General features: G+C 43.4%; 2 protein-coding genes across 3 annotated transcripts; one reads left to right on the top strand and one right to left on the bottom strand.

Annotated features, from left to right (window-relative positions):
* The first annotated feature begins 22,363 nt into the window (after positions 1-22,363).
* On the top strand, positions 22,364-51,206 carry MAX (MYC associated factor X). Of its 2 annotated transcripts, XM_075843441.1 has the most exons (5): positions 22,364-22,755; positions 31,870-31,896; positions 46,113-46,220; positions 47,145-47,268; positions 48,837-51,206. In XM_075843441.1, exons 1-5 carry the CDS (start codon positions 22,720-22,722, stop codon positions 49,022-49,024), a joined length of 483 nt encoding a protein of 160 aa, XP_075699556.1. In that variant the 5' UTR covers positions 22,364-22,719; the 3' UTR covers positions 49,025-51,206. The 2 variants fall into 2 exon arrangements, with proteins under 2 accessions (XP_075699556.1, XP_075699557.1); XM_075843442.1 differs by lacking the exon at positions 31,870-31,896 and having other exon boundaries at positions 22,365-22,755.
* A 2,086-nt stretch (positions 51,207-53,292) lies between these two features.
* LOC142664247 (galectin-related protein A-like) lies at positions 53,293-63,147 on the bottom strand. The gene is made up of 4 exons (XM_075843257.1): positions 63,070-63,147; positions 58,267-58,355; positions 56,793-56,967; positions 53,293-55,437 (listed from the first exon to the last, which is right to left on the bottom strand). Exons 1-4 carry the CDS (start codon positions 63,094-63,096, stop codon positions 55,294-55,296), a joined length of 435 nt encoding a protein of 144 aa, XP_075699372.1. The 5' UTR covers positions 63,097-63,147; the 3' UTR covers positions 53,293-55,293.
* Between the last annotated feature and the right edge of the window lie 8,942 nt (positions 63,148-72,089).

Raw genomic sequence — 72,089 nt, 5'->3', positions numbered from 1 at the left:
ATAATGCCCGCTTAGTGGCCCCCCACAGTATAATGTCCCCCCTCCTTTGGGTCCCACACACAGCCCTCCCTTGTAGATAGTGCCCCCTGTAGATTGTGTCATACAGCCCCCCTGTAGATTCTGCCATACAGACCCTCACCCCCCCTTGTAGACCATGACCCCCCACCTCCCCCGGGTAGACAATGCCATAGAGTCCCCACCTCCCCCTTGTAGACCGTGCCATACAGCCCCCCCCCAATTCCCCCTTGTAGACAGTGCCCCCCAAACAAATAAAACAATAAAATCATACTCACCTAGGCCCCCTGCTCCACTCTCTGCTCTGCCATAGTGTTCAATAGTATCTGCGTTCTAAGGACGCAGATACTATTGAATGTAGCGTCACTACCAATGTAGCAGCGCCACCGGGCATGGGGGGGCCGATCCCAGCAGGCTGCACAGGCGCCCTTATACTTGGTGGCGCTGCTAGCAGCCACTATGGCTGCTACAGTGGTAGTTACGTTGAGAACAGAGAAGGGGCGCCCGGGCAGGAAAGGCAGCGGCAGAGTCGCTGGGCCCGGGCGCTTCATAAACACAAGCAAGGGAAGGGAGCCAGTGCAGCGCCCCCTTCCTGCTGCTGGTGTTATGCGCCCTGTGCGATAGCACAGGTTGCACACCCCAAAGGCCAGCCCTGGTTATTTGCTGTATATAACTGTAATGACGGGGTAGGGAGACAGACAGGTGAGCCCTAATCTACCCGCCACTCAGTCCCTGCCTACTTGCAACGGCCCGTCCTAGGCGACGGCGTACAACTGGGCGACGGTGCCTACGCTCAATAAGTGCACGACAGACAAACAGACAAGGGTACACAGAAGCTAGGGAAATGGGGCAGTTGCCCACGGCAGCACCGTGAGCAACGAGAGTAGTGAACGAGCCGAGTCAAACCAGGAGTGTACGAGGTACCAAACGCAGAGCAGGAGAGTAGTGAACGAGCCGAGTCAAACCAGGAGTGTACGAGGTACCAAACGCAGAGCAGGAGAGTAGTCAGTAAACCAGGGTCAAAATGAAGCAGAGGACAAATAGTTCAAGCAGCAGCAGAGCCAGGAAAAAGGCAGAATCACAGGCAAAGGAGGAGCAGGAAATGCAGGTATAAATAGACAGAGGGCGGGAGCTAGCTCCGTCTGGCCAGGCTGTGATAGGCTCTCCCACTCCTAAGCCTCCCAGCCTGAGTGGTGGAAGATGGAGTCACTCTCTCAGACTTAGGAGCAGGTGCAGACTGATTACCTACGGGCGTCGACACAGAAGCTGTGTTTGGCAGATCCTTTACAATAACATGAAGTGAAATACAGTGCCAAAGTAAACCAGGAAATACACATTAGATGTATGTCGACTGAACTCACTGATTTAGGCGGGACCAGCCGACCATCTAATGTGTATGGCGGCGCCTCAATTGTGAATGTGTCCACTGGGCTCCATAAGCCCAACTGAGGCCAAAAGAGTGTTCGCAACTCCATTCCACGGGATACGGCAAAAAAAAGCTCATCGCGCAACATACATTTTTTTTTTAACATGGGAGACTACGGGTGAAATATTCTACTGTATGGAATACGTCACAGGCATACGTTTATCGTACACGTCATGGGCTTTTAATAGCTATTCATGACCTATACGTTAAAGTGAAACCATTATAGTTTATGATGGTGAATGCCACTGTTAGGGCATCGGTCACAGCCTAACGTGTGCATTGGTTGCTTTTCCAGCAAATGTAGTGCAATGATCTGTGTGCTCAAACAGCCAAGTCTCCCATTCAATGACTGCAAGCAGAGATACAGTGAGGAGCTTATATACAAAGTATATAAGATAATTGTATAAGTTTTCATTATACAACAAACAAGCTTTCTTTATTTCATATGACATTCAAGATCTGTGCAACACGAGAATGGCATTGTGTAAAGGCAATGCCATTAATGGGTGGCACCCAGCATCTACCAGTGTAGGCGACTAAAGCTCTGTTCATCCTAGGGTCATGGTTACCGTTTTTATAGAATCCATGACTAATATGAAGGCTCCGTTATGATCTGTTTTTTTCTACACCCATTGACTTATTATGGGTCCGTCAGTTTTCCGTCAGCGATCTGTTTTTTTTTTTTTTACTAGATAGAATAGTGCAGCGTGGTCCGCTATTCTGACCTTTTAAAGAGCAACAGAAACCTGACAGAAAATAACTAAGGCTCTGTTCCCAGCGCCGTCATGGTTTCCGTTATAGTGGAAAACATGACGGAGGTGCCGAATTCGTCACTTGACGGACAACAGCAGTGCCCAATGGAGTCCATTGACTATAATGGGGTCCATTTCGGTTCTGTCGTGGTGTCCGTAACTTTGATGAGAATAATAGCGCTGCATGCTGCGCTATTCTTCCTGTTAAATATGACTTTACTGACGGTACTGTGAACAGAAGTCTGAACAGAGCCTAATATAAGTCGTTGTTTATTTACACTTTTGTTACTACGGTATGAAAAAAAAATCGGAAATCAGTGAGAAAAAAATATTCAGTTGAATTATAACAAGTCTCTAAATGACGACATCCACAATTGTTGCGTTGCAATTAAGAAGACACATTGAAATGATGTAAATGTAGGAGCTGCAGATCTACCAGCAGGGGGCAGAATAACACAAGCTTTAATCGTTTACCTGATTTAACCTTGGCTGGAGTCTGGCCAGATTCCTATGACTGTGTATTGCGGCTGTGGACATAGTTGTGTGCAGCTTGCCGAAGAGGGTGACGGTCAAACGCAGCAGATTTTATTGCAGACAACCACATTCAGATGAATGCAATTGATTTTCAGTCGGAGAAATTTCTGCAATAAAATCTGCGGCGTGTGACTGCACCCCTAGGTCATGTTCAAACATATCGTAAAAAATTTAGAATATTCGACCGTTCTTATATACGGAAATTCAGCTGCATTTTCACAACAACAGACATGATGCAGAATAAAATTCCATCAAAAATTTAAATTTCCGACCGCTTTTTCTGCGGGTTTTCTGAGATACATTAAAATCTCATCCACAGTACTGCTACTGTAATACGCTGTAGAATTTCCACACAGAAAATCCAGTCGGAAATTCCGAAGTGTTTATGCTACGTGTGAACATAGCCTTAGAGTTTTTAGATTATATGGAATGACACATAATAATATATTATTATTATTATTATTATTATTATTATTTAGGGAAAAGGCCAGAAAAATTGGAACTATTTTCAACTTGCTCCAATGTGAAATTCAGCCCCACAGACAATGAACGGAGCAGGACCACGCATGCCTGGCCGCCACTCCTTTCAAACTCCTTCTAGTCGCTGTATTGCGACTGGGAGGAAACAGGAGAACGGGATCCCCCATTCTGGCGATCGTGGTGGTCCCATCGGATGGATTTCCACCAATCCAGGATTTATCACCTAACCAGTGTATAGGTGAAAAATGCTTTAGGTTGGAATATTCTTTTAATGACTGGGCCTGTTAGTCACTTAACCCATAGTTGCAAACATTTTTTTTCTAGGGACGCTTAGGGTGTGGCTTATTTGGTGGGTGTGTCTTATGGAAGTATGGCTTATCTGGTGGGTGTGGCTAATGGGGCGTGTCTTTCTTACCAGAATTTCTGCATACAGATAAACAAAACAGCCCCCTGTAGATAGTGCCACCCCCCCCCCCCCACATTATAGATAGTGCCACAAAGAGCCCCTGTAGATAGTGCCACGTCCACATCCTGTAGATAGCGCTACACCTCCCTCCCTTGGGGCTCACCATTCGGGCTCACTCTAGGAGCGGAATCCACGGCTAAAGCGGTGCAAATGCTCTAGCTGGGCATTCTGGTCCAGGAGGAGCACCTGACGTCACTGTCTATATATGGACAGGGACGTCATAGGCTCCCTCTAGGAGCAGAATCTCCGGCGAGTGCGTCTGCAATGCTCCTGCTGGGTACTCTTCTCATGGAGGAGCCCCTGACGTCACTGTTCATATATGGATATTGACGTCAGGGGCTACCTCTAGCAGTGGAATCCCCGGCAACGCTCTGTAAATTCGAGACAGCCCCAGCAAATTCGCAGATTTTCCCTTTAGTTTCTTCCTCCCCACCTTCCAAAAGCCATAACTTTTTTATTTTTCCTTCAATATAGCTGTATGATGGCTGTTTTTTTTGCGGGACGAGTTGTAGATTTTCACTGCACCATTTATTGTACCATATAATGTAGTCGTGGAAAAGGAAAAAAATAAATTGCGATTCCTCAATCTTTTGGTGGGTTTTGTTTTTGCGGCATTCACCGTGTGGTAAAAACGGCATGTTAACTTTATTCTGTGCGTCAATACAATTACGGCGATGTCAAATTGATATAATTTTTTTTATGTTTTACTACTTCTACAAGGAAAAAACTGATTGTTAAAAATAAAATTTGAGTTTTGTCGCCATATTCTGAGAGCCATGACGTTTTTAGTTTTCCGTCAATTATGCAGTATAAGGGCTTGTTTTATGCAGGACGAGCTGTAGTTGCTATTGGTACCATTTAGCGTAAATTAGACTTTTTATTCCATTTTGTGGGAGAAGAAGGGACCAAAAAACAGCGATTCAGGTGTTAACATTTTTTTTTTTTTTTACGGCGTGTGGACTAAATAATGATATATTGTAACAGTACAGACTTTTACGGGTGTGGAGATACCAGTTATGTTAATTTTTTTTTTTTTTGTTACATCGTGCTTGGGGAAAATTACATTAAAAAAACCAAACTTTATTTTAATGTATTTACATTTTTTTACTTGTCCCCCTAGGGGACTTGAACCAGCGATCATTAGATCGCTTGCATGATATACTGCAAAACCAATGTGGCTGGCCCGTGAGCCCGCTTCATACTCCCCCACCGGAGGTGCACTGTGTGTGTATATATATATATATATATATATATATATATATATATATATATATATATATATATATATATATATATATATATATATATATATATATATATATATATACATATACACAGGTCAGGAAGGGGTTAAAGAGGTTATCTTATAATCATTATTTATCACCTATCGACAGAATGGGTGATAAATATCTGATCAGTGGGGGTCTGACCGCTGGGACCCCACTGATCACAAGTACGGGCTTACCTTGGCGCTCCTGGGAGGCCTATATGAATTGAGCGGCACTGCGCATGCTCGGCCACCGCTCCATTAATTTCTATGGGGCTCTCAGGAACGGCAAGATAACCCCGTTCTTGTAATTGGTGGGGGTCCCACCTATCAGATATTCATCACCTTAAATAGTTACTAATTAACATCCCCCCATATGTCTACTTTAGATTGGCATCGTTTTTTGAACATTCTTTTATTTTTCTAGGACGTTACAAGGCTTAGAACTTTAGCAGTAATTTCTCATCTTTTCAAGAAAATTTCAAAAGGCTATTTTTTCAGGGACCAATTCAGTTCCGAAGTGGGTTTGAGGGCCTTATATATTAGAAAGTCTCCATAAATCACCCCATTTTAAAAACGTCACCCCTCAAAGTATTCAAAACAGCATTCAGAAAGTTTCTTAACTCTTTAGGTGTTTCACAGGAAATAAAGCAAAGTAGAGGTGAAATTTAGAAATTAAAATTTTAGGACAAAATTCATTTCTAATAAAAAAAAATTGTACCACAGAAGTTTTTACCAGAGAAATGCAACTCAATATTTATTGCCCAGATTCTGCAGTTTTTAGAAATATCCCACATGTGGCCCTAGTGCGGTAATGGACTGAAGCAGCGGCCTCCGAAGCAAAGGAGCATCTAGTGGATTTTGGGGCCTTCTTTTTTTTAGAATATATTTTAGGCACCATGTCAGGTTTGAACAGGTCTTGTGGTGTCAAAACAGTGGAAACCCCCCAAAAGTGACCCAATTTTGTAAACTAAAACCCTCAAGGAATTTATCTAGGGGTATAGTGAGCATTTTGATCCCACAGGTTTTTTGATAAATACATTGGAATTAGTCTCTAAAAATGAGAATCTACTTTTTTTCTGAAAAAAACGTAGAAATTTATAATATTTACAAGGAATAATGAAGAAAATGCACCCCAACAATTGTAAAGCAATTTCTACCGATTACGGCAATACCCCACATGTGGTAATAAACTCCTGATTGGACCCATGGCAGCGCTCAGAAGCGAAGGAGCGCCATTTGGACTTTGTAGCACAGATTTTCCTGGAATGGTTTTCGGTGCCATGTCGTGTTTGCAACGCCCTGGAGGGAACCTAAACAATGGAAACCCCCAAAAGTAACCCCCATTTGGGAAACTACACTCCTTAAGAAATCTATCTAGGGGTATAGTTAGCATTTTGATTAATTAATATCAAAATTTTTTCCACTAAAATGTGGAATTTTTTCCTTTTCACAAGGGATAGAGGAAAAAAAGCTGCCCAACATTTGTAAAGCAGTTTCTCCCGAGTACGGTAATACCCCATATATGGTCATAAATGTTTTTCATTAGAAATGAATTAACCCTTTCAGTATTTATTTCCGTTTTCACTCCCCACATTCCAAGAGCCATAACTTTTTTATTTTTCCGTCAATAGCGGTGTGAGGGCTTATATTTTGCGGGAGGAGATGTCATTTCTATTGACACCATTTAAAGTTCCATATAATGTACTGGGAAACTGAAGATAAATTCTTTGCAGGCTGTAATTGGGAAAAACTGTGATTCCTCCATTTTTTGGGGGTATCGTTTTTACGGCTTTCACCGTGAAGTAAAAATGACAACTTAACTGTATTCTGTGGCTCAATCCGATTACGGTGGTATCAAACGTATATAGTTTTTTTTTTTATATTTTACTATTTTTACAAAGAAAAATCTATTTGTTAAAAAAAAACAAAAAAAAACACACTTTTGTTTCACCCACATTCTGAGAGCCGTACCTTTTTTACCCTGGTCGATTGAGCGGTGTGAGGGCTTATTTTTTGCGGGACAAGTGGTAGTTTTTATTGGTGCATACAACTTTTTTATGACTTTTTATAACATTTTTTTGGAGAGCTAAGGTGACAAAAAAAAATAGCGATTTCGGCAGTTTAAATTACTTATTTTATTTTTTACGGTGTTCACCGTGCGAGTTAAAGAGGCTCTGTCACCAGATTTTGCAACCCCTATCTGCTATTGCAGCAGATCGGCGCTGCAATGTAGATTACAGTAACGTTTTTATTTTTTAAACGAGCATTTTTGGCCAAGTTATGACCATTTTTATATTTATGCAAATGAGGCTTGCAAAAGTCCAACTGGGCGTGTTTAAAGTTATGTACAACTGGGCGTGTATTATGTGTGTACATCGGGGCGTTTTTACTTCTTTTACTAGCTGGGCGTTGTGAATAGAAGTGTATGATGCTGACGAATCAGCATCATCCACTTCTCTTCACAACGCCCAGCTTCTGGCAGTTCAGACACACAGCGTGTTCTCGAGAGATCACGCTGTGACGTCACTCACTTCCTCCCCCAGGTCCTGCATCGTGTCAGACGAGCGAGGACACCGGCACCAGAGGTTACATTTGATTCTGCAGCAGCATCAGCGTTTGCAGGTAAGTCGATGTAGCTACTTACCTGCAAACGCCGATGCTGCTGCAGAATCAAATGTAACCTCTGGTGCCGGTGTCCTCGCTCGTCTGACACGATGCAGGACCTGGGGGAGGAAGTGAGTGACGTCACAGCGTGATCTCTCGAGAACACGCTGTGTGTCTGAACTGCCAGAAGCTGGGCGTTGTGAAGAGAAGTGGATGATGCTGATTCGTCAGCATCATACACTTCTATTCACAACGCCCAGCTAGTAAAAGAAGTAAAAACGCCCCGATGTACGCACATAATACACGCCCAGTTGTACATAACTTTAACCACGCCCAGTTGGACTTTTGCAAGCCTCATTTGCATAAATATAAAAATGGTCATAACTTGGCCAAAAATGCTCGTTTAAAAAAACAAAAAATTTTACTGTAATCTACATTGCAGCGCCGATCTGCTGCAATAGGAGATAGGGGTTGCAAAATCTGGTGACAGAGCCTCTTTAAATAATGGTGTATTGTAATAGTTCGGACTTTTACGGACTTAGAGATTTCAATTTGTTTATTTTTTTACATTACTTTAGAAGAAAAATGGGAAAAGTTTTTTTTTTTTTAACTTGAATTTTTTTTTCACCACCAATAATTTTATTTTATTTTTTTACACATTTTATTAGTCCCCCTGAGAGACTTGAACGAGCGATCATTGGATCGCTGGTACAATACACTGCAATACTAATGTATTCCAGTATCATTTTATTCTTACAGGTTTCTGTAACATCGCGATCGCTGTTCCTGTCCGCTAGGTCTGGGTGTCAGCTGTAATACACTGCTGACACCCGCAGCGTATGGAGTGGGCTCAGCACGTGAGTGGTTCCATACATCAACCCCCACACCATGAAATGCTAAAAGGGGTCAATGCGCAGCGGATGATGCAAAGTGAAAATTGCAATTTTCCACTGATGCCATTTTAGTGCATGATGCCATGTTATGCCCAGTTTATGCCACTGAAGACAAATACCTCATAAAATGTTAAGCGGGTTCTCCCGGGTATGGCGATGCCATATATGTGGACGCAAACTGCTGTAGGGCTCAGAAGGGAGGGAGCAGCATTTGGCTTTTGGAGTGCAGATTTTGCTTGGTAGTAGTTTGGGGCTTTGCTGGTATTTCAGTTTATAATGTGGGGGTATATGTAATCTGTCCGGAGAACATCAGAGCATTATAAGAGGGTATAATAATTGGGTAAATAAATAATATTTCACAGATTTGTCGCCGGGGTCGCACTGATAAATGGCGCCCGATCTTATCCGCTTTTAGAAAACACTGCACATTTTGCATCGCCATATTCTGAGGGCTTATTTGTTGCGGGACAATCTGTAGTTTTCATTGGTACCATTTTGGGGTACATGCGATTTTTTTGATCACTTTTTATTAAATTTTTTGGCAAGCAAGGTGACCAAAAACCAATAATTCGGACAATGTTTTTTATGTAATATTTTTTACAGGGTTCACCGTCGCTATAAATGACAATTTTACTTTATTCTGCGGGTCGGTACGATTACGGTGATACCATATGTATATCTTTCTTTTACATTTTTCAGCGTTTGCTCAATAAAATCACCTATTTATAAAATAATTTATTTTTTGTGTCACCATATTCTGAAAGTCATAACTTTTTTATTTTTTTTGTCAAAAAAACTGTGTAAGGGCTTGTTTTTTTGCGGGACGGGTTGTAGTTATTATTGGTACTAAAAATAGCGATTCTGGCATAGTTTTTTATTGATTCTTTTTGCGGTGTTCACCGTGCAGGAAAAATAACATTATAGTTTGGGTCGTTACGAACGCAGTAATACCAAATATGTGTACTTTTTTTTTTTTTTAACGGTTTCATTTTTTCCTATAATAGCTTATTATATGAAAAAAAGCAGTACTTGTTTTTTTTTTACTTTTTATATTTATATTTTTATTAACTTTTTTTTTTCCCACTAGGAGACGCGAAGACCTGCAGCACTGATCGCTGCTATAATACATTACACAACCTAGGTAGTGTAATGTATTCTAACAGTCACTCTGACAGGAAGCCTAGGAGGACCAGCCAGAGGACCAGCCTTTCGTACACGGCAACCCAGAGGCCATTGTCTGGCCTCCGACTGCCATGACAACCATCGACAGCCCCCACAATCACTTGTGGGGGCTGCTGATCTGCTTCAAACCCCTTAAATGCTGCGATCACAATTGATCACCGCACTTAAGGGGTTAATTGCCGAAACCAGTGCGATGGATTGCTGGCCGGCAAGAGTGGAGTGTCAGCTGTTGGGGACAGCTGACCTCCCGGTTCCCAGACACTGTCCCTTAGGACAGTGTGCATCGGGAACCGCACAGTAACTATGTCCTGGTGTGGGAAGCAACCTCTTAGTTGCAGGCAGTTTCTTGCAGGCAGAAAAATCTGCCTCAAAATTCCTTCAGGAATTTTGAGGCAGATTTTGACCTGCCTGCACTGTCTTTGATACGCTTTGTGCAGTGTTTTACGCGGCAATTTCGCGCCGCAGGCAAAATGCTTTTTCTGGCTCCCATTGATGTCAGGTTTGCGCGTCAAAAACTCAGTGTGAACTAAGTCTGAGCAGAAAACTGAGTAAACAAACACAGCAAAGCAAGCCACGTAAAAAAACGTACGCTGGGCGCGCGAGTAGTAGTATGTTACAATTTTTTTTGTAGGGATAACGTCATTCGGTCAGCTACAGTAGGAGAACAAATTTTTTCCAGTTTATTTCTTGCCGGGATGTCAGAAAAACCCTTTAACGCAAAGGCGATGTAAAAAAGAAAAATTCGATTTTTTTTTTTTTATTGCTTCACTTATATCTTTCGTACACAGTACATGAAACTGAGGAAGTAAACTCCAACATTTATTGCACTGTGTTGAGAAATACTCCCACTTAGCCCCCATGCACACGACCGTAAAATCGCCCGTAATTACGGACACATTGATTTCTATGGCCGACGGACACCTTCCCGTATATTTACGGGAAGGTGTCCGCGCCGTAGAAACTTTACAAAAAAATAGGACATGTCCTATTTTTTTATTTTTTACGAACCGTACTCCCATACTTTATAATGGGAGCATGGCGCGCAAAAACAGACGGCTGTCCATGACCGGCCGTGCCTGTAATTACCTAAGGCTACATGCACACGACAGTGAAACAACTGTCAGTTTTTCATGGCCATTTTGCATCAGTGTGTCTCTAAAAATTTTTAATTTTTTTTAAATATGTATTTTTTATTTTTCAACAATTACAGACAAGTAAACAAATATTCAAAAATTCAACAGCATGTCCCATGGCAATAACCTCTCCGAACACTGATATCAATATGTTGCAGAAAATATATCCTACAAGTAATAGAAATTATTACAAATGATCCTCGTTAAAACGGTACGAGAGATTTTACCCCAAAAACAAGGAGAAGAAAAAAAGGAGTTTCAATGTTCATAGGACATGTAACACATAAAGGAAATCATAAAGAAGGGCAAGGGAAGGACAGAAGAGGGAGGGGGGGGGGGGAAGAGGATGGACACGTGTATCCCCCGCAGTACCACTAGGGTTTAATCCTAAATGTCGTCTAACCTTGGTCCACGTCTTCCAGGCGGACATGATTAGGGGATTAGCCCGTTGATCAGGCGTTAGGGCCGAGTACGGAGTGTGTAGAAGGCAAGCTAAGGAAATGGGTCTGGAAAATTATAGATCTAATGTCGAATCAGTAAAGCAGGAGCTGCCGGTTATCCAATCTCCAATCACTCGCAGTTGAGCTGCCATGTTGTATAAATGAATCTGGGGAAAGTTAACCCCTCCATGTTCACGGCGCTGTTGCAGTATGCATAGACTCACTCTTGGTCTCCTCTGGTTCCAAATGAAGCCTCGGAAAAGAGCATTCATCCGCCTAACGTCCACTGGTCTCAAGTATATAGGCAAAGATTGTAGTAAGTATAACAATTTAGGGAAGACAACCATTTTCAATAGATTTGCCCTACCCAAAAACCATAAGGTAAAGTGCCTCCAAGCCACGAGTTGGGATTCCAAACATGCTACATAGGAAGTAAGATTTTGTTGATATAAACATGATGGTCGTCTCGTTATTCGCACCCCCAAATAGGGAGTTCCATTTGAATGCATGTTTCGAAGACCAGAATGGCCTGGAGGGACCCTTGAGAATTAGGGCTTCTGATTTTTGTATATTGATTTTAAAACCTGACAAGGCGCCATAAAACGAGATATCCTGGAGGATCGGTTGTAGCGTAGAGGCAGGGTTGGACATGAACAGCAAAATATCATCTGCAAATGCCGATAATTTAATTTGAGAGCCTCCAATTTGTATACCCTGAAAACACGCTAGGGACTGAAGGTGACGGAAAACGGGATCTAGGGACAGGTTAAAAAGTAACGGTGAGAGAGGACACCCCTGACGCGTGCCCCTGAAAATAGGGATAGGAGTCGAGTTAAGCCCGTTGACGGTAAGGGATGTGACAGAGCAGGCCTGTGAGCGTGAGAGGAATGTTAGAAAACGATCCCCAAAGTCCCGGGACTGCAACACTGCTGTGAGAAATGGCCATGAAACTGAGTCAAACGCCTTTTCCGCGTCAAGTCCCAACAACATGGTCACTGGGGAGGAAGGGTCGAGGGCAGACACCGTGGCTGCTACAGCTTGGTGAATACCTTTAGTGGAGTGTCTATTCCTCAGGAAAATCTTTGTTAGGAGCTTATAGTCTTGGTTTAAGAGGGAGATCGGGCGGTAAGAGGAAAGGAGAGTTAGGTCCCTATCAGGTTTGGGAAGCAATATGGTCCTGGACTCATGAAAGTCAGGCATGTTGATCTCCCCACTAAAGATGGCTTGCAAGGTCCTCGTCAATGTCGGTACAATATCATGCAATAATTTGTAATATTCCGCCGATAGACCATCAGGACCCGGCGCTTTATTGTGTCTCTAAATTTAAATCCATTTCCGGTTCATCTGTCCGTTTTGCATCAGTTTTTCATGACCATTAAAAAAACTGATGAATTTCATTGGTCAGGCTTTTTTTCTCCCAGTCCCCTGAAAACACCCAAAGGAAGGTCACATGTTCACCTAGACACTATTTTCTCTGGACCTATTTCTACAGACCCCCTGTATATGATGCCACACAGCCCCCCTGTATATGGTGCCACGCAGCCCCCCTGTATATGGTGCCACACAGCCCCCCTGTATATGGTGCCACACAGCCCCCCTGTATATGATGCCACACAGAGCCCGTTATATGATGCCACACAGAGCCCCTGTATATGATGCCACACAGACCCCCTGTATATGATGCCACAAAGACCCCCTGTAGATGATGCCACACTGCCTCCTTCTAGATGATGCCATACAGCTCCCCTGTATATGATGCCATACAGCTCCCCTGTAGATGATGCCACACAGCCTCCCTGTATATGCCACACAGACCCGATGTAGATGATGCCCCACAGACCCCCTGTAGATGATGCCACACACCCTCCCCCACACTCCCTGTAGTCATTTTCAGGGACTGTCTCGGTAAATTCTGAACAGTCCTAGAAAATGCACTGCAGTTGACCACTATGTACAATGTACTCTGTACTAGTGCCACACTACCCTTGTAGTGAGCGCAACAATACACTACATTTAACATTCGGCAGCCCTACATACTCACTGATGCAGCGCCGTCTTCTTCAGGTGTGATCTCTCCTCTGCACGGGATCTGCCAAGGCGGCGCGATGACGTCATTGCGTCGCCTTTGCAGAACCCGTGAAGGCGAGAGATCACACCTAAAGAAGATGGCGCTGCATAGGTGAGTATGCCGCCGATAGCCAGCAAGGGAACTAGTAGTTCCCTTGCCAATCCCCATGTCACAGATCCCTTTTTAACGGTTGTTACACGTATTCACAGCCGTTGTAAACGGATCCATTGACTTCTATGAGGGCCGTCCGGCCGTGAAAACGGCCAAAAATAGGACATGTCCTATTTTTTGACGGCTATTATTCACGGGCTGTTAAAAAAACGGCCGTGTCAATACACCCATTCAACATCAATGTTCTGAAAACGTCCGTGTGACAGACGTTTTTCATTGTCGTGTGAATGTAGCCTTAAAGTGTAGCTAAACGTTTGACAAACTTCTGACATGTCATAGTGACCTGTCAGAAGTTTGGATTGGCGGGGGTCCGAGCACTGAGATCCCCACCAATCGCTAGAACGAAGCAGCTGAAGAGCTCGTGTGAGCGCTCAGCCGCTTCGTGTCTGTTCGGCTTATTCAGGAAATAAATGTATCGGTGTACGGACTCAATAGAAAGTCTATGAGCCCGTACTCCGATAGAGCAACTTTCCGGAAAAAGACGAACAGACACGAAGCGGCTGAGCGCTCACACGAGCTCTTCAGCTGCTTCGTTTTAGCGATTGGTGGGGGACTCAGCGCTCGTACCCCCGCCAATCCAAACTTCTGACATGTCACTATGACATGTCAGAAGTTTGTCAAACGTTTAGCTACACTTTAAATACGGTCCGTATTGCATCCGTATTTGATCCATATATACGGATCCGAAAAAAAGAGGGAGGCTACAAATGATGTGTTCAAAGGAGTGTTGTACAGGACATCAGCTGTCCAATAGGACCTTTCTTGACCAAACCCATGTTCAAAAGGAGGCTCCAAAATTGTCAAATGTCTGCCACATCAACTGGACGCCACACACTCAGTCTGGTGTAATAAGATGTGGTGTAACTGGTGAGGAATTCATGAGTATATAAATTGAGCCGCTCAACCATCATCAGGTCTCATAATTCTTCTGAGAAGACTATTAAAAAAAAATCATTCTCCCATAATCCCTCGATGCTTTTACAGATGCCAGTCACATAATTAAATTCCAGAACGGACGGTGTGCGGGACTCCGCGGCACCCAATCAGGGTAACGGCGCTAGTGCTAATGGCTCTGTAAGACGAGTACTAGTGGATGACGACATAATTAAAAATTGCTCATCAGTCTCACTAGGACTCCCTGTATCTGAGCAGGTCACGGCATGGGCCTCCTCGGTCATAGAAAATGGCTCGGCGTATGTATAACTAACTTATCAATTATAACTAGAATACTTTTTTTTATACTTTTTTTAAATAAACGCTAAAACGTCCCTTCAACACTAGCCCAATAAACCGAACACTTAAGGGTATAGTTCACACGCTTAACCAAAAACGTCTGAAAATACGGAGCTGTTTTCGGAGAAAACAGCCTCTGATTTTCAGGCGTTTTTGAAGCTGAAAATTAAGCTTCTTTTCATTTGGAGCTTCTTTTCAGGCGTTTTTCATATTGTCCAATGGAAAATCGGCTCCAAAAACTGCGGCGTAAAAAGACGCCCCGTATGAACTAACTTCTGTTTTTTCCATTGATTTCAATGGCCAGATGTTTGTAGGCGTTCAGCTTCCGTTTTTTCAGGCGTTTTTCGAGGCGTAAACGACCCAAAATATGCCTGAAAACACTGCGTGTGAACATACCCTTACGCTAATGAATGTTCCCTAAAACTAGCCCTATATCTAATTAATTGCCCCCTTAACTAAAGCCCTACACCTACCTAATGCCCTACACCTAACGTTATAGGGGTTGTCCACTACCGGGCAACTGATGACCCATCCACCGGATAGGTAATCAGTATACGATCAGTGGGGGTCCGACACCCGGACTCCGCACTGATCAGATGCTATGGATGTCTCTGGGCACCGGACATCCATGCCGGAAGCAGTTACCGAGGGCCAGACACCCACCAAACAAATATTGATGGCCTATCCTCACTGTGATTTTTACCATAAAAAGGAAAACCTGTGGGAAATGTAGACTGTACAGCATGGACATCTAGTTCAAGGTATTATCCGGCAGTGTTGATCCAGAGGAAGGCAAAACAAGGTACTCAGAATTAGGCTAGGGCTCCAGTAATCACTGCGTAATTGCTGCGTGTCACAGTAACGTCAGTGAATGCGGCCACGTTGCAACCCGCAATTTGCCGCGACCATCACAACATGCAGGTCGTAACACGGCGTACATTACTATGACGCAGGCAGTGCAACGCAGCGATCTTCAAACGCGCAACCTGTGTCACAGCCAAAGTCGTAGTGTAGCCCTAAATCCCTGGATGAATTATCCATCTCAAGCAAGTGAATAGGGTCTGAAGTGCAATACCAGACACAGCCATGGACAAGAGTGGCGCTGTTTCTGGAAAAAGAATCAATCATTTTTAAACTTCAACGTGTCAATTTATGCTATGCAATTGATGCTCTTTTTTTTGCTGGTTTTCCCCATCTGATTCGATGGAGAGGTAAGACTCGCTACAAATAGCGAATGTTGCGATTTTTGTGGCCGAAAATCTGCGATTCTGCCGCAAAAATTGCTAATCAGAAAAAAAAAACTTTAAAAAATAAATAAAAATAAAACAGACAATACTTACCCCCGGGTGTTGTCATAGCGACGCGACTGTTCCCTGTGCAGCCCGGCCTCCTAGCATGATGTTTCATCCCATGTGACCGCTGCAGCCAATTACAGGCTGCATCATCATCCCAGGAGGCTGGGCTGAACGGAGAAGAGCGGGATGCGTTGCTATGACAACGCACGGCAGGGTAAGCATTGACTTTTTCGAGCATTGCTTCCCACAGCGGAGATTCCGCCAAAAAATCTGAACCACAATTTGGTGCGTTTTTTTCGGCCGTACTTTTATGCAGCGTATCTGCCCTATGTGAACATACCCTAATGAAAAAAAGTCCACACATCTCAGATTTTACACCAGAGCCACAACTTTGAAGTGTCATCCAGGAAACAGATCTGGTCATACTGGTGGATTCATCCCGGTTGTACCGGTGATCCCTGATGGTAAACACGTATTGTACATCATCTATTAGGTGTATGCAATCCATGGCACTATATACCACCCTAGAAACGCCCTGTATTCTATCTAGCCACAAGATTTATGCCTAATTTTATGCCTCGAATTACGCCTGAAAAGACTACGTAATTTTACGCGTCGCTGTCAAAAGACAGCGTGTAAAAATACGCCCGCGTCAAAGAAATGCAGGACGCTTCTTGGGACATTTTTGGAGCCGTTTTTCATTGACGCCGCGAAAAACGCGAGTACTTGCAAAAACGTCTGAAATTCAGGAGCTGTTTTCGCCTGAAAACAGCTCCGTATTTTCAGACGTATTTTGCGTTTGCGTGTGAACATACCCTAAGGCTTAGTTCACATCTGCGTTGGAGGCTCCGTTAGGGGCCTCCGTCGCAGATCTGGCTGAGAATACCGGAAAGAATAGCACAGCATGCCGCACTATTGTTTTCGGTAAAAGCACGGACACCTCGACGGAACCCATTACAGTCAATGGGTTCCATCGAATGCCGGTTGTGTCCATTTCCAACGGAACCGGAGATTCAGGTTCTTCCCTTGTTCTGCTTCTCTGATGGAGCAGAACAATGGAATGCTGAACGCTGGTGTGAACTCAGCCTTATTGTCCTCTAAATAGTGATATTTTTTTTCCCGTCAAATTTGATAGAATCTGCAATGGAGGCTCGAGAATAGATGTGAAGACGGCCAAATATTTACTGGTCTGGATATGTGGATCATTAGATTATACCTCAGTGTTATAGGCCTTGTTTATGCCACAGTTAGGCCAGATTCACACGAGCGTTGCGTATCTCAGACATGAAAAACTGTCGTTTTTCACGTCCGAGGTGCGTCCATGCTCTACATTGCAGGGCGCGTTATCACGCATCCCCCATAGACTAGAGTCTATGGAGGGATGCGTGAAAAAATAGGACATGCCCTACATTCTCACGGACCCTTCACATGGTCCATTGAAACAACGGCCGTGTGAACGGCCCAATTGAATTACATAGGATAAGGCCTTACAGTCATGTGAAATAGTAAGGACGTCTATGTAAAGGTTTTATTTTTTAATGTGGACAAATAAATATTTGATCTTCAATCAAACAGTATATAAAGATAAAGGCCCCACGCGCACGTCCATAAAAATCATCCGTAATTGTGGACCGCAAATACGGACCCAATCACTTCTATTGTCCACGGACACCTTCCCGTTTATTTAGAAGTGTACCGCAAGAGATAGGACGTGTCCCATTTTTTTTTTTTGCTTTTTACAGCCCATGTTCCCATACTTTGCCAGCCGTGCCCGCAATCGCGGCCCGTGATTAAGGGCACTGCCGTGTCTATGGTGGATAAAAAAGAAACAATAAAAAAATTACAATAATTTATAAAACAAAACATTCAAACATATGCTATTTCCTTCTGTGGCCCGAATACCAGGCATTGCCCCCTACGGTAGAGACAACCTCCAGCAGGAATTTCTTATATATGTCTCTGATCACAACTGGTAGAACTTTTTACCAACTCCTTCATGGAGAATTTTTTTTGCGGTGTGATATTTGAGTGGTTATTTGCGTGCACAGTCGTTTGACATCTCCCCCATAGTAACCGTGATGGGATTTAGATCTGGGCCTTGACTTGGCCATTCATGAACCCACCATTTATTTTAGTCTTATATTTACAAGTATGCTTAGGATCAGGGCCGGACTGGCCCACCAGGGGGATCTTCCGGTGGGCCCAGGCTCGAACACAATAATGGGCCTTTAAGGTCCATCAGAAGACAACCCCATTGGGAGGTGACAATCACCTACCACTAGGGTCTATTTCTCATGAGTGAACGCCATTTTCCCATTGAAATCAATGGGCAGATGTTTGGAGGCGTTCTGCTTCCGATTTTTCGTCTGTTACGCCGTGTGAACATACCCTAAGGCTGGATTAACACGAGCGTGTGCTTTTTGCGCACGCAAAAAAAAGGCGTTTTGCCTCGTGGTGCTTTTCTGTTTTCATTCATCCTTCTCACAGCTGTTGCGCGAATCACGCTGGTCGCACGGAAGTGCTTCCGTGTGGCATGCATGATTTTCACGTACCCATTGACTTCAATGGGTGCGTGATGCGCGAAAAACGCTCAAAGAACGGACATGTCGTGACTTTTACGCAGCGGACCACGCACATGTCTGCACGGCCCCATAGACTAATATAGGTCCGTGCGACGCACATGAAAATCACGCGCGTTGCACGGACGTATATCCCGTTCGTCTGAATAAGCCCTAAGCGTGAGCCTAGTCCAGTAAAGAACTCGGCTATTTCCGTCCATCCAATAGAAAAAGAATGTAGAAGTAGAGCGCACCCGTGTCCTCCGCTCTATTCCAATGGGGATATGGGACCTTCTTCTTGTGATCACCTATGGACAGGTAATAAATGATTTTCCTGGAGCAATCCCTTTAATAGGTGAACATACCCCTACAGTTGGCATTAGGTTCTTCTGGGAAATGCGATCTTTGGTTTTAGCCATATATGTCTTATGGTCCTGTAGGCAAATAACCCGATCTTTACCTCATCTGTCCAGAGCACATTGCCCCAGGTGTACTGGTGTTTGACCTGGTGATCAACGGAAAACTATAGGCCGTGTTCACACATTGAGGATCTGCAAATTCGCTCTATAGAGTTCCAATCGGGTTAACTTGCGTGGCAAATCCACAGAAGAAATCCCAGTGTGAGCTCAAGTCTATGGGGATCTGCAGTTTTTCACGTCCGATTTTGCACTCGTTGGTGTGAATCGGGCCTTAGTCTTGCCCTGATGCTTTTCCTGGGCAGCAAAGATTTCCCCCGGCACCTCCCACGTAGATGTAATGTGTGCAGCTTTCTATTGGTAGATTCATGTACCTTGACGTCAATAGTGGTGAGAGCGACCAGTATCTTGCGTTCTGTTTGGCTCAGGCAAGTTGGAAGTCTATTGAGATCTTCTCCACGGTCCGTGACATGATGGATGTCCAATTGTTGGCAGATTTTTGAAAGGCTATGGACAATCTTTGGATCAATTATTTTTAAAAAAATTTTTTTGCATTGCATGTACTAGGGTGTGTTCACACGACAAACAAAAAACGGCCGTAAAATACGGAGCTGTTTTAATGGGGGAAAACAGCCTCTGATTTTCAGCCGTTTTTAAAGCATCAAGCGTTTTTTGACTCGTTTTTGGAGACGTTTTTCTACTGACACAATGAAAAAGTTTTTTTACGTGCCGTTTTTAAAAACGGCCACGTAAAAAATGCCTTGTGGGAACGGAACGCCGTTGTTCCCATTGAAATTAAAGGGCAGATGTTTGGTGGCGTTCAGCCCGTGTATTTTCATCCGTTTTTCGGGCCGTTTACGCAGTGTATTATAAAAGCGATCAGAAGATCGCATAGTAAAGTCCCCCAGTGGGACTAAAAATAAAGTTATCATAAAGTTAATAATAAATAAAAATCCCAAATAAAAAAAATGAAATGCCCACTTTTTCCCAATAATACCTTAATATGAAAAAACTACATTTTTAAAAAAACATTACACATATTTGGTATGGCCGTGTCCGGAACGAACCCACCTATAAAGCGATTAGATTATTTAAGCCGCACGGTGAGCGCCGTAAAAAAAATAAACTAAAAAACAATGCCAGAATTGTGGTTTTCTGTTCATCCTGCCTTCAAAAAAATTTGATAAAAAGTGATCAAAAAGTCGCATGTACTCCAAAATGGTACAAATAAAAACTAGAAGTCGTCCCGCAAAAAACAAGCCCTCATACAGCTGCATTGGCGGAAATATTATGGCCCTTAAAACACGGCGACACAAAAACAAATAATTTTGAAAAAAGTGTTTTTACTGTGTAAAGGTAGAACATAAAAAATCGATATAAATTTGGTATCGTGGCAGCTGTAACGACCCGCTGAATAAAGTTATTGTGTTATTTATACCACACGGTAAACGGCGTAAATCTAAGATGCAAAAAAAGAGTTGCGAAATGTATGGTTTTTTTTTTCCATTAACCCCCCCAAAAAGTTAATCAATAAATAATATGTCTCCCACAATGGTGCTATTAAAAAATACAACTTGTCCCGCAAAAAACAAGACCGTATACGGCTATGTCGACGCAAAAAATAAAAAAGTTATAGCTCTTGGAATGAGACGATGGAAAAACGTAAAAAAAATAGCTTGGTCATTAAGGAGTTAAATGCTGAAAATATTATCGTTGTCGGCAGCGCATCTCCCTGTGTAAACAGCGAGCTGTGCAGATATAATAAAAGTGTATGGGGACGAGCGATCGGAGTAAGGAGCGCTCGACCCCTGTACCAGCTCCTTGTGAAAGGAGAAAACGAGCGCCGATCAACGAGCTGTCTGGTTTACACGGTCCCTTCATGCTCCCTATTGTTTGCTACTCCTCGCTATCTAAATCAAATAGTTTCGATTCTATCTAGACTAAACTGTCAACACGGAATTGTGACAGAAACAGTGAGGTCACCTAACGCGTTTCAACACCACAAATACATAAATGGTGAATCATCAGAGGTGTAAGCCATGAAAACGGCTGGTAAGAACACAAGCTCTGCACGGTAGCTGCAGATACAGCTACTCTGTATACAGGATATAGAGCAGCTGTGTCGTTCGCTATGACCGGAATCCGTCAGTCCAGCGTGGCTCTGACCACCTGTAATTTATCACATCTAAGGCTCCATGTACACGACCGTGCCTGTAATTACGGCCAGCCATCCATATTTACAGGCCGTGCTCCCATTGTAAAGTATGGGAGCGCAGTCCGTAAAACATAAAAAAAAAAAAAAGGACATGTGCTATTTTTTCCGGCAAGTTTCTACGGCACCGACACATTCCTGTAAACATACGTAAAGTTGTCCGTCGGCCATAGAAACGAATGGGCCCGTAATTATGGGAGATTTTACAGTCGTAAAAAAAATTATGAGCTTAGACGTGATCGATTGCATGTGGATCCTGCTTATCAGAGATGCGGGACCCGCTGTCCCGCCGGGAACAGGATTTAGCGCTAGATACAGCTACTCTGTATACAGAATACAAAGCAGCTATATCTCAAAAAGTAACAATTATTTTAAAAAAAAGACTAATTAAAAAGTTGCACTAAATACATTGACTGACCTGTTTATTAAAAAAAAAAATCACAACAAAGGTTTACATCGGCTTTAAATGGTTCTCATCTTGGACATTTATGGCGTATTCACCGGATCGGTCACCTGTCGGCTGCATCATCTGTTGCCAGGCAACAGCCTGAACACAACGCATAGCAAGAACTCCATAATAAATAATTAAAATGGGAAACTGGGTTTTTTGACAGCCCGCTTCATTTAAAGGGGGTCTTCATGGACATTTACTGCATCAGACCCCTAAGAACATGATCAATTGGCAATTCCTCTTTCTCCACTTACAATAGATTTCCCAGTCTGTCTCCACGATTGGGGGGGGGGGGGGTGACACAAAAAACACCCCCATCCTTGCAATCGGTGGCACCTCAGTGGTCAAACACCCACCAATCAGACATTTTTGCATATATGCCATAAATATCTAAGGATTTTAATCCCCAGTGGAGCGTCCCTTTAAGGTCAGTAATCATGGACCAGTCCATATTGGGATAAGGACGTTGAGCACAGATCAGATATTCTGCTCAGGCATATACATTATAAGATGAGAACTTCACCTATCCATGTCCACCTGACAGCACGCATTAGCTCAGCAGTGCCCCCATAACAGCACACCGTCCACATCACAGTCCTCCCTCCTTTTCTGTCAGCACTACCCCAGAAACAGCACTGCCCAAAACACTGCACCCAGCAGCCTCCACGTGTCTCCAGCTGTCTTCCGGGAAACCCTCCAAGTACAAACTACAACTCCCGGCAGTCACCTCAGTACGCGCGCAGGCGCCATCTTTGCTCTCTGGTCCTGGCGCCTTCTGGGATGTGTGGTTCTGAGCTGCGTCCTTCCTCCCTATCCGAGTTGTCCACCGCACTACGTTTCCCGGCACCCCCCGCGCGCGCCGTGTCGGAGGCTACAGTTCTGGCTAATGATCCCTAGCAGTGTCTAGTCACGTGTGGCTTCCGCTGATCTGTTTTCCTGGGCACAGTGAGGGGCTCCCCCTTCCTCTAGTTCCCCTCACTCGGGTTGTTTTGTCCCCAGCGCTTTATTTCTTTTTGTTTTTCTTTTTAGTTTTTCTTTGTTTTCGTTCCGGATCTCGCCTTCCACCCTGTCTGATCTGTCTCTCCGGGTCAAAGCTTCCTCCTTGTCGGTATATGAAAGCATGAGCGATAACGATGACATCGAGGTTGAAAGCGACGTGAGTGCACATCCTATTTCCGTCTAAGATGGTGCTCTGTATACAGTGGGCAGCCGGGATTATACACTGCTATATACAGCCGTATAGTCTGCTCATCTCCCTAACATTATAGGGTGTGTTCCCCTTTAAGGCCACAAAGGTGGACGGCTTGTGGCCCGGCTTGGTCACGCAGGGGGAGAGTGATCAGCATAAAGGTTCCCTTTAAATGTGGATATTATGAAGGCCTGGGGGTTTTGAGTAGTAATTTTAATGGAAGTCACAATTAGAGAATAAATTCTGCATTATAATATTATTTTGCAGTCGTCATGAGAATATCCTTTAAATATCTTGTCGGACCAGTTTGATCATTGGATAAACCAGTCCCGGGAGGAATGTGATGATTATAGGCTGAGATCATACCGGCGATTGATCTGCTTTGCCGATTATTATTTTTTTAATAATTGTATTTAATATTAATAATATTGTGCGATTTAATTCCAGATTATTAGGTTTGGTGGGATTGTAAATGGGATCAATACGATTTCTGAAATGAGTGTGCGGACAGCGCCGATTCTCATTACCCGTGTTGAAAGACGTTTTTCTGTCATCGCCTGCGTATGCGTTCTAATAATGGTCATTGAGAAAAACCGCCGTTTACGGAAACCGGTCTCTATGGCGTAAATGTAGTAGCTGCGCACGTACTACTGCCACGATCGGGTGCCCACCATGATAAAGCGCACGTTGCATGCGATCAGAAAACCTGGCGTGTGCGGCCGGATTTCGTATACGATTTTTATTTGTTTTTTTTCGCGTAACGTTTATATATGTAAGAATTACGCCATGCCAGTCAGGACTGTGTAGAGAGTGGCAGTGGAATATATGGATGCCGTTATACCGTGTCTGTTTTTCAGTGGGTCGCAGTCGCGCACGATGTGTATTCCGTGCCGATTTTCTTGCGTGATACGGTACCCTCAAAGTAAACGAGACCCCATGTAATCTCATCTACTCGTTGCAGAGTTTTTTTCGCAAATAAATTAACCCGCGGGGCAAATTTTAAATACCACAGCACGTCGATTTATCTTGCGTTTCCGTCTCGGAATTGTATCTGACAAGTTAGTAAAAAAAAAAAAACGCATAAAAGCCGCACCTATTTCCACATCCAAATGTAAAAACGTAATTTAAAAAAACGCATAAAAAAAGATGTCATTAAGTGCGGATTTTACCTGCGGAATTTGCTGAGTTTACGTGTAGTTTTGACGCGGTTTTCCGCATCAAATTACCCAACGTGTGCATGTCGCCTTATGACAATCCCGACTGCGAACATGGGGTTACCTATTTACGTACACATACCTATTAACACCCCAACAGGGGTCAGCGACCTTCAGCACGCCAGTTGTTGTGAAACTACAACTCCCAGCATACCCTGACTTATTATTCCAGTCAAAGGCTGTCAGGGCAGGCTGGGAATTGTAGTTTTACAAAATCGAGAGTGTCGGGGCTTGCTGACCCTAGTGCCCAAATAACACCGCCTAATCATAAACCAGGGAACGTAGTCCCATACTGTGTGGCTGAGTTTTGAAAGCTTTGGGCACCAAGTATGTGGATTAGGGGCGCCATGAAGGCCAATGGTGCCTGCTTCAGTTGTGACAAGTGAGGGCACCGAATACGCCCGCACTGGTCGTGCAACCCTAAAACCAGCTCTACATCCACACAAGGTAGCTCTATGTGCTGCACTAAAGAGGTACTACGGAAGCTTACTCACGTGCGGCCATTGCTAATAGGGTCACCCGAGGATAAGTCCTATGCAACCTGAATAGGGAATGAAGTAATGCCACTGGTATAGGATTTGTTCTGGCTAGCCCTGATAGGGTTACCTCCGCTGCCCATCCAGAACGCCTATACTGGCTATGAATAGTTTTCATTATTTTGGTGCCCATATGATCCTTTGTTTTTTTTTGGAGATAAGCGGTGCCACAGGATCCTGGCCTACTGCTTTTGAAATATCATGTATGCACAGCTGCGAAGGAGAATGGGGAAAGATGAATGATGAGATTTTATATGTAGCACCAGCTTAAAAGGGTTTCTCGGGCATTTTATTTTGATGGCCTATCCTTACCAGATTGGTGGGGGTCTGACTCCCCTCACCTCCGCCAGTGAGCTGATTGATTGGGGCTTTTGTCGACGCTGTCTTTTTCCCCAGTTTACAGGTATTTCCGTTCTGGTCCCATTCAAGTGAATGGGACTGAGCTGCAATCCCAGGCACAGCCACTACAGATGTGTACGGCGCTGTGCCTTGTAAACACTGAAAAGACAGCGGCGACCAATGGCGTGGTCCCTTCAATCAGCTGATCGTTGGGGTGCCGCGAGTCGGAGCCCCATAGGCCATCAATATAAAATACCTGGACAACCCCTTTTAATGGGGTTTTCCAACACCATAACCTTTTTCTTAAATAAAGTGAATGTGTTAAAATAATAAACTGTTCGGATAAGATTTATGTTGTGCAGCAATGACGCCGTCATCTGGGCATGTACCATAACAAGCATTTGTTGACCACAGTAGTGACGTATAGACCTGTAACCGCAGGGGCCGGTGTTGGCGGCCATATTGCTGTATGACCGGCAGGGGACTAGGGAACCAACAGTACATGGGGAGTTAGGCCCTGTTCACCTCACGGTTTTTGGTCTACGTTTAGCTTATAAGCTGGGAAAAGTTCACAACTTATACACTAAACATAGGCCGTGACTGATGCCCAAAAATGGCACCCGTCACCCATAGACCATTATGGGATCGGTTAAACTGATATGTTATAAGGATGCCATTATAGCCAATGGGTAATGGATGCCATTGCAAACGAATACCATCTAAGGCGCGGGCTCCCGGTCCTGGAGTGACAATATCACCCGAAGACGGTCGTCAATCTCTTTGGAGGTCCCTTCGTCAGATTCAGCAGAGACGTATGTCTTTGTTGAACCCAATTTTCACTCCCGTAGGAACAGAAGAACAAAAAACGGTAGTACCGGCCATCGCGTCACGAACGCTAACGACGCTCGATGGAACACATTTACTTTAATGGGTTCCGTTGGGTTTCCGCGAGGGTGTTAGTCGTTTTACTGCGGTATTGCTTTCAGTATTTTTCGCTGGAACTGTCATGGAGGCCTCTGACGCAGACGTGAACAGGCAAAAGGCAAACATGGCGGTCAATCTTTTTGATGACCGATTTATCCGTGTGTCCTGTTATATGTAAAGTTTGGCGCGTAGACGTGAGAATTGTGGGATGATCTGTATTATATTCGAGTCCTCTATATAAAGATGGGTTGTAAAATTGAAGGTTCACGTTTTATAAACGTCCTCTTGTATATTGGGATTGTATGATGTGTGCGGTATTTGTGTACCGGCGCGGTGTTTGGGTGACTGTATGATTATCCAATCAAATCCAGATATAAAATGTAAAAAATAGTAAAATAAAAATGACGGTTTCGATGTCAAAGCCTCCACCCAAAAAAAACTGAAAATTCAATGATTTGCCCATAGCAACCAAACAATCAATCGGGTTCAAGCTCTTATTTTTCAAAGGCCCTTTTGAAAGTGAAAGAAGCAATCTGATTGGTTGCTATGGGTAACTACTCCACTTCACACTCTTTTTGATAAATCCTCCCCCACGCTATTTGCTTAACGAGTACATAGGGCTCTATTACCCCGACGGAGGCTAAAAGAGTTTCCTTTTGGCCTCCGTCGGGCGCTATACATCGTTATACTTATTTTTTTTTTTCGGAGGATGGAATCGTGTAGTAGACCTTGCGTTTCCATTTTGAGGAATCCCGCAATAAAAAATGTATACCGCGCAATCCTTTTTTTTTTTTTAACATGGAAGTTTTTGGGTGACGTATGTCATACGTCGCAGGTATATATTGAACGTATACGTCATGGGCTTTTTAATAGCCTTTCATTACGTTGAACGGATACCATTATGGGCAACGTATTCGAGAAACGGATGCCTGATAGTTGCCTCCGTCATCCATAGACTATTTAAGGGTGCAGTCACACGTGGCGTATTTGCCTCGTATTTCCACAGCGTAAAAATATGCGGCGGAAAACTTTACAATGTAAGCCTATTGGAAAAATAGTCCACGATGCAATAAATTAATAATTCTGTGGAAATTTTTGGGCGTTGGGCATCGGACAGTTTTCCGCGGAGTATTTTTAAGCTGCGGAAATATAAGGCACATACGTCATGTGTATCTGCACCTTTATGGCATCCCGGCGTATACGTTAAATGTAGTCAAAAAACATGGTGTGAACAGAGCCTTATGTTGTTGGAGAGAGATAGTCGCTGGTGACTCGCGTGTTCCATGGCGCAGGTTGAGGACACCAGGCGGTTTCCCTGTTACAGTAGTATAACGTTACGCCATCTTGGCACTGTGTGAACGAGACCTTGCACTGGTGTCACGTTTTGATGACAGATTTTTGTCACAGTCTGATGTAATTTGATGTGACGGTTTATGGATTTCCTCATAGTAAGAGTTTGCTAATTAAAGGGGAAGTACATCTCTTGAAATGTGAACAAATTGGGCTCCTTAGGATAAGGCCGGACACGCGTTCACCTATACCTGTAGATATTGCGTCCAGGCTTATCCTAAAGAAACTAGGACCCCTTTAATTTTCTAAATTTTGTTTATTTGCTAGCGGTCTTTAGACTTGAAGTAGCGCTCATTACACCGTTTCTGGTGTTACTGAGACTCATCATGGATTGCTTTATGTTGTCACGGAATCCAATATCCATTACATACATAATGGACCTGAAAATGGCGCAGTAGTCCATAGCGACCAATCAGATTTCAGCTTTCTATTTTCACAGCTTAGAAAATGAAACCTGAATTTGGATTGGTTACTATGGGCAACAAGGTTGTCGGAGACGGTTTTGATATACAAGGCCCAAAGTCGTATTCTCTCAAACAGGTACCGTTTACTGCAGCGGAGGATTAAATGTAAGGATCCTTTTACATGTGCCATGAAAATGATCACCGATCAACGAGCTCGTTGATCGGCGTTCGTTTGCTCCTTTCCCAAGAAGCAATAATTGGTTATGTATGGGGACGAGCGATTGTTGCGACGATCATTTGTTCCTATACGTTTCCATCATGTCGGCTGTGTATCTCCATGTTTACACAGGGAGATGTTTTGATGACAAAGATAATATTTTGTGCTGCATAAAAGATTCTATCAGCCGATGAATGAGCATTTTCTGATCGTTACCCTGTTCACGCAGGGCAATGATCGGGAAGGAGCGCTCATGTGAACACTCGTTTTCCCGATCATTGGCCCATGTAAAAGGTCCTTTGGGCTACATGCACACGTTGCATATTTCACTTTGGGAAACCGCAAGAAATTTGCAGGAAAAAATCGCACCTGAGGATACGTTTTTTTGATGCGTCTTTCTGTGTGCTTTTTACGTTGCTGCGTAAATCCCAGCATTTTCATACTGTAGGTTTTCTGCTCATTTCTGTAGAACTAGGGAGATAGTATTCGCAATCGGGATAAATTGACATGCTGTGGTTTCGGAAATACGCACCGCGGGTCAATTTACGTGCGGGAAAATACTGCAGCGTGGACATGAGGCTCCCTGGAATCTCATTGCCTATGCATGTACAGTATTACGCTGCGGTTTTGCCGCACGTAATATGCATCGTGTGCAATAACCCTAAGGCCTCATGCACACGACCGTAGACATGTGCACGGCCGTGATTTTCGTGTCGGCGGCGGACTGTCAGCCACGAGCCGCCCGCAAATCGCGGGCCATGCACATGGCCGCGGCCATTATTTTCCATGAGCCCGGACCATGCACGGACCGTAAAAACTACGGTCGTGTGCATGGCCCCATAAAAATGAATGGGGCCGCAATTCTCCCGTGGATTTTCAGGGGAATTGCGGCCGCAAAAGCACGTTCGCGTGCATGAGGCATTACACTAGAGCTTATACCCTTATCAGTGCCTAAGGACTTATCCACAAGAAAAATTAACTTGTTGCCCATAGCAACCAATCAGTGATCGACTTTCATTTTGTAAACTGAGAAAAAAATTCACCGTGGACTCTTGTTGCTATGAGTTTTATCTATGGTAAGTCCTGCACAAGTGAAGGTATTGCTCGTGGCAACCAATGAGATCCCTACTTTCATTTTATACGTTGCATTCGAGAAATGACAGCTGGGATTTGATTGGTTGCTATGGGCATCACCTCCACGTTTCCATTCAGTCGTTTTTATGCATGAGGCCTTGTCCGTGTTCTGCTGCTACACGGTCCACACCTCGACTGACTGGAGAGGAATCTTCAATCGTTCGCTTGAATGAGGTGGCCAGGCGCGGCTGTACCAGTAAGGCTTCGTTCACGTCTGCGCTAGGGTCCCGTTCCGTCTGAGCTTTCCGTCGAAACGGGATCCTTACTGACACAAACGGAAACCAAAGGTTTCTGTTTCCATCACCATTGATTTCAAGGGTGACGGATCCGGTGCCAATGGTTTGTCTCCGTTGTGCAGGGGTTCCGTAACAATCCATAGCGTAGTCGACTATCGCGTGACTTGGATGTGATGGGATTACAGGTGGATCCTGTGTGTCAGATCTACGCAGGACCTGCTGTCGCTGAAAACGGCAGGTCCACGGGCCTGACTGATTCAGATCATAGAAAACGATACAGCTGCTCTGGGTGCCGCAGGGAATTCCGGGTGAAAAACAGCACCAACCTGTGGTGTCGTTTTTCGCCCGGAAAGTCACCTGCAGCACTTAGCCGGCCTGCTACGCTACGTGGGAACCCATCCTTCCTCTCCTTCAGTCCAGCGGTAGCAAACTCTTCGAGACAGCCCTCCACAAATAGACGATTGACATCACCGATCTGCCCGCGGAGAACTGGGAAGTTGTGATGGATTATTTTCTACCTCCGGTAGTCCGTGCTAGTGATACTTTAATACAGCGCAAATTTCTACATACAGTGAACGTTGAAAACTTTAGATATTATGGACTAGGGATGTCACGATACCAGAATTTGGACTTCGATACCGATACTTCGTTTAGAATTGCGATTTCGATACCAATTCGATACTTTGCCAACAGTAATAATAAAACATTTCTTCCGTTTTCTGATGTGAGGCGCGAGGGGTGATGAATTTTGAATGTGCCTCACATTAATAGGAATTAACCCCATCATGTTTCTCAGTCATAATGGGTTAATGTGTGAGGTACATGATGGGGTTAATTACTATTAATGTGAGGCACATGGAGGTTAAATTCATCGCACCTCGCGCCTCACATTAAGTGATAGAAAGCAGTTTTTATGTTATTTTTTTACAGCATACACATCATAAATGCAAAAAAATAGTTGTGCGGGTTATTACGGCCGCGCCAATACCGAATGTGTATATTTTATGTATTGAGACTTATTTTAATGTTTATTGTAAAAAAAGGTGCATGTGTATTTTTTTATTTAACATTACTTTGTTTTTACTTTATTTTTTAAACTTTAATGTACTGGCATATATCTATATACTGATAGTACACTGGCATATATCTATATACTGATAGTACACTGGAATATATCTATATTACAGCACATTAGCCTGTGTACTGATAGTACACAGGCAGTTGTTAGGACATACCTCAGTATGCCCTAACAACAGGAAATATGGTAGGACAGCCCCGGGGTCCTTCAATGGACCCTGTGCTGTCTGCCCATATATGGTATGTCCCTCAATCGAGTCACAGGAATTCCCTGTGACGCGATCCCAGGGGCATCCCCCCTTCTTATTTTCCCCTGAATGCTGCAGTCCTCTGTGATCGCACCATTCACGGGAATAACGGCGGAGATGAGAGGTTTCTCTCACCTCCCCCGTTATAGAGTGGGGCTGCGGCTGTGTAATACAGTCATTGCCCCGCTCCTGACAACAAGTGCACGCGTGGTCAGCATGAGGTGATGCGGCCGGCGCTGCACTCATGAGCGGCGGTTCAGGCACTGAAGACAGAACATGGGGGTGTTTTGTAGCGCGCCCGCCGTGTTCTGTCTTCAGTGCCGCCGCTCATTAGTGCAGCGCTGGCTGCATCGCATCATCCTGACCCCGCGCACATGTTATCAGGACTCCGGAGCGCGGCAATGACTGTATTACACAGCCGCAGCTCCACTCTCGTACATTCATGTATTACTATACTTTGCTGTGATGCCGCACAGCTCAGTATCGAAATACATGAAATAACGGTATTGAACCGTTTGGGGATGCAGAGTATCGAAACAGTATCGAAGTTTCGATGCATCGTGCATTCCTAAAACAAAATATGCGATAAAATAAAAAACCACATTACTAACCTGTCAAATCTCCCGCTGCTCCAGCGCTAATTCTCCTGTTGTCCCCTGTCCGCCCTGTGATTGGCTACAGCGGTCACGTTCAACACCTTATTGCTGTTGGCATATCAACAAAGACTGGCATCGGACCACAGGAGCAGCAGCGGGATAATTAAATTGTGAGTTGTGTACTTTTTATTTTATGTTTTCTGCCGGCGTTTTTTTTTTTTTTCTCTTTTGTAGACCCCTTTAAGGCTAGGGCTACACGGCGACTTTGGCCGCGACACAGGTTGCGCGGCCGAAGAATGCTGTGTGCCCCTGCGTGCATCTCACTTAAAAAAGTCAATGTGGCCCACGGGTTGCCGCTAACCGACGATTGCAAGGGATCCAGCAGGTTTGGATTTCTTGCGGTACTTGGGTTGCGGTCGCTGCGGGTCGCTATGCGGCCACATTGACTATTATTACGTGAGATACACGCAGGAGCACACCGCACTCTACGGCCTGTGTCGTGGCCAAAGTCGCCATGTAGCTGTAGCCTAAAAATGGTTGAGTTGGACTTCAACGGTCTATCAGTAAAACTGGCCTTTTCGCCCGTACCACCCTATCACAATTTGATTTTCCACAATAGATTCAGAAATGAAAGCTGCATTGTGATTGGTTCCTATGGGCCACGAGGCCAGTTTTACCATATTCTACCTTCTTCACCCACTCCACAATGCTGATCACGACCCTAAATTGCTAGATTTGATTGATTGATTTTTACTCGTTAAGTGTGTAAAAAAAAATATACTTTTATATATGTATTTTCGTTTTAGGAAGACGCTTCAGGATTGTACTTCTCGGTATGTGAATTTCCCTGATGATCCTTTTTGTTTAATTTTTTTTTTTAATTGATATATTCTCGTCTTTTAGATTCATTGAACTATTTAGCCTTTGTTGATATAGAGTGCTTATACCTGCGTATGGCCGGGTTCACACACCATGGCAGCGTGGTACATTTGCCCCCTTTTTTTTTTTTGTTTTTTTTTTTGCTACATTTTGGATTGGATTCTTTTTTGGATCCGATTTCCAGTTTTGGTAGCGAACAAATGTAGCACATGGTAATGACTGCCGTAGTGTGTGAGTGCCGTTTATACGTGGCGCTGGACCCATGTCAGTCCGCCATAATCAAAGTTTAATTTTTATTATGTACACAAAACATATTTTATTTTCTATTTCTGTCACACAAAAACTTTTTCATGTTATTTATATAATGTTCACCATTATCTGCCATCTAATCTGTTTCTTTCTGAAATGTCGTGCCACGCTTGTGAGGATTCACTTTATTTTTTTCTATTATATGTTTGCCTTTTTGATAGGGCTGAAAATGTTGTCCCAGTGGCATTTTAGGCTGAACTCTCCCCCTCCCTCTCCCCGCAGTGACTGACAGGTTGCTGTGTTTATGTGCATACACAGCAGGCTGTCGGTCACTGCGGAGAGGGTGGGGGGAGATCAAATGGGGCCTCCTTTTTGACATCATGAAAGAACCCCAGTGATGTCATTAACCAGCGTTTCCTTTGTGATTGGACAACTCTGAGTCTTAGCAATAAAATTGGGGCTAACACTAGTATATCTGGGCTAAGGCTATGGAGATGAGCGCTGGAATGACAATTGGTAAAAATGAAAGCCCAAAATTAGCCTGAAAATAATTATAGAAAAAAAAAAACAGCAAATTTTTCATATTTTTACCATTACAACCCGTAAAGTGAAAAACATCGTAGAATTATGGTTTTCACTGTTTGTTGCCATTTTTAATCATAAATGGCACATAACAACCATACGTTTCCAGAAGTGTCATACGGCTATGCAGATCGAGAAATAAAACCTATGAGTGATGGAATAATGAGTAGTAAAAATGAAAAAATAGAATCATTTTTTAAAAAATTCGATTTTAAGATCCAACATTGGCCCTTTATCGCTCCTTCCCACTTTACACATTTATGGCATATCCACAGGGATATCCGTGCTGCCACATCCAAGCGGGAAATGAATGGAGAGGTTGCTGCGCCTGTACGCGGTTCCCTTCATTGAGAGTTACTTGTCTGTTTCCGTAACTCCCATAGGAATCAATGGAGAGAGCCGCAACCACCTCTTTATTCACCGGGCAAGACCCCCTGGGAGCTGGGATAGAGCTGGGACCCACATCGTTACAAATTTATGGCATGTCCTGTGGATTTCCCAAACAATGTCTAAGATGGGAGTAGCCCTTTAAGGGGCCCTTTAATTTTTTTTTTAAATTGATCAATGGATTTTTAATAGAAAAGATTGAGATTTACTGACGTACACCTTGTTTTGAGCTGCTGATCAGGGGTATTGTATGTTTGTCTATAGACGTAGGACGTACCCATAGAGATCTGTGTTTTAATTGAATCTGCTTGAACAAACATTTGTAAAGCGTTAATACCCCTCCCCCAAAATCATTCCCGTTTATTTAAAGGGATAGAAATTTAGTGAAGGAAACGTATATACGCAGGAAGCGAATGCCTATTTTTTTTTTCGTCTGTAAGGCCAGTTTTGGACAGCAACGTCTTGTGGGTTGATCGCAGTTCTAATGACCCGAACCAAGGATCCGCCTACATGGGTTGTGTAAATGAGCGCCGATCAATGAGACAGTTTGTTGATCGTCGCTCGTTTGCTCCGTTCACAAGGAGCTATGTATGGGGGCTAGCGAATGTTACTACAATCGCTCGTCCCCATATATTTCTATCATGTCGGCAGCGCATCTTTATGTTTATATCGGGAGATTTGCCGCCAACAACAAGCGATACAATCAGCCGATGAACAACCATTTGCTCGTTCTCCGGCTGATCGTTGCCTTATTCACATCGGACAATGATTGGGAATGAGCGTTCACATAAACGCTTATTTTCCCGATAATTGGCCCCTGTAACGGGACCTTTAGAGCATGAGAGGGATTTATTATGCTTTTTTCATTCAGGTCATTAGACCGGGACACAAAGCTGTGTGTGAAACCAGCCTAAAGCCCCTTTTACGTGGGCCGATTTATCGGGCAAACGAGCGTTCTCAGTACTCGTTCACAATCGTTGACCTGCGTAAACATGGCAACAATCAGCCGATGAATGAGAAAACGCTCGTTCAACGTCTGATCGTATCATTTACGGGAGATGCGCTGCCGACTTGATAGAAATGTATGGGGAGGAGCGATCGTAGTAACGAATAACGAATACTCGTCCCCATATATAGCTCCTTGTGAAAGGAGCAAATGACCGCCGATCAACAAGCTGTCTCGTTGATCGGCACTTGTTTATACCAGCCATGTCGGGCCGTGTTAGAGGACCCTAAGAGTAGACTAGTTACTGTAGACTTTATATGTTAGACCACTACAGGTCAGCAGTAGGTAGTCGGGGTAATAAGCACTCCTATAAACTTTAATAGGAAACAACCTAGAACGTTAGGTAGCAGTGGTATGTTTTTAGGCGCATTGGCTACTGGGCTCCTGGGATTAGTTATTCCCTCTGCCATAAACTCCTAAAACATATAGAAAACGGCTGAAGTGGAAGTGATAAAAAGGGAGATGGGCCACTGTTTTCTGAAGCTGAGGAATGACCATAAAACAAGTTTTAGCTTACGAGATCTTCCATTGCAGAGGGGGAAGGTTTCTGCTGCAGCAGGCTGCCTCCCAGCAAGACATTGCTGTGTTTTCAGGGTATTAATGTGTTCCTGCTGGATTCTGGTATAATGTGAGCCCATGATTTAAAAAGGGTCGTTTTAATAGGTTAGTTTCCACAAAATAAAAAAAATTGACCATAAAAATGACCACCAAATTAACGTCACTAACTTGAAATTTTGAAACTGCTTGTATACGAGGTCTACGAACAAAGAAGCATGACCTGAATTAAGAGGCACAAAGTCTGCACCCTTAAGCTATGAAGAAAAAAGTGAATACAAAAAAAAAAGATGAAAAACAAGTCGTACTATAGTACTTTTTTCATAGCTCAGGGGTCGGATGTCTGTAGAATATCTACTAATGCCTTCAGACTACAGAGTCTTTTATACTACGGTATATGTTAAACACGGTGGATCCACAATGATCCATACTGCAGAAGTCATCTTATGTCGAGAAAACATCCTGTGCCGCCCCCCCCCCCCAACTCGCACCAAGGGCCATCTTCGTGTCCATTTTACATAATACATCTAGTCTATTTCTTTTAACATTATTTTTATTAATTTGTACAAAATGTAAAAAAAAAAATCAAAATACAATATAGTTGGCTTTGAAGGGGTACATAAAAGCTAGCATTTTAAGGGGACCTCTCATCTATCCTGAAATGTTTATTTTAGTAAACACTTGTTTTCTCCATGAAATAACAATTCTGGAGCATCTTTGCTTAGAAATCTATATTGTGCTGTTCCTCTGTTATTCCTCCACGAAATGTATAAATAAATTGTCAACTGGGTGTTCCCATTCCCTTTGTCAAAGGGGCGTGTCCCTACAGTCTGAGACAGTGAGCACTGATTGGACAGAATGTGTAGGAACACACCCCCAACTGGTAACACCAAGTTGTCAATTTAGTTATAAATTTAGGAGGAATAACGGGACGCGGCACAACGTAGAGTTGTAAGAAAAGATGCTCCAGATTTGTCATTTCAAGGGGGATACAATTATTTACTAAGACAGACGTGTCAGGGGAGGTGACCGGTCCTCTATAAGATACTTGGTAGATACCTAGAACGATAATAAACAATGTAAAACTTTTAGAAGGGAAGAGTCAGCCGGAAATTACGTTTCCAGCGTACGCAATGGCTGGGCAGAAGCGATCCAGGGCGACTAGATTTTTTAAAATGTTATCATAGCTATCCATAATCAACAAAAATATATATGATGGGAGCCTGGCAAACTTTGAACTCGTCCACCAAGTGTGGAGCGTATCACTTTGTTATCCAAAACCTGGAAGCACAGGGGAGAATACCCAGGGATAGCTCTAGCTATGCGGGCAGGTATCAAATACCAGCGCATCAACACCTTATAGGCCGATTCTATGGTCCGTTTTTGGAGTCGATCATAATTGGTGAGAAGGCTTCCAATCCAGTGCTTCAACTATAGATATCGAAACCACTCTCCACTTGGGGTATCGGATTTAGCAGCCATATCGATGAAAGGTAGTCATGGTTTGGATTACCTTAGTGTTCGGGTCACCCCTCTTTACCCTCAACTTTTCCAAGCCAACTTCCCCCTTATACTTCGGGAACTCACTTCCCACCTGACCAAGTGGAGAGATGCTCCTCTATCGTGGATGGGTAGGAGAGCAGCCGTCAAGATGACGCTTCTTCCAACAATCTTATGTCTTTTGAGGATCTTGCCGGGTGCAATCCCTTCCCACATCGTAAAGATTTTACAGAGAAGGGTTTTTGCTTTTATTTGGCACACCACTAGACCCCGTATTGCTCAAAATTCGATGTTTATCCACAGGAGGCAAGGAGGTTTGGGAGATCCTCACTTAACAAAATATTATAATAGGCCGTAATAGCCCAATCGTCTCTCTTCCTTTCTCATTCTGATGTGCCAAAATGCTCCCCTCTTCCAATAGATTCCCTATTGGGGGTTCCATCGGGCCATCGGTCTCATTTTGTAAGCCCCCTAATGCAACATTTCCTAGCAATTTGGGAACGGGATAAGTATTCCCTCTTCTTCCACAGTCCATTCTCTAGTTTAACCCAGATTTTCCCCTAGGTGGTTCCGTTAACGCTCAAGCATTTTATTGGTGAATTTCCAAGGCATTCTACAAAGATCATCACCTACTTTCTTCGACAGATGTAATACACTTTGCAGCTGATGTATTTACGTACTTTTTCAGTGGTGTGCTTTGTTTTTTTTTAATCAAATTTGATGCCTGTGCCCATCAAATACATTTTTTAGTGTCCCAAAAAAGATCACCATGCTACTTTTTTGACCCCGTTTCAGGGCGACTGTTTTTTAATGAACCTCATTAAATTCTATTATATAATTAGGAAGTGGAATTGTGGGTAATTTGGAAAAATAAACCACGTGAATTAGTATGGCAAATTGCAACTAATCCTGATAAAATAAAGGATGGGAAACAGAAAAAAAAATGTGGACAATTTTTTTTCCCTATGCAGTAAAACCAGCCCTTACATAGGCGTAAACAGGAGTTTTGACCATATATCTCCCCAATTGTCTCAACATTGGGTTACCAGTTGACTGCTCTTTGGGAGCCACAATATTGGAAAGACTTCAGGAGCTTCTACCAAAGTATAGATGTGTTTGCCGCAGAGAGAATTTTTGTTCCACCCTAGCTACACCCTTTTTTCATGCCACACCTCCAAACCACCTGAATTGTTTCAAATAGGAATGTTCCTGCCCATACAAATATGCCACCCCCAGTGCCCCTATAGTACATCACACATATCTTATGGTCCTGAACTGCTCTCTAATCCCCGAAAAGTGACTCTCAGAACCCCTTAATGCAATATCACGTAACTGTACGTGATAAGTGTTAAGGGTCGGGGGGGGGGGGGAGTATGGAGCGAGCTCACGGGCTGAGCGAGCTCCATACACAGCCGGCACCTCACTGCAACGGCGGAATCAAAGTTCACTTTGATTCCGCTCGTTTAACACCTTAAATGCAGCGGTCAACCTCGGCATTTAAAGTGTTAGAATCAGGGGGGCGTCCCCTCAAAAAAGCCATCACGCCCCCCCCTCGGCACGATCGGCCTTTAACGGTTGTTATGGCAGCGTGGGGGCCTAACAAAGGCCCCCAGGTCTGCCATCTTTGTACTCCTTTGAAGCTCTGCCTCCAGCATGGCTTTGAAGGAGACATTAGTATTGCAGTATATCATGTAAGCGATCCAACGATCGCTGCTTCAAGTCACCTAGGGGGACTAATAAAAAAAGTAAAAAACAGTTAAAGTTGAGTTTTTTATATGTTCCATAAAAAAAGAAAGTATTAAAAGTAAAAAAAAAAAAAACCTTTTCAAATATTTTCTCCTAAATGAATGCTAAAAAAATGAAAAGTTAACAACTGGTATCGCCGCGTCCGTAAAAGTCCAAACTATCACAATATAGCGTTGTTTAACCCGTTCAGTGAATGGCATAAAAAGTAATATCTATAAAACACGCAAATTGCTGGTTTTTGGTCACCAGAGCGCTAAAAAAAATGACATAAAAAGTCGTATATACCCCAAAATGGTGTCCGCTTAAAACTAATTTAAGCCCTCCCATCGCTAAATTGATGAAAAAATGAAAAACTTAACCCCTTAAGGACGCAGCCTAGTTTGGGCCTTAAGGCTCAGAGCCCATTTTTCAAATCTGACATATTTCAATTTATGTGGTAATAACGTCGGAATGCTTAAACCTATCCAAGCGATTCTGAGATTGTTTTCTCGTGACACTTTGGGCTTCATGTTCGTGGTAAAATTTGGTCGATATATTCAGTCTTTATTTGTGAAAAATTGCAAAATTTAGAGAAAATTTACAAAAAATAGCATTTTTCAGAATTTAAATGCATCTGCTTGAAAAACAGACGGTTATACCACCCAAAATAGTTACTAGTTCACATTTCCCATATGTCTACTTTTGATTGGCATCGTTTTTTGAACATTCTTTTATTTTTCTTGGACGTTACAAGGCTTAGAACATAAACAGCAATTTCTCATATTCTTAAGAAAATTTCAAAAGCCTTTTTTTGAAGGTGCCAGTTCAGTTCTGAAGTGGATTTGAGGGGACTATGTGTTAGAAACCCCCATAAAACACCCCATTTTAAAAACTAGACCCCTCAAAGTATTCAAAACAGCATATAGAAAGTTTTTTAACCCTTCAGGCATTTCACAGGAATTAAAGCAAAGTGGAAATTAAATTTGCAAATTTCATTTTTTCTGCTGAATTTCAATTTTATTCAATTTTTTTTTAGTAACAGAGAAGGTTTTACCAGAGAAACACTACTAAATATGTATTGTCCAGATTCTGCAGTTTTTAGAAATGTCCCACATGTGGCCCTACTGCGCTCGTGGACTAAAACACAAGCCCTAGAAGCAAAGAAGCACCTAGTGCATTTTGAGGCCTCTTTTTTATTAGAATATATTTTAGGCAGCATGCCAGGTTTGAAGAGGCGTTGAGGTATCAAAACAATGGAAACCCACCAGAAGTGACCCCATTTTGGAAATTACACCCCTCAAGGAATTCATTTATGGTTTTTGTTATCATTTTGACCGCACAGTTTTTTCACAGCACCTATTTGAATTGGGCTGTGAAATGAAAAAAATGATATTTTTTCCAATAAGATGTCATTTTTGATCAAATTTTCTTATTTTCACAGGGAACAACATACCCCATTTTGTTGCCCAATTTGTCCTTAGTGCGGCAATACCCCATTTGTGGTGATAAACTGCCGTTTGGGCCCATGGGAGGGCTCAGAAGGAAAGGAGCGCTATGTGTTTGTTGGAGTCCAGATTTTGCTGGATTGGTTTTCGGGTGCCATGTCGCATTTGCAGAGCCCCAGAGGTATCAAAGCAATGGAAACCCACCAGAAGTGACCCCATTTTGGAAACTACACCCCTCAAGGAATTCATTTATGGTTTTTGTTATCATTTTGACCGCACAGGTTTTTCACAGCACCTATTTGAATTGGGCTGTGAAATGAAAAAAATTATATTTTTTCCAATAAGATGTCATTTTTGATCAAAATTTCTTATTTTCACAGGGAACAACATACCCCATTTTGTTGCCCAATTTGTCCTTAGTGCGGCAATACCCCATTTGTGGTGATAAACTGCCGTTTGGGCCCATGGGAGGGCTCAGACGGAAAGGAGCGCTATGTGTTTGTTGGAGTCCAGATTTTGCTGGATTGGTTTTCGGGTGCCATGTTGCATTTGCAGAGCCCCAGAGGTATCAAAGCAATGGAAACCCACCAGAAGTGACCCCATTTTGGAAACTACACCCCTCAAGGAATTCATTTATGGTTTTTGTTATCATTTTGACCGCACAGTTTTTTCACAGCACCTATTTGAATTGGGCTGTGAAATGAAAAAAATGATATTTTTTCCAATAAGATGTCATTTTTGATCAAAATTTCTTATTTTCACAAGGAACAACATACCCCATTTTGTTGCCCAATTTGTCCTTAGTGCGGCAATACCCCATTTGTGGTGATAAACTGCCCTTTGGGCCCATGGGAGGGCTCAGAAGGAAAGGACCACCATTTGGCCTACTGGAGCTTTTCTGGTGCTAAGTCATGTGTGCAGAAGCCCCTGAGGTACCAGTACAGTTGAAACCCCCGAGAAGTGACCCCATTTTAAAAACTACACCCCTTAAGACATTCATCTAGAGGTGTAGTGAGCATTTTGACCCCACAGGTACTGTGTAAAAGATAATGCGCAGCAGATGGTGCAGTGTGAGATTTGCAATTTTATATATGTATATGCCATTTCAGTGTCCAATATAGTGTGCCCAGCATGCGCCACCGGAGATATACACCCCTTAAATTGTAATGTGGGTTCTCCTGGGTATGACAATACCCTACATGTGGCTGTTATCAGCTGCCTGGGCATACGGCAGGGCTCAGAAGGGAAAGATGAGGGGGGTAAGCTGTGCGGAGTGCATCAGGGTAAATTAAAAATCAAGGGATGTATGATACATTTTAAAACAATCTTTTATACAGAGCCCTGGTTTTTCGGGACACGTGTCACATTGGTATATTGTGTTCTTCCTTATCCCCCTCTTATAGCAGACTCTGCACCTCTTTTGACTCTTTCCCTTTCCACCGGTTTGGGGACCTTCTCCTGGAAAGTGTTGCCCTGGTACGATGCGTGTGGCCTCGCTTCCAGAAGTACTGGGTGCCCCCCCTTCCTGGTCCCTAAAGATTAGATCTTGAAATTCCAGGAAAGTTCCCCTCTGGCCTGCACATCGACGTAGCACATACGCATTGTACAAAGCCATCTGTATGATGTGCCCGGCCAGCTTCTTATACCTCACCGCATGGCGCTGTAGGGCTTCAGGACTTGATTTGACAAGTCCATCCCTCCCATGTACCTATTGTAGTCCAGGATGCAGTCTGGTTTGGGGGTGGCCTTTCCTTCATATATCCTAAACCTGTAGGTATACCCTGATGCACTCTCGCAGCTTATACATCTTCACGCCATACCTTGCCCTCTTACCTGGCAGGTACTGGCGGAATTGAACCCTCGCTTTAAAATGTACCAGGGACTCATCAATAGAAATACACTTCTCGGGGGTGTATGCTTGGGAAAACCGGGCACTGGAACGGTCTAATAGGGGTCTCCGTTTATACAAACGGTCAAAACTGGGGTCATCTCGGAGTGGGCACGGCTCATTATCAGTATAATGTAAGAAGCGAAGTATTGCCTCATTTATTTATTTTTTTAGGTTCCAGTTCATTTCTGAAGTTGCTTTGAGGGGCCCATATATTAGAAACCCCTATCAAACACCCCATTTTAGAAACTAGACCCCTCAAAGTATTCACAACAGCATTTAGAAAGTTTATGAACCCTTTAGGTGTTTCACAGAAATTTAGAGCAAAGTAGAGGTGAAATTTACTCTTTTTATACCATTTTTTTTATAACACAAAAGGATTTATCAGAGAAACGCAACTCAATACTTATTGCCCAGATTCTGCAGTTTAGAGAAATATCCCACATGTGGCCCTCGGGCGGTAATGGACTGAAGCACCGGCCTCCGAAGCAAAGGAGCACCTAGCGGATTTTGAGCCCTCTTTTTTATTAGGCACCATGTCCGGTTTGAAGAGGTCTTGTGGTGCCAAAACATTGGAAACCCCCCAAAAGTGACCCCAATTTGGAAACTAGACCCCTTGAGGAATCCATTGTAGTTTTCATGGGGTGCATGCGGCTTTTTGATCAGTTTTTATTCCATTTTTAGGTGGCGTGGTGACTAATAAACAGCAATTCTACTATTGTTTTTGTATACTTTTTTTTTTACAGCGTTCACCGTGCGCTATAAATGACACATTCACTTTATTCTGCGGGGCGATACGATTACGGCGATACCAGATGTTTATAGTTTTTTTTTATGTCTTATGGCGTTTGCACAATAAAATACGTTTTGTAAACAATCATTCACTTTTTGTGTTACCTTATTCTAAGAGCCAGAACGTTTTTATTTTTCAATCAATAAAGCCGTGCGAGGACTTATTTTTTGCGTAACGAACTGCAGTTTCGATCAGCACCATTTTTAGGTACATGCGACTTTTTGATCTCTTTTTATTCCATTTTTTGGGAGGTGAAGTGACCAAACAATTGTGATTGTGGTACGGTTTATTAATTTTTTTTTTTACGGCGTTCACCGTGCGGGATAAATAACAAAATAATTTTGTAGTTCAGGCCGTTACGGACGCGGCGATACCAATTATGTATAGTTTATTTGTTTGTTTATATATTTTTATTAATAATAAAGGCCTGATAAGGGAAAAAGTGGGACTTTTACTTTTATTACTTTTAAAACTTTTATTTTCTTATTTTTACACATCTTTTTTTAACTTTTTTTTTACTTTATTACTTTGTCCCACTAGGGGACATGAGGGCAGGAGGCCCTGATCGCTATTCTAATACACTGCACTACATGCGTAGTGCAGTGTATTAGAACTGTCAGCTACTCACTGACAGCAAGCATAGTGGGTCCTGACGTTGTCAGGACCCACTAGGCTTCCGTCTATGGCATAGCCGGACGCCATTGTTTGGTGTCCGGTTGCCATAGTCACCATCGCCGGCCGCTATCGCGTAGCAGGCCGGCGATGGCAGCTTAACCCCTAAAAAGCCGCGATCTCTATAGAACGCGGCTTTTAAGGGGTTAATCAGCGGGGACACAGCGATCGGTCCCCGCTGTAGGAGCTGTGACAGCTGCTGAACAAGACAGCAGCGTCACAGCTCCTGTATGTGTCGGGAGGACGGCCGAAACGGCCGTTACTCCCGAGACGTACTATTACGGCATGGAGCGCGAACGATACAGCTGCCATGACGTAATAGTACGTCAAGGAGCGGGAAGGGGTTAAGGCTCTCAGAACACGGCGACACACATTTTTTTTAATTTAGCAAATAGTTTTATTTTTTTTAAAAGTGGTAAAACATAAAACAAAACATATAAATTTGGTATCGCCGTAATTGTATGAACCTGTAGAATCAGGTGTATATGTAGTCTTTACCGCCTGTTGGATGTCATAAAAACAAGACCCCCCCGAAAAATGGCGTAATCGCTGTTTTTTGCCCATTTCACTCCACAAATACTTTTTTCAGCTTCCCAGTACATTATGCGGTACAATAAATGGTGCCATGAAAAACTACAACTTGTCCCGCAAAAAACAAGCCCTCCTACGGCTATATAGACGGAAAAACAAAAAAATTATAGCTTTTGGAAGGTGGGGAGGAAAAAAACAAAAGTGAAAATCCGAAAAAAGGCTGAGGAGCGAAGGGGTTAAAGGGCTTGCCTAGGATTAGGAAAAGAAAAGTCTGCCTGTCCATAGGAGGTGTCTGGTATTACAGCTCAGCCCCTTTCACTTGAATGGGCTTAAACTGCAGTAGCATACACGGCCAATAGACAGGAATGGCGCTGTTTCTGCTGAAAAAAGTAGACTTTTTTTTTTTTTCTAATCTTGAACAATCCCTTTAAGTAGGTATTTATTTTTGTGTCAACTTAAACAATCCGAAATCACATATGTCTTGGATATCGAGACCGTGCCAGGAATCCAAGAAGGTATCATGATGGGCAGTCGGGAGGCACGTGTAAGGTCTACAAGTTTCGGCCACCCTGGCTCTGTACAATTTCACATGGTCTGTGTTGACGTACGGTCTATGGGAAATTCCCCATCAGCCGTAAAATGACAATGGGTGTGGATGATTGGTCGTCTACTTCCTTCTCTAAGCAGTGAATTGGTTTGAGAAGCGACGGTGGCGAGTAATGACATCAGCAATTTTTGACATACAAACTTTAGTCACTTACTTTACGACAACACTCGCATGCCGCTTTACTGCACATGTGATATGAACATATTCACAGAGACGTAATGTTGACAGGTACAGCAGTGAAGGTGCCGTCACTCTCTATAGAGTGTCACGACTTTTTGCTGATTATGGGAGTACCGGGTCAGACTCAGATGGCCTATCCTTCGAAACCCTGTTGGACCCATTTTTTTTTCCACCGGGACAGACCCCTTTACGTAAGAGCATCTCTCAGGCCATAGTTTAGATACAGTTCTCTACGTAAAAATATTAACCTTTGAGAATATAATACACTTTAGTGTCATGGCTTCCGTCTATAACGTAAGCCATGATAATGTGACTTATCCATCCGAAAGCGAATACAGACGGTCGCCAATTGACCTCATTGACCGATAAAGGTATCTGTCAGAATTTTGACGGCAAGAATAGTGCTGCATGTTGCTATGGAAGTATTTTTCTTTTTTTTTCCCCCAAATTTTTTTTAATGTATCCTCGTTCATAGATGCTGGATGGACCCTTACCACGTGGATCGGGATATGTAAATCTGATCTTGTCCCCCACTGTTCTGGGCATCTGCGCTTGGAGACCAAATTTCACCATCGAGTCCACGAATAAGATCCTGTGCCGTGGTCAGACGATTTAGATTTCATCTCTCACACGGAGGGAACCCCTTCAAATTAGGGATACAAAAAAGGGAGCACCTACTAAAGCCCAATGCCTTGTCTGTGAGTCTTTTTCTTGCTTTTAACTGGTCGCGATTAGTACTTCCCTCAATCGGCACTTCAGGCGGAGCAGAGTCCCCTTTTATCACGGTCTTTGTCACCATTGGTCGCCATTATTTGCTACGGTCTTCTCTGTCCTACTATCCGGCGAATCCATTTGACTTCTGTGTATCCTGAACATTTTCTGCATCTAAGATTACTCCGTCCTAGTTCCCGCCTGTCCTCCAAAGCCCGAAGCATTTTCTGCATCAACATCTGTTGCAGAGTTTTAGTGCCGTTACCACGTGAAAGGTCCTTAATTATTAACCCTGTGTGGGCAGGAACCAGTAGCGTCTCCATCGAGCCGGTAAAAGCCAAGTAGCCTATAGAATTGATTTGTATTAATTATTCGGAGAATTGTGAGTTATTCATAATGAAATGCGGGGAGTGAAATAGCTTGTGAATTTGTTATGCACAGCTGCCTATCTCCACGCGGCTCTCTGACCGGCTGTTGTTCCTATAATTGCTGAAAACGCATCGAATCTAGGGCACAAAGTCTTTAGGGTTTCAGTTGTTAATTTTAGGAACACGTATGAAATAATGGGACCTATACCGTGACGTATAAGGATGACACAGTAAAGATTATATAATGTTACAATGGATTTTTCATATTTTTTTTCAACCATAAACGGCGCCACTCTTTTTAATGGGCTGTGTCTAGTATTTTATCTGAAAGTGAACAGTGCCGATCTGCAATACCAGGCACAGCCTATGGAGAAGTGAGGCGCTGTTTCGTAATCTTCTACAACCCCTTTAATACATTGCTAGTAATGGAGTTCTTATGTATTTGAACAAAAAAAAAAAAACGGAGAAAAACGGCACACAAAAAAAGTGGCCGTTTTCACAGAAATGGGATATATAAAACCCCTCTATAATAAAGCAGAGCAGCAATGGAAATACAATTTTCCGACTGTTGCCACGTGAATCTGTCAAGAAGTACAGTTGGGTGGGTAGTCCCGTTTCGCTTCATCTCTCGCAGCATTCCCTGCTGGTTCAGCATCTTCCAAGAGCTTGTTCTCTTGTGGCTCATTGTCAAATACGTAGCACTGTAGTCTTATGTTGACAATGCTACGTCTCCCATAGTGCACTGCAGTAGAGTCCGTTGCTTGATGATAGCTGAAATGATTCTGTATCTCCGCCACAAGGTGTTTTTCTGCACGTGAAATAGTGTAATTGTTGTGTTAGCGTTGCATTAAAAAAGTTTATAAAAAGTTTTTTACTATTTTTCTTTTGCATTGCTGTAGCATTTCATATAGAATTTTCTTTTTCGGCTGAATTATCTGAATGTCGGTCTATATTTTGTGTTTGATTTACAGGCAGACAAAAGAGCACATCACAATGCACTGGAGCGTAAGCGCAGGGACCATATCAAGGACAGCTTTCACAGCCTAAGGGACTCCGTACCTTCACTCCAAGGCGAAAAGGTGAATTAAACATTACAATTTGCCTTGTTTTAAGCAGCATATTTAACACGCCTTTGGGTGGTCCCTACTGGACAAACCCTCTTCGCAGTGCAGTAGCCTGCGTAGTATTATACGATGCCTATTCAAATGTATGGTGGGTGCGGAGAGTCCTCGAGAGTAGGAGCTTTCTAGCAGCGCTACTCTGTAGCCAATATGGCACCCATAAGACCTAGTAGTGCATTTTCCAGTTGGGACATCCCCTTTTAAGGCTATTCACGCCATTTTTAAATGTTTATTATATATATATATATATATATATATATATATATTGTTTTTGTGTGATTTTAAGCACTTTTTGAATTTTATTATTTTACTTTTTTTTTTTTTTTTTTAGCTTTTTACGATACAGCTTCTATGTATCCTGTATACATAGAAGCTGTATCGTTCTCTCGCAGCCGATTCCGTTAGTTCAGCTGAGCTGACGGCTGAGCTGAGTGCGGGTCGTGGACTATTTGAAACGTTCCGCCAAATGCCCCAGATGTATGCAACTGTGTGGCTATATAGTGACCTACGTCTGCCATGGAGTTCAAATATATAAAAAAAAAATAAATTTATACCACGTCGTATACATATATTAATTTTTTTGCATACGGTTTTATTTATAGCGTAGTCCACGATTCTTTTCAATACTGTTTAAGCATCGGAACCGATGTGTACCAGCTAAACGTATGCCAAAAAGACACCTTTTTGGCCTACATCTGGGTTACAATTGCCTATATGGACATGGTGGACACATACGTGGGGAGTCGTATACACAGAGCGTACAGGCCGAACCGGCTGTGAACCTAGCATGAGCAATTGATCCATTCTTTATATTAAATGTAGGCGACTGTTGATGAAAAAAATTGTGACCAGGTGTAAACCCGCTTACTTTCTCCCCATAAGGCTTCACGGGCTCAAATACTGGACAAAGCAACAGAATATATACAGTATATGAGACGGAAAAATCACACACACCAGCAAGACATCGACGACCTAAAGAGACAAAACGCTCTGTTAGAACAACAAGGTATGGACGTATATTCCGGCAGCTGTGATACCCGCTTTACATGGTTCAGATTGTCCACTTTGGTCATTGAAAATGGTCTCCAGACCTTCTCTTTGTCTACACCCAGTGCACAAGCTCATTGGTCAGCTGTAATCTTTTGGTCCCATACAGGATATGTATGCCCTCTAAGGATAGGTTTGCATGCTGAATTGGTAGATAAGGATTCCCCGTACATAATCCAATAGCTTTACGTGGCTTGAAAAAGTCTGCAATGGCCAAAACGTTGCTCTATTCACTATCCAATGTTTGGTATATTTAAAAAAAAAAAAATACAAAAAATGTGACTATACAAATAAAAAAAATACACTGAAATATTAAGGTTTTTACACTGGCCACTCGAGCAGACACAATAGATTTCCTGTTTTCTGAAGTTTAATTCTCGGCTTTGCTGTTTAGGCTGGGTCTGCCTCAGCAGGGGACAAGGGAATTACTGATCGCTCTATTGTGCCTTAAGCAGGGCATCGATGAGGCAGGATAGTAAAGGCCCTTTTACACGGCCCAGTGATCGGGCAAACGAGCTTTCATATGAACGCTTGTTCCCTATCATTGCCCTGATGAACGAGCAAATGCTGGTTCGTCGGCTGATCGTATCGTTTATGCAGCATTAAATATTACGGTTGTCGGCAGCACCAGAGAGATGCGCCGTCGACATGATATATGACGGAAATGTTTGGGGACGAACGATCGTAGTAACGATTGCTCTTACCCATACGTTACTAATCATTGCTCCTTGTGAAAGGAGCAAACGGGCGCCGATCAACTAACTATCTCGTTGATCGGCATTCATTTTCATGGCCCATATCGGACTGTAACACTATAGACACAGATAAGGCTCTGTTTGCATTTCCCATCACTCTCTCATCTTTGGGGGAGGGGCTGTACTCCAACTCTTCCTGGTGACTGTAATAGTCTGACATTTCTCTATCAATTAACTTCCATCTTTTGCAGCTGCCATAAAGCAAATAGACAATGCAGGAAGGAAGTGTTTCTCTATCATGGCCGCCAGCCAGAAACGTTTTCTCTTTCACAGACTTGCATCTAATTAATCATTTGTAAATAAATACATTCCCTATAGGGTAATGTGACCCTTTTCCTGGGACCCCCACAGTGTTCCCACACTTAGTGGGTTCCAGAATTCAATTTAGTGCTGACCACGTTATGTACGCCACAGTCACATTTTGGCTGGGGAGTTCGCTCAATTATTTGACTTTATACCTGTAGAAAATGATCCCAACCTTCACACTGATTCATTCATTGGAAAAATAACAAGTTTACAGGGAAATGGTCAGTGGTAACATCTACAAGGGAGGAAGTAGCTAACTTCTCCACCTAAATGGATTTCAATGGAAATCCATATTACTAACCATCCTGGGTCTTGGCTACATGAAAAAAAAAGGTAAAACAACTATAGCATGTTTATCGGACATCCTGATATACAGACCCCGGATGGTTTTTTAGTTTTTTTTTATATTTTTTTCCAATATCTGCTAGAAACAGTACGTCATTTAATATCTGGTCTGTTTCCACAGTCCGTGCTCTGGAGAAAACAAAATCGAATTCTCGGCTCCAGTCGAACTACTCTTCATCCGACAGCAGCCTTTACACCAATCCCAATGGCAGCACCATATCCGCCTTTGATGGAGGATCTGACTCAAGCTCCGAGTCTGAACCCGAGGAACCCCAAAGCAGAAAGAAGCTACGGATGGAAGCAAGTTAAGCAAACCCAAGCAATAAAACCAGCAGCCTGTACCAAGCTTCCCAACTTCAGACCATCCATAGCCCATAAATAGGCCCTCTTCAGCTCTTTTAAGGACTTCTGCCTAAACTTTTTGTTTGTCCCCCTTTTCTTTTCCCCGTTATCATTGAGCTATAGGACTGCATTTACTTTCTTTTCTCCTATATATCTCCCTCCCTTATATGTTATTTAAACCTCATCGACACGTCCATGCTTACAATGATACAAACCTGCACTCGGCCCGTTTTCGGTGACGGGCTATTACCCACAATCCTCGTCTGCAGTTTGACATTTTTAGGACAGGTATCACAAGGTGAACAAAGCAGGTTAGGGAAACCTGAAAAAACACCCAACTACATTCATTTTCTTAAATTTTTTTTTTTAATGCTGACTAATTTACGCTTCCATTAGGATAAGAGATGAGGAGTTTCCGCGCAATGTAAAAAAAAATCCAAGTACTTGCTGCTGCAGTTTAACCACCTGGAGGAAAATTTGCATTATTTTTTTTTTTAAATTTCGAAAATAATTTTGAAATGCTTAGCAAATGTATAATTTTTTTTTTTCTTTGTACATGTTATAGTAATTGTCATTTTAATTTTGCGTTCGTTTCCACGTACATTAAATGCCTTCAAATATGGCTTCGTAATCAAATTGAGTTGGGATTCTTCGTTCCAATTGCTCCCAACGTCCCATCCCCCACTCTGATCTGTAAAGGGAATCCAGTTCAGCCAAGAAGACCGAGATTGCTGCATCTTCGGGATCCCATTGGGCAGTCATAGGTGCACTTCCCATTGTTGGGCGCCATTTTTTGTGATGCTCCGGAAGCTGTTCTCGTTGGCTGCCGATTCGTTCCGCTACAGCTAAATCCTCCAAGATCGTCCTCAGACTTTAAATGTATTCTACTACTACTTGTATCAAGAAACCTGGGATTTGACCAACTTTCAAATTGAAAATCATTCGTCTGTGTGTTTCTGTATGTATTTGCCAAATGAAATTTGTTCTACGTGACAGGTAGTAGTCTCATGTAATTGTTTAATGCGGACGCTAGAAGTATAGCGCCACTTTGAAGTATGGCTTTACTTAAAGTGAAATTGCCTGACATAATCTAATCACCGTCAATGGAGGATTGGAGCAGGTCGATCACACCGATCTACAACGATCGAGTATGATCTTCTTGTCCCTGTTCTTAAACAAATCTCTTTCTGTCGATTATATTATGGGATTGCTATGTGAGCAATTGCCCACACTCCATGTAATAGCTGGTTCCAAAGTGGAGCTTTATTTTAATGTTATTTTGTACCTTTTTTTTCTATTCTTTATTTTATTTTTTTATATTTTTTTGTAGTGTTTTTCCATCGTGATGTATTTTGTCTTTGAAAACCGCCATTAGGACGATGGAAGATTGTGTCTTGTCTTGAAAATTCTCACTCATGTCATCTACCTGTGTGGATGTACATAGTTCTGGAACACCTGCACATATCCTGGTTCCTCTATCATGAAGATAAAATGGCATTTATAGATGGAAACACACTCCAAGTTGCATTGGAAACTTACATCCTTGCCTCGTCTTCTGCCGTTTCAGCCGCTCTATACTCCTGAATGTCCAGTCGGCCTGGTTATGCAGTGCTGCACCCTTCTGGCCATAACACAACATAACAAGCCAGATTTTCTCCTAAAGCAGGGTTCCACTCCTATGGGACTTGTAGTGGTGGCCATTTTGGCCATCACCCTGAGACATAACTAAGAAACAGCTGGCAGAAGAGGACTTTCTATTACTAGTGGGGGAACACTGCACAGTATTGCTGTACATTTTGCGGTACGGCATAACAATATGAATTCTGGAAGAACATTGAATATGATTGTTTATGTATTGGTAAATCTTCTAATATCTTGTAGTGTGGGGTGCACAATGAATGTCGCACACAATCAATGAACTTCTACTGGCTTACAAAGCATCTTCACTATTTAAGTCCGCTATTATATAGCATAGTATGAATTTGGTGGCAGCTATTTTCCATTGTGAGTCTGAGAGGACGTCTCGGTATGTGTGTCCTACAGGTGTGCATGCGGGAGAAATATTAGTAAACCTACGACATAGAGCAGCATTACGCTATGTATGTGTCTAGTTGTCAAACACTCGGTCGCTGCAGTTGTTTTTTTGTTTTTTTATTTTTCACATTTTTTTATTTTTCACATTTTTTTTATTTTTCACATTTTTTTTAAACGAAAATTGCGACTGACACCACAACTACCGGGGAGGTTCAGGATGGCCAGGCCTGTCGTATAGCTTACCCTGTTATAATTCAATGTTGGTGAATAGTTAAAATGATTATTTTTTTCTTTACACAAATTCTGTGTGCCCTGTAAAATGATGACCCTTGTTTTGTTTTTACTCCCCTCTTTGAAATACTAGATATATTGTACATAAGCCCAATTGGCCATCTCAAATTAATGTTCACCTTTACAATAAAACTATAAATAAAATCTTATTTTATCCTTATCAGTCTGCGTGCTTGTTTTTCTTAATTATTTGGAATTCATTTTTTAGGCCACTGGACCCAAACCCGTGGTCGCGGGCGGTCTGCTAGACCTCAACGTCTGCTGCGGTCTAGCAGACAGCCAACACGCATTATTGTAGTGCAGGGTAAGGCGGTGACTGACGTGAGAAGAAGAGCAGCAGCTATGAAGCACTGTTCGGGTCAGTTCACACAGTTTTTTTGGCGCTGATTTTGATGCAAAAAACACGTCGGAATCAACAATAAATAAACGTCCGGAAAATCTCTCCCCATTGATTTCGATGGGAGGCAGAGGCGTTTTTTTTTTCCCCCAGGCAGCTTTTGGCCACTCGCGTAAAAAAAAGCAGCATGTTATTTCTTGCCACGGTTTCTGCCTCTGACCTCCCATTAAAATCAATGGAAGGCAGAAAAAGCCGGCGGCGCTCGTTTGAGCGGTTTTAATGGCGGTTTTTGTGTTGGCTTTAATGGCCGCGGGCGAATAATTCCCACAGGCAGTTCAAAATCGGCCTCAAAATTCCTGAAGGAGTTCGGAGACAGATTTTTTTTCTACCTGCAAAAAAACTGTGTGAACGGGGCCTTACAATGCTGCGGCTGCCTCATCCTTCAGCGTGAAACTGGTCACTCGATCTGACGTCTAGGAGGCCACGTTGCCTGCTCCACGCTACCCACCAAAGGCTCCCTGGTAAGTGCATAAGCAATAAACATGGCTTCCTATCTCTCCCCAAAACAATTACCTGCTGGGGTCTGACCACTGGTACTGCCAGCGATGAGAATTGGGGACCGAATGTTCCCTCAAAGTCCTCCACGAGAATGGTGCACATCCTCGGGCAGCGCTCTGTTTATTCCCATGGGACTCCCTGGACCGTTTTCTCCAGCAGATCCATAGAAGTGAATGGGAGCGCTGGTCAAGCATGCTCATGGAGCATTTTGTGGGAACTCTTGGTACCCCATTCTAATCGCTGGGGGTCCCAGCGGTCGGACCCCCAGTGATCACACATGTATCCCCTATCCTGTGCGGTCCATTTGTCCACGAAAAACCTTTTGTTGTGCATCTGTGTGTTGTCGGGATTCACGGATCCGCAACAACAACAAAATGTCACCAGATTAGTGAAGCCACAAATGCGGACTGTAAAGTGATTTGTCCTGAGTTTTTGCAGTCCGGATTCGCGGCGCCAGCACGGATCTGTGAAAACCACAGTCGTGTGCATGGGGCCATAGAAATGGGTCCTCAATTTATCGGCAAAAATGCTGACAAATTGCGTTCACTAAAGCACAGTCATCTGCAAGAGGCTTCAAGGTTAATTCTTCGCTCCCTCCCCACCACCAAAAGCTGCTTCTTTGTAGGGAAAAAAAATAACCGCTTCATCCGCGATAAAACGTAAAAATCACTAACTAGGAAATTGGGAAGACTGCCTTATAAATCAATGATCTCTATAAAGTTCAGCGCTGCATTCCTCTTACAATGAGATTTGCTTGACACGATTTTACTTTCCTCCGTATGCTGCAGTGATGAGCTAAGCACATCCTATTGTAGAACGGTAACAGTCAGCAGGTAGGTGGTCATTGCAGCAGCCATACTCCAAACTACTCCACCTGCTGCACTGTTATGTCTCTCACAGCAGCAACTATCAATATTTTATATTTAGTTACTGTGAGCATAGAAGAGTTTTTCTTTCTTTTATTTACTACACAAGCAAAAAATATTTGTACATTGATAAACGATTCACTAGGTGGCGCTATGCCATTCAATTTATTTATTGACAATATTGTATCAATTTATTTACAATAATAAGACAAATGTTTAATCTGTTACTTGTAACATTAAACTGTCAATCTGGCATTAGACTGATCGCAAGCAAATAGTGGACTGGTGCCACGAAGAGTGGTACCAAGGAAGTAGTAGAATGGTACCAAGCAAATAGAGGAATTTATACCAAGTAAAGAGTAAACTGGTACCAAGGAAGTAATAGAATGGTTCCTATGAGATTGTGGACTGGTAGCAGGAAAATAGTGGAATAGTACCAAGCAAATAGCAGACTGGTGGCACGCAGAGTGGTACCAAGGAAGTAGTAGAATGGTACCAAGGAAATGGTGGACTACTATAAAATAAGTTGTAGAATGGTACCTAGGAAATGGTGAACTGGTAGAAGGAAAATAGTGGAATAGTACCAAGCAAATAGTAGACTGGTATCAAGTAAGTAGTAGGATGGTACCAGACAGATAGTTTAACTTATACCAAGTAAATAGTAAACTGGTACCAAGGAAGTAGTAGGCTACTATCAAGGGAGTAATGGAATGGTTCCAAGGAGATTGTGGACTGGTAGCAGGAAAATAGTGGAACAGTACCAAGCAAATAGTAGTCTGGTACAAAGGTAATAGTGGACTGCGATCAAGGAAGTAGTGGAACAGTACCAAGGAAATAGTGGACTGCTATCAAGGAAGTAGTAGAATGGTACCAGGGAAATAGTGGACTGCTATCAAGGAAGTAGTAGACTGGTAGCAGGAAAATAGTGGAACAATACCAAGCAAATAGTAGTCTGGTACAAAGGTAGTAGAAGAATGGTACCGAGGAAATAGTGGACTGTGATCAAGGAAGTAGTGGACTGCTATCAAGGAAGTAGTCGAACAGTACCAAGGAAATAGTGGACTGCTATCAAGGAAGTAGTAGAATGGTACCAGGGAAATAGTGGAACAGTACCAAGCAAATAGTAGTCTGGTACAAAGGTAGTAGAAGAATGGTACCGAGGAAATAGTGGACTGCTATCAAGGAAGTAGTCGAACAGTACCAAGGAAATAGTGGACTGCTATCAAGGAAGTAGTAGAATGGTACCAGGGAAATAGTGGAACAATACCAAGCAAATAGTAGTCTGGTACAAAGGTAGTAGAAGAATGGTACCGAGGAAATAGTGGACTGTGATCAAGGAAGTAGTGGACTGCTATCAAGGAAGTAGTCGAACAGTACCAAGGAAATAGTGGACTGCTATCAAGGAAGTAGTAGAATGGTACCAGGGAAATAGTGGAACAGTACCAAGCAAATAGTAGTCTGGTACAAAGGTAGTAGAAGAATGGTACCGAGGAAATAGTGGACTGTGATCAAGGAAGTAGTGGACTGCTATCAAGGAAGTAGTCGAACAGTACCAAGGAAATAGTGGACTGCTATCAAGGAAGTAGTAGAATGGTACCAGGGAAATAGTGGACTGCTATCAAGGAAGTAGTAGACTGGTAGCAGGAAAATAGTGGAACAATACCAAGCAAATCGTAGACTGGTATTGAGCATGTAGTAGTATGGTACCAGGCAAATAGTGGAACTTATACCACGCTATAGGCAGACTGGTATCAATTAAGTAGTAGAATGGGGCAAAGGAAATAGTGTTCTGGTTCTAAGGCCTTATTTACACAAGTGTTGAATATGTCCGTGTGACGGCTGTTGAAACAACGGCCGTCACACGGACTTATGCAATTCAATGGGTCCGTTCACATGGCCTTTGTTTCAACGGAGCGTGTGAAGGGTCTGTGAGAAAATAGGACATGTCCTATTTTTTTGCGTTTCACGCATCCCTCCATAGACTCAAGTCTATGGGGGATACGTGATAACGCGTCCTGCAGAAGTACAGCACGTGTGAATCCAGCCTAAGGAAATAGTAGACTAATACCAAACAAGTAGTAGAATGGTGCCATGCAAATCGTGGACTGGAGTCAAGGATATATATCTGTCCTTTGCCCACAGCCTCGCTCTTATGCCACCTTGGTAAGTTGAACGTCTCCTGTGACCCTTAGACCCGTCACTGCTTTGAGCTGGGGAACACGATGTGTAAAGTCGCAGAGTCGTTGTCCATCTAAGAGAACCTGCATCTGTTGGTGTTCACAAAGGATCTCCATCTGGAATGAGAACACAAAGCTTGTTATGTTTCCGGCAGCAGAGCTTGGTGGCGTCCATGTAACTGGGGAAAGTAAGAACTTTTTTAGGATTTGTATAAAATCTCTGAACATAGACCAGGAAGCTGAGATATGAGGTGTTGTTTGCTGGGTTTCTCACTGTAGCTGCTGAAGGCTATGTTCACAAAAAAAACCAGAAGCACCGGATACCTTAAATGACGGACAACGTGGAACCCATTGACTTTAATAGGTTCTGTTGGGTTTTCTGTCATGGTTTCCATCTTTTTCGCTGCGTGCTGCGCTATTTTGTCCAGCAAATATGATGGAATCTCCTAGCCAAGCCTTTGATGCAAATGTGAACAGAGCCTTAGCGGTCCCTGGATTACAAAATATTTACTCTGCAGGGTCACGGAGCCAAAAATGTTTTGACCCTGCTGAGCTACATTTTTGGTAACTTTACGGACTGTAGCTATGAAACTCTTCGGGCTTCTCCGCACGTAATGGAAGTGTACTGGTCACAAAATGTCTCATGCTGCACTTTAAAGCCTCCTGCACAGGGGTCGGAAATGCTGCAGAATTTCCTTACGAAATTTCTGTTCAGAAATTCGATAGCGTATTACAGCAGCAGCATGGTGACGAAATCTGAACAAATCTCATCCACATGCTGCAGAAAAAATCAGCGGAAAACCTTCAGAAATTGGTGTGCGGTGCGGATTCTCACTCTCTCACATGTCAATTTTGGAAGGAAATTCTGCAGCATTTCCGTCCCGTGTTCAGGAGGCCTAAGCGTGGATTTGCAAGCGCCAGATTTTTTAAAAAATAATAATAATTCGGCAACTGGAAATCACTTTTATTCATCTGAATGGAGTTGTCTCTGCAGCGGATGTGAATAGATTTGATTTTTAGTCGCCAAAATTTCTGCAGCAAAATCTGCCGCATGTGAATTCACCCTTATGGCCGGGTTCCCACGTAGCATAAACGCTGCGGAATTCCCGCAAAGGAATGCCGCCCTCCTTCCTGCAGTCCGGCCTCCTGGGATGACATTGCATCCCATGTGACTGCTGCAGCCAATCACAGGCTGCAGCAGTCACGTGGGTTGCAGCATCATCCAAGGAGGCCGGACCGGACTGCAATGGAGGGACGCGTCGCCATAACAACGACCAACGTAAGTATGAGCGTTTTTTACCGCAGCGGAAATTCCGTCCTAAAAAACGGGTTTTGGACAGAATGTACTGCGGGTTCCAGGTCGGATACGCTGCATAATTTTTACGCAGCGTATCCGTCAAATGGGAGCCCGGCCTATAAGTAATGTCTTGTTAATACGATTCATTGTCAACGAGTGCTATCCAGACCCTTACCTTAAAGTTGTCCCCGGCATTGAAAGGGAAATATGGAATTTTTTTTTCCTCTGCCCCCCAAATTCCTGCAAACTTGGCATTTCGGGTTATAGATCTGTCTTGGAAGTTGACTGTCAGTAGAAGAGCGACATCCTCCTCTGCATCTTTAGGACTGCACAGCAAACTGACTGTAAAGCTACATAAAGAACAGCATTAAACAGGGGCCCCCAAATAATGACCGAACACTAAGGCCTTATTCACACCAGCGTATATTACGTCCGTGGGCTGTCCGTTTAAATAACTGACAGCGCGCTGACTAATGCAATTCAATGGGGCTATTTTTCACGCATCAGTTACTAAAAAAAAGCTGAGAAAAATAATTTAAACCAGGAAGTGCTTGTAGAGGAGAAACACGGACGAGAAAAACGGATGACGAACGTAAGCCACACTGACAATCACGCAGACGCAAATCTAACACGCTCGTGTGAATAAGGCCTTACTAATATTGTCTCCGGTTCTTTGCATGTCGGTGAATCTCTAAAATCACGGGTGCGAAGGTCAGAACATGTAAAGAAGTATCTGATTGGTTGCTCTACACGTCACTATTTGCACTCATTAGTAGTTATATGTCATCCCTTTTTTTGTTATAGGGGTTTTTAAAGGATTTGTATGGTTTAGAAAACCCAGTTAATCGAGGGGTTCCCCCATTCAGGACCCTCATCTATTAGCCAGTAGCTACAAAAAGCGTCTCTGTTAGGCTGGATTCACACGAGCATGTTCGGTCCGTAACAGACGGAACGTATTTCGGCCGCAAGTCCCGGACCGAACACACTGCAGGGAGCCGGGCTCCTAGCATCATAGTTATGTACGACGCTAGGAGTCCCTGCCTCGCTGCGGGACAACTGTCCCGTACTGTAATCATGTTTTCAGTACGGGACAGTAGTTCCACGGAGAGGCAGGGACTCCTAGCGTCGTACATAACTATGATGCTAGGAGCCCGGCTCCCTGCACTGTGTTCGGTCCGGGACTTGTGGCCGAAATACGCTCTTTCCTTTACGGACCGAACATGCTCGTGTGAATCCAGCCTTAAGGAGCCAGCACTTTACATGAACTGCTTATTGATTTCAATGGCCACTATGTAATGCTCTTTTTCTCCTGCGGTGGCACTGTAGAGGAATTGAACACTTGCTGCTGATCATAACTGATCATCGGGGTGTGCAGCAGTAGAACATCCTGTGATCAACTTATCAGGGACCCTTCTAACAAATAGATATGGCCTAACATAGAAACCCCATTGAAATGATGAGTAGTATAGTTAAAACATACATTTCTAGCTGTCCCCGTAGTGTTCAACTATTACCAAAAATCTTCTCTTTTTTTTTTAATGGCGTTATTGAAATATATTTAGTATTTAGATTGTATCTGTTTTAACATATTCAAATAAGTTACTGTATAGATAGATTTTGCCCTATTAATTGACCTGCTTTTATTTTACCTCTTGGGGCTGACATCTACAATTCCCATTATGGTGATCTTCATGGCTGGCTTCAGTCCTCCTTTGATATCACCAACATATTTTTCTCCCTTAAAATGAAATACAGTCGTAAGTAGCTCTGCCAGAGAATGGTTGTAATTGTAACATTAGGGCTGAGTTCACACGGGGCGGATACCCTGCGTAAAGATACACAGCGTATCCGCCTTGATGGCCGCAGGGAATTCCGGGCGCCAAATTGTGGTGCAGTTCTTCGGCCGGAATGTGGGCTGCGGAATACTGCAGCATTGGTCAGCCTGCTGGGATGACAACTACAACCTGTGATTGGCTGCAGCGGCGGTCACATGGGATGAAATGTCATCCCAGGAGTCCGGCTTTCTGACGTCATCCAGGCCGGCCTCCTGTGGTGAAGTTTTATTCCATGTGATCGCTACTATAGCCTGTGATTGGCTGCAGCGGTCACATGGGATGACATTAGAGGTAAGTATAAGGTTTTTTGTAACTTGCAATTTTTGCGCTGCGACTCCGCCACAAAAAATGCAACACTTGACTGCTGGTTTGCGGTTTTAGATCCCCACTGAATTCAATGAGGAAAACCTTCAACAAAATAGCGGCGATTCCACAACCACAATTGACATGCTGCGGCTGAAAAAAAACAGGTCAATTTGTGTGCGGAATCTCCGCAATATCATGTACGCATTTATTGAAATCTCAACCACTCCTATTCCACTGTATTTTGCTGCGGATTTTACGCAACTAAATACGTTGCGGAAAATCTGCAGTATTTACGGCACGTGCGGACTAGCCCTAAGGGGATGGTACGATTTCAGCAAATAAATGTTATTTTTTTTGTATAATTGCAATATACTTTCTGTATTAATTCTTAATGGTTTTCAAGATCTCTGCTTGCTGTCATTCAGTAGGAATATTCATTGTTTACTTCCAGTGGATAAAATTCTGTCCATGGTCATGTGATGGGCACACAGGTCCTGGCATCATTAGAAGACGCAGCTCTGATACACATACTGTAACAAGACGTGCACCTGTGTGTCCATCACATGAAAATGGACAGAATTTTATCCACTGGAAGTAAACAATGAATGTTCCTACTGAATGACAGCAAGCAGAGGTCTTAAAAACCGTGATGAATTGATACAGAAATTATATTTAAAAATTCCACAGCATTTACAGTAGCAGCTAAGTGGATGAGATTCAGAAAATCTCATGTCCACACTGCGGAAAGAAACCGTTAACGTAACGTAAACGTTAATAAATTCACCTGCGGTGCGGAATTTAAATCCGCAGCATGTCAATTTATGCTGCGTTTTCGTTGCTTCTTTGTTGGGGGTTTTCCCCATTGAATTCAACGGGGTTGCAAGACCCACAACAGAAAGTCAAGTGTTGCAACTTTTGCGGTGTATTTGCAGCGATTACGCCGCAAAAATCGCAACTACGGAAAAAGAAGAAAAAATTATACTTACCCAGAAGTCTGCGTTTCTTCATCCACTCCGGCCTCCTGGGATGACGTTGCATCCCATTTGACCACTGCAGGATGGCGCCTGGATAATGTCAGAGGGCCGGCCTCCTAGGATGATGCTTAATCCCATGTGACCACCACTGCAGCCAATCACAGGCTGCAGCAGTCACATGGGCTGCATAACAACGGCCTTGATAAGTTTGAGTATTTTTTTTACCGCTGCTTTCCGCAATGGAAAATTAGTCCGAAAAAACGGACAGAATGTACTGCAGGTTTCAGTTCGGATACGCTGCATGATTTTTACGCAACGTATCCAACCCGTGGGAACCCGGCCAAAAAGTTAGATTTCAACATGTATTCAAATGATGCTCCCAGGACTTATCTCTTGGCACCTTTTATATAAAAGAGGACCGGTCACTTCTCCTGACTCGTCTGTTTTAGTAAATACTTGTATTCCCCATGAAATAACTATTCTGGAACATCTTTTCTTAGAACTCTACGTTGTGCCATTCCTCTGAAATTCCTCCTAGAAATATATGAATAAATTGATAAATGGGTGTAACCAGTTGAGGGCGTGTCCCCACACAGACTGGCAATGTCCAATCAGCGCTGACAGAGTGAGACTGTGTAGGGACACTCCCCTTTAACAAGGGAAATAGTAACACCCAGTTGTCAATTTAGGAGGAATAACAGCGGAACGACACAACGCAGAATTCTAAAAAAAATATGATTCAGAATTGTTATTGCATGGGGAATACAAGTATTTACTAAAACAGCCACGTCAGCAGAGGTGAGAGGTCCCCTTTAAAGTGTGCCTCACTTTACAGAACTGCCGAAATTGTCCTTTTGCCTGTAGAACTGACATGGTGAGAAGCAGGTAGTCACTAGTGAATTTTTGTCTGATTAATACTTTGTTGGTCCTTCAGTTCAGGGATCCTGCATACCGCAGCCCACATCTCTGTTACCCCCTATGAAGTGTGAAGGGAGTGAGATATTGAACTTAGCTCATGCCATGATTGGTTAATTTTAAGCCCCATTCACACCGATTTTTTTTTTGCAGGCGGAAAAATCTGCCTCAAAATTCCCTCAGGACTCTCTTTTCCGCGTTTTTTTGCAGCGTTTTTCAACCACTGTCATTGAGCGCCGCAGGCAAAAAACGCAGCGAAAACTGCTTTCTCTGCCTCCCATTGATGTCAATGGGAGGTCAAAGACGGGGACGCCTGAAGAAAGGGCATGATGCTTCTTTTTCCCGCGAGCGCCTCCCATTGAAATTAATTGGCGGCGTTTTCCGCGTCAGAAACAGGGCCAAAAAATTCTGTGTGAACAGGGCCTTAGAGCTTTGATATTCTCACAAAATTAATTAAAAAAATTCAAAAATTGTGTAGGGCTCTGTGGAATATGGGGTCACCTAGAAGAATCGTGGGATGATTGCGATTGCACCGTGAATGTTTCCTTATAGAACAACGTCGCGAGCAACTCTGCAACCAGCTAAAAAAATCCAACCATCGGAAAACACAAAAATTGTATTGCAGTCATGGTTTTCCTGGGATCTCACCACGACGCGTTGACGATGTCATGATGCCATTGACCTTAGCTTCACACAAGAGCGTAGTTCATACTCAATACAACTTTACAGACGAACGAGAGAGAAAAAAAACCCCACAGAACTTAAAAATGTACAACCCGCGTGCTGGCCACAGATAAGGATGACTACTGTTCATATCTCCCGCATGCCCTTCCTTTCATCCCAAGAACACAAGTACAATAATCAGCAAATACTAAGGGCTCCTGCGCGGTGGTCACGATGTGTTGTCTGGAGTTAGACTCCCCTTTTTGTGCATTGTAGGGGTCAGTTCACACGTTGCGTAAATACTGTGGATTTTCCGCAACGGAATTAGTTGCGGAAAATCCACAGCAAATCCAGTAGCAGCAAAGCGGATGAGATAAAACAAATCTCATCCACCCGCTGCGTAAATACTGAACGGAAAAAACGCTCTGAAATTGACCTGCGGTGCGGAATTTTATTGCGCAGCTTGTCAATTGTATTTGCGTAAACGCTGCTTATTTGTTGCGGGTTTTCTCCATTGAATTCAATGGGGAGGTAAATCCTGCATCAAATATCAGTTATGGCATTTTTTGCGGCGGGTTCGCAGCGATTCCGCCGCAAAAACCGCAACTCAGAAAAAATAAATAATTCTAATACTTACCTAGAAGTCTGTGTTCCCTCCTCCAGGCCGGCCTCCTGGGATGACGATTCATCCCATGTGTCCGCTGCAGCCAATCACAGGCTGTAGTGGCGGTCACATGGGATGAAACATCATCCCAGGAGGCCGGCCTGGATGACGTCAGAGTGGCGGCCTCCTGGGATGACGCTTCACCCCATGTGACCGCCTCTGCAGCCAATCACAGGCTGCAGCGGTCTTCTGGGATGAAACATCCCGTGTGAACATGTTAGAAGTTTTGATTGGTGGGGGTCTGAGCACTGGGACCACTAAGTGGCAGAAGAGCTCGGGGTGGGGGGGGGGGGGGGGTGATGTGCCGCTTCGTTTTCCTCGGAAAGCCGAGCGAGCGGTGTACAGGCTCAGTAGACTTTCTATTAAGTCCCTACACCGCTTCGAGGAAAGCCGAGCAGAAAAGAAGAGGCACATCACTCACCCGAGCGCTTTTGCTGCTTTGTTTTAGCGATCGGAAGGGGTCTCAGTTCTCAGACCCCCACCGATCAAACCTTCTGACATGTCAAACGTTTTTTAAAAGTTTAGTTACGCTTTAATATATTAGATGGAGTTCTGCAACTTTCTAATAAACTCCTTTCTCTGTGAACGGGAACATTGATTGTTTACATACAGAGGCTGGAAAGCTCTGAAAACCTATGGGTATGGCGCCATGGCGACTTATGGTGGCGTGACGGGTTACTACAATGATCGTTTAACTTCAATGTTTCTTCATAAGCGTCCATTCAGGGGCTACAGTTGAGGAACCAGTTAAAACCGCGTCCAAAACTGCATTTAAAAAATGCAACCACATCGAAAAACTTTGTTGAGCTACACATACACAGAGCAAATCTCTCTCCTGTTCTGATACTTTGTTACAATGTATCAGTTTAGGTAAAATGCGTCAGCCTGGAGAGCAGCTGTTTAGTTTGATTCTCTAGACTGGATACAATTGTAGCACATTCACAGCTGTGATCATCAGATCTGTACATCTTTTCAGCCTCTGGATGTAAACAAGAATCTCCCTAGTCACTGACAGTAAGCAGAGATCTTGAAAATGTTGAGGAATCATTATACAATGATTAACATTAAACCACTCATTTCTATTCCTCTACTCACGTTTGTGCAGGTTTCTATCTCGGTCATGATGTGTGGCTCGTGTAGCACGGATGTCAGATGTAAAGTTTTTGATCGTCTTTCAAAAATAAACACTACAACTGAAAACTGGAGCGTGGGGAGACTTATCTGTGTCATACAGGTCATTCTTCTAGTGGATGATCAGCTGAGTCACAACCACAAACTACAACCCTGCTACATGAGCCATGTAGTAATCCCGGATACACAAACCATTAGGCCGGGTTCCCACTTACCGTAAACGCTGCGGAATTTCCGCAACGGAATTCTGTGCGGAAATTCTGCAGCATTTACAGTAGCAGCACAGTCGACGAGATTCAGAAAATCTCATGCCTACGCTGCGGAAAAGAAACGCAGCATAATGGTTAATAAATTTAAATTTAATTCCGTAGAATGTCAATTTATGACGTGTTTTTGTTGATTTTCTGTTGCGCCCCCACCTCCCCCTTGTAGAGTGTCATACAGCACCCTGTAGATAGCCCCCCTCGCTTGTATATAGTGCCACACAGCCCCTCCTTAGAAGATAGTGCCACACAGCTTCCTGTAGACAGCGCCACACAGAGCCACCTGTAGATTGCGCCACACAGCCCTCCCCTTGTTAATAGTGCCATACAGCCCCCCTAGTAGATAGTGACACACAGCCCCCCCCCGTTAGTAGTGCCACAAAGCCCCCCTTGTATATAGAGGTGCCACACAGCTCCCCCTTGTATATAGTGCCACACAGCTCCCCCTTGTATTTAGTGCCACACAGCCCCCATGGTGTATAGTGCCACACAGCCCCTCCTTGTGTATATTGCCACACAGTCCCCCCATGTGTATAGTGCAACACAACCGCCGTTGTACATAGTGGCACACAACCCCCTTGAATATAGTGCCACTCAGCCCCCCCTTGTATATAGTGTCACACAGCCCCCCTTGTATATAGTGCCACACAACCCCCTTGTATATAGTGCCACACAGCCCTCCTTGTATAGTGCCGCACAGCCCCCCTTGTATATAGTGCCAGACAGACCCTCCTTGTATGTAGTGCCATACAGCCCCCTCACTTTTATATAGTGCCACACAGCCCCCTCCCTTGTATATGGTGCCACACAGGCCCCTGTACAAAGCGCAAACACAGACCACTGTAGATAGCGCCACACACAGACCCTTGTAGATAGCGCCACACACAGACCCCTGTAGATAGCGCTACAGAACCCTCCCCCCTTGTAAATAGTGCCAAACAGCCCCCATAGTAGATATAGATAGTGCCACACAGCCCTCCCCTTGTTAATAGTGCCATACAGCCCCCCTAGTAGATAGTGACACACAGCCCCCCCCTTAGTAGTGCCACAAAGCCCCCCTTGTATATAGAGGTGCCACACAGCTCCAACCTTGTATATAGTGCCACACTGCTCCCCCTTGTATATAGTGCCACACAGCTCCCCCTTGTATAGTGCCACACAGCCCCCTTGTATATAGTGCCAGACAGACCCTCCTTGTATATAGTGCCATTCAGCCCCCTCCCTTTTATATAGTGCCACACAGCCCCCTCCCTTGTATATGGTGCCACACAGCCCCCTGTACAAAGCGCAAACACAGACCACTGTAGATAGCGCCACACACAGACCCTTGTAGATAGCGCCACACACAGACCCCTGTAGATAGCGCTACAGAACCCTCCCCCCTTGTAAATAGTGCCATACAGCCCCCCTAGTAGATATAGATAGTGCCACACAGCCCCCTTGTATATAGTGCTACACATCTCCCCCTTGTATATAGTGTCACACAGCCCCCCTTGTTTATAGTGCCACACAGCCCCCCTTGTATATAGTGCCTCACATCTCCTTCCTTGTATAAAGTGCCACACAGCCCCCTTTCCCTTGTCTATAGTGCCACACAGCCCCCCCTTGTATAAAGTGCCACACAGCACCCCTTCCTTTGTATATAGTGCCACACAGCCCTCGTCCCTTGTATATAGTGCCACACAGCCCACTCCCTTGTATATAGTGTCACACAGCGCCCCTCCCTTGTATATAGTGTCACACAGTGCCCCTCCTTTGTATATAGCGCAAACCTGCTCTCCCCCTTGTATATAGTGCTACACAGCAATCCCCTCTCCTGTATATGGCCACACAGCTACCACCCAAGCAAAAAAAATTTACTTGCCTTGCTCCGTTTCCGCCATGGACGGAGCACTGCACATCCTCCGGACAGGACACTTGCGCAGGCCAGCGTGATGCAGTGATGTCATCACGCCGGCCTGTGCAGGGAGTCTTCCCAGCACCTTATAGACTGCAGGCCTAACGTGGCCTGCAGCCTATAGTAATCAATTGTATCTGCGTCCTGAGGACGCAGATACAAGTGAATGTGGCTTTCGCTATCACCGGGGCCCCTCCGGCGCTAGCAACGCCACTGGGCATGAGGGGGCCCATGCCACCAGGCCCATAAATGCTAGGGGTCGGGCGGCATGGGCCCCGTAGGGGGGGCCCGTGTCAGCGAGTGGCACGGGCCCTCTCATGCTGCAGGCCCCTTAGCAGCCACTATAGCGGTAGTTACGCCACTGATGTCCCACAGAACTGGATTCTCAGCTACACTGCTCATTACTGCTGTATAATCTCCTACACGCTGCTGCAACTTCTGGTAAGTGTTTTTTTCTCACTCCAGTGCTGGATTCTCAGCTACACTGCTCATTACTGCTGTATAATCTCCTCAATGTTGCTGCAGCTTCTATATATATGTGATAGATAGATAGATAGATAGATAGATAGATAGATAGATAGATAGATAGATAGATAGATAGATAGGTAGATAGGTAGATAGATAGATAGGAGAGCAGGATTAGTCTCTTCTATGTGTGCAGTGTATAAGGCTTTATTCAGACGAATGGGAAAAACGTCCGTGCAACGCGCGTGATTTGCACGCGCGTTGCACGGACCTATATTTGTCTATGGGGCCGTGCTGACATGTCCGTGATTTTTCCTCAGCGTGAGTCCGCTGAAAAAAAGTCACGACATGTCCGTTCTTTCGGCGTTTTTCGCGCATCACGCACCCATTGAAGTCAATGGGTGCGTGAAAACCATGCATGCCGCACGGAAGCACTTCCGTGCGAACTGCGTGATTCGCGCAAGAGCTGTCAAACTCTGAATGTAAACAGAAAAGCACCACGTGCTTTTCTGTACACAAACATCCATACGGAGTGTCTTTGAGATGAGCGAACCCGGACAACCGAACCGAACTCGTTTTGACCGAACCCGGGAAAAAAATTTCGGGTACGCGACGTCAGGAGATGGTCACTGTCCAGGGTGCTGAAAGAGTTAAACTGTTTCAGCACCCTGGACAGTGACTTCCGATCACAATATACATGAACGTGTTAAAAAAATAGAAGTTCTGACTTACCGATAACTCCCGGCTTCTTCCTCCAGTCTGACCTCCCGGGATGACAATTCAGTCCAAGTGACAGCTCCAGCCAATCACAGGCCAAGCACAGGCTGCAGCGGTCACATGGACTGCCGCGTCATCCAGAGAGGTAAGTCAGAACTTCTTTTTTTTTAACACGTTCATGTATATTGTGATCGGAAGTCACTGTCCAGGGTGCTGAAACAGTTTAACTCTTTCAGTACCCTGGACAGTGACTATCTCCTGACGTTGCGTACCGGAAAAATGTTTGCCGGGTTCAGTCAAAACAAGTTCGGCCGAACCCGGTGAAGTTCGGTTCGGTTGTCCGGGTTCGCTCATCTCAAAGACACTCCGTTTGGATGTTTGTAAACAGAAAAGCACGTGTGGCTTTTCTGTTTACATTCAGAGTTTGACAGCTCTTGCGCGAATCACGCAGTTCGCACGGAAGTGCTTCCGTGCGGCATGCGTGTTTTTCACGCACCCATTGACTTCAATGGGTGGGTGATGCGCGAAAAACGCAGAAAGAACGGACATGTCGTGAGTTTTTTTCAGCGGACTCACGCTGAGTACAAATCACGCACATGTCCGCACGGCCCCATAGACTAATATAGGTCCGTGCAACGCGCGTGCAAATCACGCGCATTGCACGGACGTGATTCCCGTTCGCCTGAATAAAGCCTAAGGCTGGCCCTGATTCTTTCCTAAAAAAAATATACTATGACTAGTGCACCTACTATATGGTCCTCTAAAGTGTCTGTGCTGAAGGTGCAAATGCTGCTTGCAGGCTGGGAGGGTCACTGATGAAGGAGAGGTCCAGAGTCAGATTATAGCACGGGCAAACAAGGAACAAGCCTATTTATGGACCTTTCCCGCCAGCCTCTTGTGATCTTCCCAAAACTTCCCCCAGGTGGCCTGTAAACTTACTCCATAGGGACAGCTGTGTCTACTTCTTTTCTCAGCAGTCATGGCCCTGTATACCATTGTTACTTGGCCAATCAATGGTTTAACATAGGCTCTCTGCGTTACTATTATTTGGACTCTGTATGATGTTGTTATGTATGGCACTATTATTTAGATACAGGACTGTATGGCACTATTATTTAGATACAGGACTGTATGGCACTATTATTTAGATACAGGACTGTATGGCACTATTATTTAGATACAGGACTGTATGGCACTATTATTTAGATACAGTATAGCTGTTTATATATTTTTATAGGCTCTGTGTGTCACTATTATTTGGACACTGTATGATGTTGTTATATATGGCACTATTATATAGATAATGTCTGTACAACACTATTATTTGGATGCAGTATTTTTTTATGGACTGTATTATTATTATTTGGACACTGTATGATGTTGTGTATGGCACTATTATTTATATAAGGGCTGTATGGCAGTATTATTTATATAAGGGCTGTATGGCAGTATTATTTATATAAGGGCTGTATGGCAGTATTATTTATATAAGGGCTGTATGGCACTATTATTTATATAAGGGCTGTATGGCAGTATTATTTATATAAGGGCTGTATGGCAGTATTATTTATATAAGGGCTGTATGGCAGTATTATTTATATAAGGGCTGTATGGCAGTATTATTTATATAAGGGCTGTATGGCAGTATTATTTATATAAGGGCTGTATGGCACTATTATTTATATAAGGGCTGTATGGCAGTATTATTTATATAAGGGCTGTATGGCAGTATTATTTATATAAGGGCTGTATGGCAGTATTATTTATATAAGGGCTGTATGGCAGTATTATTTATATAAGGGCTGTATGGCAGTATTATTTATATAAGGGCTGTATGGCAGTATTATTTATATAAGGGCTGTATGGCACTATTATCTATATAAGGGCTGTATGGCACTATTATTTATATAAGGGCTGTATGGCAGTATTATTTATATAAGGGCTGTATGGCAGTATTATTTATATAAGGGCTGTATGGCAGTATTATTTATATAAGGGCTGTATGGCAGTATTATTTATATAAGGGCTGTATGGCAGTATTATTTATATAAGGGCTGTATGGCAGTATTATTTATATAAGGGCTGTATGGCAGTATTATTTATATAAGGGCTGTATGGCACTATTATCTATATAAGGGCTGTATGGCAGTATTATTTATATAAGGGCTGTATGGCAGTATTATTTAGATAAAGTATTTTTTTCATAAACTGTGTATCATTATTATTTTCGACACTGTATGCTGTTATGTATGGCACTATCATATAGATACAGGACTGTATGTCACTATTATTTATATAAGGACTGTTATTTAGATACAGTATATATTTTTTTATACTATTCTTACCCACCAGCGGCCGCAACCATTGAACTCCAGCCAGCGTCTCCTCCCTCTGAGACGCCGGCGCGCATTACTGTCCTCTCCCGCTAATGCCTGTAGCTCCTGCTCTTAAAGGGCCAGCGCGCGCACCAGGAAAATCTCCCCCAACCTATCCCACCATACCAGAAACTATTTATGGAACTCTGCCCATCCATTCCTTGCCTGAGCAATGTTGTGTCTACCCATGTTTGTCCTGCATATGGTTTCTTAGCTGTATCCTGTATCCCATATTCAGTATCCCGTTTCCCATATCCAGTAATGGTGTTTAGTTCTAGTGCCAAGTCAAGTGTCCGACTCTAGTTTACCATCTGTGTCCGGTGCCCATGACATACTGAGTGTCCGAGACTACTTGACCATCTGCGTCTGGTAGCCGTGCCATGCTGAGTCTCCGAGACGACATCACCAGTTGTGTCCGGTGTCCTAGCCAAGTCCAGAGTCCGAGACGACTGCACTACTCCCACTTCTGACCTTCCAGGTATTTTTTGATTACTGACTCTCACAGACTCTGTTGATCTGTAGCTGCTCCGTTACGGCGGAGTGGCCCAGTGGGTCCACATACCTCCAAGTCGTTACAATTTTTTCCACAAGTTCTGTGTATCATTATTTTTTGGACACTGTATGATGAGATTATGTTGGCACTGTATGAAACTATGTTATGGGTAGTATATGGCAGTGTGGTATTTACCCATTATATAGTAATGGTGTATATGAATTGTATGGCACTGGTATGTTCACACCATTATACAATAATACACGTTATCCAGGCTCGAGGGAATGTTTTTTGTGTATAACCAGACATTATCTCCAATGAGTGATTTTCGTACTGGAGACAAGGAAGCCTTGAGTCTTCTCGTCTGTCTGAACAAGGCAGTGGAGATCTAGAGCAGATGGTAGGCCGTATGTTGCTCTGCCATCCCCAGTCATTGTAATGGAAAGTGACAGTTCTTGCGTGGTCTCCACTTCAGGGGGGCTCGGACTAACTCCATTCTCCCGATCAATGGGATTCCCAGAGGATCAATAATTGACACTTTATGACACGATTGATCAATATACAATAAAAGTGATTTAGATATAGGACAAGATAAAGGACAAGATACAGGACAAGATACAGGACAAGATAAAGGAGAAGATACAGGACAAGATAAAGGAGAAGATACAGGACAAGATACAGGACAAGATGCAGGACAAGATACAGGACAAGATATAGGACAAGATACAGGACAAGATAAAGGACAAGATACAGGACAAGATAAAGGAGAAGATACAGGACAAGATAAAGGACAAGATACAGGAGAAGATACAGGACAAGATACAGGACAAGATACAGGACAAGATACAGGACAAGATAAAGGACAAGATAAAGGACAAGATACAGGACAAGATACAGGACAAGATACAGGACAAGATGCAGGACAAGGTGCAGGACAAGATACAGGACAAGATACAGGACAAGATAAAGGACAAGATAAAGGAGAAGATACAGGACAAGATACAGGACAAGATACAGGACAAGATACAGGACAAGATGCAGGACAAGATACAGGACAAGATATAGGACAAGATACAGGACAAGATAAAGGACAAGATACAGGACAAGATAAAGGAGAAGATACAGGACAAGATACAGGACAAGATACAGGACAAGATACAGGACAAGATGCAGGACAAGGTGCAGGACAAGATACAGGACAAGATACAGGACAAGGTACAGGACAAGATATAGGACAAGATATAGGACAAGGTACGGGACAAGATACGGGACAAGATAAGGGACAAGATACGGGACAAGATACGGGACAAGATACGGGACAAGATACAGGAGAAGATACAGGACAAGATACAGGACAAGATACAGGACAAGATACAGGACAAGATACAGTACAAGATATAGGACAAGATACAGGACAAGATATAGGACAAGATATAGGACAAGATATAGGACAAGATATAGGACAAGATATAGGACAAGGTACAGGACAAGGTACAGGACAAGATTTAGGACAAGATACAGGACAAGATACAGGACAAGATATAGGACAAGGTACAGGACAAGGTACAGGACAAGATAAAGGAGAAGATACAGGACAAGATATAGGACAAGATATAGGACAAGATATAGGACAAGATATAGGACAAGGTACAGGACAAGATACAGGACAAGATAAAGGACAAGATACGGGACAAGATACGGGACAAGATACGGGACAAGATACAGGACAAGATAAAGGAGAAGATACAGGACAAGATACAGGACAAGATATAGGACAAGATATAGGACAAGATACAGGACAAGATACAGGACAAAATATAGGACAAGATATAGGACAAGATATAGGACAAGATATAGGACAAGGTACAGGACAAGGTACAGGACAAGGTATAGGACAAGATTTAGGACAAGATACAGGACAAGATACAGGACAAGATATAGGACAAGATATAGGACAAGGTACAGGACAAGGTACAGGACAAGATAAAGGAGAAGATACAGGACAAGATACAGGACAAGATACAGGACAAGATATAGGACAAGGTACAGGACAAGATACAGGACAAGATAAGGGACAAGATACGGGACAAGATACGGGACAAGATACGGGACAAGATACAGGACAAGATACAGGACAAGATACAGGACAAGATATAGGACAAGATACAGGACAAGATACAGTACAAGATATAGGACAAGATACAGGACAAGATATAGGACAAGATATAGGACAAGATATAGGACAAGATATAGGACAAGGTACAGGACAAGATATAGGACAAGATACAGGACAAGATATAGGACAAGATATAGGACAAGATATAGGACAAGATATAGGACAAGATACAGGACAAGATACAGGACAAGATACAGGACAAGATATAGGACAAGGTACAGGACAAGGTACAGGACAAGATTTAGGACAAGATACAGGACAAGATGCAGGACAAGATACAGGACAAGATACAGGACAAGATACAGGACACGATACAGGACAAGATACAGGACACGATACAGGACAAGATACAGGACAAGATATAGGACAAGGTGCAGGACAAGATATAGGACAAGATACAGGACAAGATAAAGAACAAGATACAGGACAAGGTACAGGACAAGATATAGGACAAGGTACAGGACAAGATATAGGACAAGATATAGGACAAGATATAGGACAAGATACAGGACAAGATACAGGACAAGATATAGGACAAGATATAGGACTTCTATTCTGCGCCCATGGAATGACATTCATGCTGACATTGTGGTGTCCT

This window comes from Rhinoderma darwinii, chromosome 12 (assembly GCF_050947455.1).
Source record: "Rhinoderma darwinii isolate aRhiDar2 chromosome 12, aRhiDar2.hap1, whole genome shotgun sequence".
Classification (NCBI taxonomy): domain Eukaryota; kingdom Metazoa; phylum Chordata; class Amphibia; order Anura; family Rhinodermatidae; genus Rhinoderma; species Rhinoderma darwinii.
The sequence above is the reverse complement of the archived record's forward strand: the minus strand, read 5'-3'. Positions and strand labels throughout refer to the sequence as shown.

Coding starts and splice junctions, on each gene's coding strand:
- MAX (XM_075843441.1), top strand. CDS start 22,720: ATGAGCGATAACGATGACATCGAGGTTGAAAGCGAC. Junction 46,221..47,144: donor CTTCACTCCAAGGCGAAAAG/GTGAATTAAACA, acceptor TCTCCCCATAAG/GCTTCACGGGCTCAAATACT. Junction 47,269..48,836: donor CGCTCTGTTAGAACAACAAG/GTATGGACGTAT, acceptor CTGTTTCCACAG/TCCGTGCTCTGGAGAAAACA.
- LOC142664247 (XM_075843257.1), bottom strand. CDS start 63,096: ATGACCGAGATAGAAACCTGCACAAAC. Junction 56,968..58,266: donor GTAGATGTCAGCCCCAAGAG/GTAAAATAAAAG, acceptor TTCTTTATGTAG/CTTTACAGTCAGTTTGCTGT. Junction 55,438..56,792: donor ATGCCGGGGACAACTTTAAG/GTAAGGGTCTGG, acceptor TTCTCATTCCAG/ATGGAGATCCTTTGTGAACA.